At 32.2% G+C, this 57,508-nt stretch overlaps 2 long non-coding RNA genes across 2 annotated transcripts; one reads left to right on the forward strand and one right to left on the reverse strand.

Moving 5' to 3' along the window:
• Window positions 1–20,047: 20,047 nt before the first annotated feature.
• LOC128035545 (uncharacterized) lies at window positions 20,048–21,475 on the forward strand. Its single transcript, XR_008191948.1, has 2 exons — window positions 20,048–20,976; window positions 21,069–21,475. It is a non-coding gene; the product is annotated as an uncharacterized LOC128035545 (long non-coding RNA).
• Window positions 21,476–22,759: 1,284 nt separating this feature from the next.
• On the reverse strand, window positions 22,760–23,551 carry LOC105764253 (uncharacterized). The gene is made up of 2 exons (XR_001124576.2): window positions 23,407–23,551; window positions 22,760–23,071 (listed from the first exon to the last, which is right to left on the reverse strand). It is a non-coding gene; the product is annotated as an uncharacterized LOC105764253 (long non-coding RNA).
• Window positions 23,552–57,508: the final 33,957 nt, after the last annotated feature.

The raw sequence follows: 57,508 nt of genomic DNA on the forward strand, positions 1-57,508 counted from the left end.
ACTTCGGGATACAACCGAGGCTTTCATGTCACCCAATTACCCCTTTCTTTGTATTTGCAGTACTATATTTTTCTTTGGCTGCTTCTTCCATCAAACCTAAAAAAGGGTGTTTTCCTGTCGCTAAAAATGATACACTATATCTATTTCCCACCATCAAGAATCGACAACCACTTTTGCAATTATTTCTTGAATTTCAAGTCACTGTGTATCCCCCACTCAATTTTGTCAAATAAAAGTGTGCCATGATTTTAACTTTCCTCCCTACTTTTATTTTCTTTTTAAATACTTTCTTTCTATTACATGCAAAACTTTCTTATTCTCATTTCTTACAAAAATATGGTACCCACCAAAAAAATTTTGTTAGAAATGTTAGATATGGTTGATTGAATTTGGATTTGATATTCTATCCGTCTGATAAGAGTGATGCATTAAATTAATTTATATTAGTGATCACAGCCAGACATGTGAACATTTGGATTGGAAATATTGTAGCAAATAAATATATAATTAAACAACGATATCCACATGTATACAACTCAAATTGTAATATAGATTTACAACGAAACACTTTGGGAAGCATTTCGAGGATCGTACCCAAGGGAGGTTGAATTAAATCTAAATTAATTCTCTTCACTAATAAGTCTAAATAGTATCGATTTAAGATTATATTACAAAAACCAAATTAAAATGAATTAATTAAACTAACATAAAAGTACCTAAAATTAAATTCAGCCAATTAACAATCGAATAAATCTAATAAAACAAGTAGGAGATCAACTCACTTCAGTGACCCTAATTAACTTCAGAATTCAGGTTTTATCGAGTTAGCTATTAATTAACCAATTATTACCTCTCGATATCTAACTAATTAACTAATTTACCAATACACGCTTACCTCTCAGCCTCACTTTCTTGACCAGGATAAATTACGGTTTACTCGGTAAATTTATCTCTCGATCTCGTTTATCCTAAATTACTTCCTAGGGTTTAATCGCACATAATTTAAACCAACTAACCTGGATTTCAAACCCTAATTCATTCATTAATTATTCACACATCTGTTCGTTAATCTCTATAAGAAAATTAGCTACTCGTGGATCTAAATGCAATAATCCCTAAATTCATATTTAACATGTAAAACAGCAAATTAAATAAAAGTAAGGAGTAGAGAAATAAGTCTATTATTTATATCGATTTGAGCTTGGAAGTAAAATTTCCTTTAACAGTCGCGAAGACCACTTCGATTGCAATTGGAATCAACAACGAAATAATGAAAAACTATTATATTAAAGCATTGGATTAAAATCGAATCCAAGTTAAAATAAGAACAAAAGTATATAAAGGACTAAATCAAAAAGAAAATAAAAATTAAACTAAAAGCCTAAAATAAATAAACAGCTCACTTGGTCAAACCTTCTCAAATTAGACTTAACATGTCTATTTATAGAGTTTATGCTCAGACCTAATTAGGGTTACTAAACAGCCCAAAAATCTGATTAAGGTACATTCTATGGGCTAAAATACCCTTAATTAAATTTTCAGCTTGTAACTCGGTGCCGTGACACTGCATGAACAATGTCATGACGCTACAGTCGTCCTTCGCCTTCTAAGCCCAAAAATAGTGTCTTACATACTAGATAAAGTCGTTAGATCATCTCTAAGCCCACACTGCCCGATTAGGTCATAACTAAAAATTGCTTAAAAACACTTATTTTGTATAAATTAAATATAAGATTAAAAATTGAAAATAAATTAAAAACATATAAAAACACTATAAAACAAGTTTGTTAAATGCCAAAAATACATTAATTTGCCACAACAATTGTGACAGATTAATTAGATTTTGCAATACCCATAATAAAAACATAATACTTTATGGTTAAACATTTTTAGGTTTATACATTATATGTTTAGTTGATTTATTTAAAATTTTCAATAAAAAAAGTAAAAGACGAAAACACTATTATATTAAAAGTCAATGCTTTTAAGTAGTTTTTTAATTGAGTTGATTTGTGACCCCAACTCAATAAAACACAATAAATATAGATAATATGATAGGTCATTATAGATCTTTTAGATTATCTATCCAAAGAGAAGGTTTAGATAAGAATCCCATGTGATGGCTCGATGGTCAACGGTATTCACTGCCCTAGGTGTGACCGGGGTTCAAGTTGTGTTAGTCGTGTTAGTTGTTTGGGTTTTGCCCTATTATTATAATTGATAAAAAAAATACAAGTTTTAGATAAAAATATTAAAATAAAAAAATGGCCTAACTTTAAAATTGTTTAGAAAAGGTTTGTTGTATAAATTGTTACTATTTAAAAAGTGGTCTATTAATTAAAATTGTTCATGAAACAATATTTGGAAGATATAAACAACTTTAAAAATAATATAATATTTAAATAAAAATATTGAAATATATGCAAATAAATTTAATAGCGTATTTCCCTTCAACATTGTCAAAGCCGGACCTAAAAATAAGATTTTAAAAATATTGTAACGATGCTATAAAAGTAGAATTCTAAAATTATGCATGTTTTAACTTAAATCATTTTATAATTCAATTAATAATATAATTATTATTTCAATATCATTTAATAATATTTTTAATCCTATTTATAATTCTATTTTGCATGCAAAAGTTCAGTTTGTAGTTTAATTATCTTATTAAATAGTTTTACAACTATAATTTTTAATGTTTATCATTTTAATTAATTTTAAACATAATTAAGTAAAATAGATTTTATTTTTAAAATTTAATTTTAAACATTTTATAGTAATAAAAGTCGTTAGCACAATGAAATTAATGAAATGTGATATCTTCGTCCAAGAACTTTTAAAAGCAATTGAAATTTCAAAATTAAAAATAAAAAATAGTTTTTTCAATTTATTTTTTAATTCAATTCTTAACAAAATGATAATTATTTGTTGATGAAAATTGATATGTATTGATCAAATTGGATATGGGTTTCATTTAATTAATTTGTTTTATAGCTTAATTATCATAGTTTTTTTAAGAATTAATTATCATAGTTAACACATTTTAAATAAAATTAATATTTTATAATAACTATTATAAACCCAAAAAATTAGTTTAAAAACATTAATTAGGCATATCCAGTCAAACAACACATTTGTTAAATAAATTTATGTAATATTAAATTAAAATATGTTTTATATAGAAAATAATAATTTAAATTTTATATAAGTATATATGGCATATTTTAACCCAATTTTATAAAACAATTTATAATTTTAAATTAATATTTTCTATTAATTGAAAAACAAGTATATATATATATATATATATATATAGTGTTGTCATGTCTCAACATAACGTATGTCATGTGTGAAAATTAAGCCTTTACATCAATGGGAGCTTAATCACATGTAAATGAATCAATTTAATCTCTATACTATTAAAAGAATCAAATAAAGTGAAATTGGAATAGAGTTAACATATATGGTTTAAATGACTATTATAGAAAAATGGGAATACAAGTTATAAAATAATTGGAGTACATTTAATATTCTTAATCACATGTATTTACCTATTTTTAAAAAATTATTTTCACTCACAATGTAAATTAATTTCTTTTATTTTAATTCCATACATATTGCATATATATGGTTATTACTATTAGTTTCAAACCATATATTTCATTATTTATTAGATGATATTTTAAAACCAAATTTATGTTCTAATTACGTGATTTCCACACGCATATGCGTGTGATAGAATTACTAGTATATATATATATATATATATATATATATAAAATTAACCGTTACTTTATATAACCAATAATTGTTCTTTTTTTAAATTATAAAATTACAAAACAAAATTATAAGTTGTATAAAAATATTAAAATATATAATTAAAAAATATTAAAATACTTTTGATCATTAAGAAATACTTTATATAGTTAATAATTTCATTTTAAAAATATATTGAAATCAAAAATAATTTTATCCATTCAATATTTAAACCAACTTTTCAATTTAAAAGTTCTAATATGAGGTAAAGTAAAATTTTATTTGGAAAATTCACATTATATTAAAAAAAGTTAGTACACTGTTAGTGTTTTTTTTAATTCCACAAGTAGACTTAAAAATTATCACATGCTCACTTCTTTTATATATTTGTTTTTTTTACTATTTTATTATATTTCTATAAGACACTTGTAATCACCTGACCTTACTTGTGAAATCTAAAACTCCATGGGTGTATGTACTAAATCTTTTCCTTAAAAACATAAAAATATAAAAAAACCTTTAAATTTATCTATTTCAAATTAAAAAAACAAAATATATATAATTATAATTCGAAAAATACCGCATTTGTTATTTGGAGCTCCATTATATTAATTTAGCATGAATTATAATAAAATCAACTTTTATTTATTAGTCAAAAAATTTATCTAGAAAATTTGTGAAAGATATTTAAAATTAAAGTTATCCCAAAATCTATTAAAACAGAAATTTTATTGTATTTAGCACAATCATACACGGTTAATAAAGCTATCTTCATTAAAAGAAAAATGTAGAATATATATTTTATTCTTTTTAAATTTGTGCGATAATCATGTGCATGTATTCGTATTAAAACTTAAATATTTTAAAATATTTTAATTCTAATCACAATAAAATTTTAAAAACTGTGCGTATTTATTAAATTATGTTATGTTTATTTGTTAATTTTTGTACAATTTTTCAACATTTCATAAATAAAATGATTTTGAAAAGTGAAAAATATTTATTTGATAAATAGACTTATCCATAAACCGAGCCGAAGCCTAAATTTAAAAAATAAAATTTCAGGTTCGAGTTGGGCTCGACTCGTCCTAACCCATCCAAATAACTCATCTCACTATTTTAAAAATGGATAAATCTCAAAATTATACATAAACTTTAGTCTAATAATGTGTAACTTTTATATGAACTTTGATTTACTAATGGAATCATTGAACAAAAACTTGAGACATAAAAACATGTTCCTTTAAAAATATATATTAATTCAAAATGTCTGCTCACAGTAACACGTTTTTTTCTCTTTTTGTCAGCTTACGGTAGCACATCGTCTTTTCTTTGCCTAATTTCTTTTGAATTTCTTTTTTTCTTTTTAGGTCATCATCGTTTTTATTATCTTTGTTTCGAGCAATGGAAAAAAATGTTGCTGATTTGAGTACAGAATATGGTGAAGAGGGGGATTGACAGTTTTCTGATGGAGTTGATTTGCAGAAAAAGGCATATGAGTTCAGCCTTATTGGTTGTTTTCTTACGACAAGTGTGAAACATCTTCCTGTGATGCGAAATACAATAGCAGATCTCTGGCATCCATTAAGGGGGTTCTAATTTCAAATTTGGAGGGAAATGTTTTTTATTCAGGTTTTTTCATGAGCTTGATATAAATCGAGTGATCAATGACACCCCATGGATGTTCAATAATCACCTTTTGGTATTTCATTGATTAAAGGAAGATGATGATCCGGTGCAAGTCCCCTTGGTTTTATCGTCTTTCTAGGTTCAAGTATATGATTTACCTCCTCGATTATTTTCTAAAAATGTTGCAAGAAATTGGAAATTTCATTGGATTTTTGTGGAGTATGACTCAAAAACAGCAAAGTCATGGGTACAAAAACTTTATGAGGATCCAAGTTCAAGTAGATGTTCGACTTCCATTAAAGAGACAAAATAAAATAAAGATTTCTCAATCAAACTTTGCTTGAATCAGGAAAGTTCCAGTGGATTAAATGAGCCATATTTAATCAGTTGACCTCTATAGTTAGGACTGTGTACATTCATCACGAGTTTTGATCCATAACCTATGACACTTACATCTACTTGCCCTGGTATTCTAATCCCTATGTTACTCCCTATTTTTTTCGCTTATTCATCTTATAACCGTATCATAGAACTTCTAAGCAATTGAAACCCAATTGAAATAAAGATAAACATTTATTGAAGACTCTAAATGAAAAGGAAATTTCAAGAAATATATAAATGGAAAATTTACTAGAAAAAATAAATCCATGAGCTAACTTAGAAAAGATCAACAATTTGTTTCTAGAACAACTCAAACTAACTTTGTACTTTGAATTCGATAAGAAAATTTCAATAGATCGTTTAAATCAAATCATTACCAAATTGTTAAAATTCCTAATTAAGATTTTTAAAAAAATTTAGAAACATTTTAAGACGATTTCTAAGTGTTCAGAGGTATCTAGCGCCAAGCACGAGATCCAAAGGATTTATTTGCAACAAAAAAGAGTAGGTACCTTGTCAGAGGCTTAGGTATTGGTACATGTGGTCTTAGGTATTAGTACCTAGCCTAGTTATTGTAGAGATTTGTATTTTGTCTTCTAAGTACAGCTACCTAGAGAAGGGTACTGAACCCCTAATTCATGCAATCAACAATTAACCCTATAACTACTTATTTTGACCTTAGACACTATGATCGTCGGTATGCATATGTCGAAATATGCAAAAATATATGATTGAAGTGCGATGTGTACTACAAGTGTACATGTCAAATTGTCAATATATGTGTTACAATGGAACAATGGAAGTATTCTAAGGATCGAACCCAGAGGAAATTGACCAATATAAAGCAAAGAAAAAAACTAGCGTGCAAGAGAAAGGCTAACGAATTACTAAGGCAAAGAATTATTACGGTAGTTCAAAACAAGTGTGTAATAGCTAGATTTTCAGTGGTGACGGAACAGCGGTTTCGGGACCACAATTTTCCATGTTATTTTTAGAATATTTATAGATTCATTATAATCGTATTAAAAATTGGTTTAGAAATATTAACGTTTAGATAGTTAATTAAAGAAAAAGGACTAAATTGAAAATGTGCAAAAGTTAGTGATTAATTTAATTAAATGACTAAATAGCTTAATAACTACATGAGGAGAGGCCAACATAGTAATTAGTCCCTAATAGTTAGTGTTGGACGGTTAAACCAAAAGAAAATGACAAAATAAAGTGATTTTTAAAGGCAAAATGGTAATTAGGTTAAATAATAATAAAACAAATATGAAATTTTCATCATCTTCTTTAATTTTGTTGGTGATAACCGAATGCCATGGATGTTTAGCTTGGGAGAATCGGCCAAGCACAAATTCTTTGCATGTGAGTGATTCTTAATCCCGTTTCTTGTAATTTTTATGTTTTTGATATCGTTGCAACTAGGTCCAGCTATCCCGTACCTTTATTTTTTATTTTGTTAAAAGTTTTGGAAGTTTCCATTGTTGAATATTGGATTTTATTTTATAAATATCATGTATTTGGAGCTTTGGTTGTGTTGTGTGATGATTTTGTAAAGTGATTTTGTTAAATCTTGATTTTTAGGATTAAATTATGAAAATGTCAAAATATTAAGGTTTGATAGTGAATTTTAGGTTTATTAGGGATTTTGAGGGCATAAAATATTTGGATAGATTATTTATTTGAGAAAATTAGTTAATTTGATGAATTTTGAGTTAAGGGACTAAATTACAAAAATGGTAAAATTTTAGGGTAATTGTATAAATTCAAAAAATAAAAGGGTATTAATTGTAAAATGGATTGGAAATGAAATATATGCTAATAAATGAGTAATTTTATATTTTAGATCAAGATATCGTATGTACTCGTGAAAAAGGAAAATAGCAGAGTAGTCCCTGAACTTCTACAATTACTACAATTCAGTCCAGATAAGTTCATATGGTTAAAATTTAAAATTTGTATAAATTGATGATTGGTATTATGTATATATTCTATTGTTGGAAATGAATTATTGTTTGAATTATAATATTGAATTGGATATTCGGTTTGAATGCGAGATTTGAGTACATTCGTGATTTGGTGTATGACGGGGGGTTTGGAGTGGAGATGGTATTGGGGGGAGATATCGGCATTTTACCCAAGTAAACCGAGGTTCAGCATTTTTTGCAAACTCTCGTGTTTTAATTTATGTTTGGCGTGATTAGGTGGATCAGCTCTTACGAGCTTCTGTTAAGCTTTCGAGCTTCTATTGGTGTATTTAGGAGGACGAGCTCTTATGAGCTTTTGTTGACGATGTACTCTTACCCGTAAGTTGTTCTTCGAATGGAAAATCTCGGTAAGGTGATTTATCTAACGAATTTGAAATATATGTTATTTATTTTTGTATTGATTTGAATACGGATGTATTTATCGATTAAAGTTGTGAATGACAGGGAGTTCTCTTGGATGATTTTTATTGTTTGATTTATTATAATTAGTTCAGTAAGATTTTTGTTTAACTCGTCGAACTTACTAAGCTTCATTAAGCTTACTTGTGTTGTTTATTGTCATTGTAGATTTTCGAAAGGTTGGACAATCGGATCGGTACTCAAGTCACACTATCCAGTTTATCTCGGTAGTTTTTGAAACATTTAAATTCAGATTATATGGCATGTATAGGCTCTTGTGCTTTTTGGTTAATGTTTGGCTTATGTAAATGTTATGAATGATATTTTGTGCAAATAACCAATTTGCAAATGGTATGAGAATGAGGTATAGTTGTTATGCTAGTATGTGTGGTTTATATATATTTGAATTGTTGTGATTGTGGTAACTTTATTAGGTATATTGATTTGGTATTGCTTGAATGAGTTGATGAATTGAATTAATGTGTATTTTGAGGTAAAGTTGTATTTAATTGTGGTACCAATGAGGGTACATTGGTTAGGCACATATTAGGTTGGTTTTGATGTGTTTTTACCCGATTAATGTCATTTTGATTTGGTATTTTGGTTAGTATTTGAGTTTCTTAAGGTCTAAGCAATTTGAAATGATAAACTTGTGTTTTAGGTTCATTTTGAGGCCACACGGCCTGAGGCAAGGGCGTTTGTCTCAGTCGTGTGTCCCTTGTAGGTTCAAGGCAAGTAAGTTAGGCTGTTACATGGTTTAGCACACGGTTTGGCATACAGGTGTGTGAGATCATTTCGAAGGGTACACGGCCTGACACACGAACGTGTGGCTTGGCCATGTGACCCAAGTCAGTGAGTTACACGGGTACGAACATGGACTGGGACACAATCATGTGTCCCTATTTCGAATGTCCACACGACCTGAGACATGGGCATGTGTCTCAGTCATGTGAGTCACACAGCCTAGCCACACGGCCGTGTGACCCCTGCAGTCCAAATCTTTTAAATTTTTCTTAAAATTTCCAAATGTTTTCGATTTAGTCCTGGAATGTTTCAATAGTATTTTTAGGGCCTCGATGGCTCGATTAAGGGACACTATGGATGTATTTGAATGAAATTTGATTATGTTTGTATTAATGTATGATTTGATTGATTTAATATTCCATTTGTCCAGTAATGCTTTGTAACCCTATTCTGGAGACGAATACGGGTTAGGAGTATTACAAAGTGGCTGTCTAAAAATTAATAAAAGTAGTTAAACATAAAAACTTTCAATTAACGACAAACAATATCGATTAATTTTCATATTAGCTATGAATTTACACTTAAGGACTCAATTGACAATTTCCTCACTCAACAAATTTTTCCTCAAGGTCTCAATTTAATCAAATAAAAGAATTTGATCGAATTACCGTCTCGGTCTCACTCAATTAAATTGAACTAAATCAATTTTTATATCTATGTCATTTCTTGGCAAAAAATTTTCATACAAAAATTTTCATTTATATAATTTTCATCAAAATAGAAAGATTGTGATTTAGTCTTTGTGCTCTTCATTTTTATTCAACTTAGTTCAATCTTGACTTCCTTCATACTAATACGTACTTCATATCATCTACTTACCCACCAAATAATCGTCATTGACTCATCTTTTCTCTATTTGGTAAATTTTCACTTTAGCCTCACCCTTTTCCAACTCTTTCAATTTAGTCTCTTTTTTTCTAATATTTCAAACTCACTCATACTCACTAATTTTTTTTCTGTAAATATAGAACCAACTTAGTAAGAATATTCATTTCATAACTCATTTCAAATTTTCCTTAAATTTTCACTATGCATACTCTTGGAATAGTACCATTCACTGTACCAAAAACTTTGGGCATTACAAAACCTCTCAATGGGCTTTCCAATAAGGGTAAATTTGTAACACCCCTATCCCGTGACCGTCGCCGGTTTGGGGTTATGAGGCATTATCGAACCACAAATCTTAAGTCTAAATTTTAGCTAATAAATAATAAAACCACAATCGAATCATGCACTATGTTTATAATTATACATATATGTAAATTATTGAATTTAGCAGAATTAAGTATATATATATACATAAAAAAATCAAACAACCAATTTTGCATACTTAACAATCAAGTTAAATTCATATACTAACCATTCAAATATAATAAAGGTATACATTTTATCAACTTAAATAAATTAAGAATTTCATTATAATTTATTCAAGCATATAATCTTACTATTTCCAAGAAACATTATATATATTAATTATGGTAATATAACACTCAATCAAATTTAACAAAAGCTTCAAAATAAGTTTAATTATTAACGAAAATATTATGGTTTATCAAACTGATTTCAAACTTAAGGAAAATAATCCATTTCCACTTGGCTACCTATATACTCATGATTTGAATCTACTCAAGTTTATTAAACAAACCCATATACATACAATTTAATGTTATTTAATCCATAGTCTAAGTACTTTCAAACATTTACAAATCATATATTTAAAATAAAAATCCGATTTTTCATGCATCATTATTAATTATTTAACACAAACCTTAACCATAACCGAATTTACGTGACTTAAAATAATATCATGTGATCCTACTAATTTTCCCTATTTAAAACCAATTGCACACCCAAGCATAGTAATTATTCTCTACTATAGTATCAAATCAATGTGGTCAAACTATTACCAATCATCTATTACATTATATGCCCAAAACAAACCTATCCTTAACTAATCAAATTATCTATCAAAACCAATATTTAAACAACAAATCATATACCGGTTTAAATGCATATAACCAAATTAACCATTTTCATGCATACTCATAATTGCTCAAACATAATTCATTTCCCAATTCCACATTCCATTTCATTATCACGTTAATCTAAGCTACAAAACAAATATTACCTTTATCACTCTCGATAATCTCATTAAACTACCAAACAAAAATAAACAATCACAAACAATACATAAGCATTAACATTTAAAAATTACAACTCAATGAATTATACAAACCCTTTTAAATTTTATAAACACACCTCAAACCAAATTAATATACAATCGAACTTTTAAATATTCCTTTACTCTATCAACATTACATAAATAATTCCTCTCCAACATTTACAAATACACTTCTATTTATAAATCATATCATATATTCATTTTGATACCAACCAAATAAACCACAGATAATATTCACATGTAAAATACTACCCATAAAATACCAAACTGAAATCAAGTCATGTGTAAATCATAATTCAATCCAAAACCAAACATAACGAGATATTTAAGCCATTTTCGAATGGCTTTAACATTTACATCTTTGAATTAAACAACCTTCAAAGCTACTCTATACATGCCATAGTTTCAAAAGAAATTTCAGTTTAAAATACCGTAGTTATTTGATAGTGTGATGAGCTTTTCTGACGAATCCCTTAGCTCGCAACAACTTCAAAAAAAATCTATAAAACAAAAGCAACCAAAAACAAATACACCGTAAGCTATTTAAAGCTGAGTAAGTTATAAGCTAAAACATATTTATTATTTATAATATATAACATTTATCTAGTACGGCTTATATTATATACTATATCATTTATAGAGACATCATCTATTATAATATCATACCTTGATTACAAGCACAAGCTATATAATCGAAAGTAAACTTATATGTATATATATACAATTATAACATTACCATTGAACAACATTTAATTCAATAAGGGTCGAATTAATAGCTTATATACATATATATTGATTTAATTAATTCGAATGCCATTTTCAAACATACATTTAATAAACACATACCTGAATATGTAATTCAATTTCATATCAGATCTTCATTTGTCATTGCCCGTTGAACCGTTTGAAATTAAATAGGATATTCAAATAGTTAAGAGATTTATACAACGCCAACGTCCCAGACGTGGTCTTACATGTAATCACTGATCGATGTCGTTGTCCCGACAGGGTCTTACAAGAAATCACAAGTCGATGCCAACGTCCCAGATGTGGTCTTACACGAAAACACTTATCAAAAAATCCCATGCATTTCTAGGGTTCGTACGGCTTACAAACATTAAATACTATTTGAATCGAACTCAATTACTTACCTTTTTTTTTTTTAACAAATACATTCGACCAAGACTATAATATCTTCTATAATTTCATTTATCATCTATAGACTATGAACTAATTGAATTTAACAGAATTTAAATGCTTATCGACTTACCTTGAATATCGATGGACACGATCAACTACTCGACTACTTTCGTTTTCCCTCGATCTAATTCCGTTTTCTTCGTTTCTTGATCTTAATTGAGCAAGACAAAGGCCGAATGTAGCTTTTCTTTTCTTTTATTTTCCCTAGCTAATTTCGGCTACTGAAGATGAACATGCATGTGATGTTTTTATTTTTTGTTTTATTATATTATCATAATTAATATAATTACCAAAATAACCTTTATGATTTAATATACACATTTTATATACAATGTACATAACCGTCCATCAATATAACTCATGGTATAATTGCAAGATAAACACCTACCACTAAAAGAACAAATCAATTTAGCACTTTAACGATTACTTAGCAACTTTTACTATTTATGCGATTAAGTCCTTTTTCTTTAATTAGTCACTTAAACGATAAAATTAAGACACGAAAATGTCACACAATCAAATTCACACATAATAAACACACAAAATAATATTAAAATATTTTTTTGACTCAGGTTTGTGGTCCCGAAACCACTATATCTGATTAGGGTCAAAATCGGGCTGTTACAAAATTAACCTGTATAATAATGGTGGAAGAGTGGTTAAGTCTCCTTACTTATTGCTTCTATCATCTACTTACCATGCAAAAGAGCTTACTGAATATATTAGGTGTTGACTCTGATACTAGTTGTAAGTATGTCTCATATTTTTTTGGTAATTGTAGTGGGTACAAAATTGTAATAACACAAAAAAACTTGCACAAGTCAATTAATAACGCAATTTTGTAAACCATCAACATCCATGGGGCCTTTCTTAGATAAGCCCAACCTCGACACTCTCAATTAAGTTGTAATCTCACTTTTGAACATATGAAGTGAATTCTCTAAACTACTTTTTGAACAATAGTAAGTGTAACTTAGTCTCTTAATAATGCTATTAACAATAAAAATATTTCTCACAATGAACAAATGAGTTCATCTTTGTTTCACTCAGTATTTCAAAGTTAACTATGAATTTTTTTAAATAGCCAACCATGGTCTATAGTAGAAAATGGAAGTTTTCAAACATGGTTATGAGCATTTGCAACTTAGACATCTTTACTTTTTATAGTTCCCTCATGAGCAAGTTTAAGAATATTCCATGCTTCTTTAGCTAACACACACATTTAGAGATTCTCTTGAAAATATGCGGCTCCACTCCATTGAAAATTGCATACAAGGCTTTGTTGTTAATTTTTTCTGCCTTGTCCTCCTCTATAGTCCATGTTTCCTCAATTTTCGAAGTTAGCACAGCTTTCCATGCTTTTTCATCAATGGATTTGATGAAAGCTCTCATTCTAGCTTTTCAATAGGAATAATTTGAATCATTTAAGAGAGGTGGTTTAAAGTTTGAACCTCTTTCTTTCATGTTTTCCATTTTACCAGATATAGGATCTCCACCAAATGTGTTAAGTGGTTGTTTTGATACCAATTAAAGGTTAGTCTAGCTAGGTTGCGATATGATATGTGTGTGCAATTAAGGACACAACTACAAGAAAACAACACACTCAAGAAATGCATGCAATTCGAACTTAATCTACGTTTACGAAACCTTTCTTAGTAAACATCTTTATAATATTCATAGTACAAAGTAAAATGATTTAAGCTCAACTCATTTCTCTCAAGTTGCAAGCTCACATTTTTATGATCTAGCCTAAATTGTAACTTCTTACTCTACAATCACTCAGCAAGAGCTTACAATAATAAAAAAAAATGGTTCTATCTCACAAAAACAATAATTCCTTATTTGATCGAATCCCTCAATATAATCACCCTAAAACTCTTTATATTAAAAATATATTATTCCACATATTGTAACTTGTGATAAAGTTATCTTTACCACTAAAAATATGCAACCCTCTTCAATTTTAAACATTGCCTCTTATCTTATCTCATCCTATCTTATCAGCTAAGTCTTCAAATAGTTGAAGACTCTTTTCTTCTTCTTTTAAGAATCATGTATAAAGTCCCTTGAAATCGAACTTAGAAGCAACCTTCAATATGCGTTAATCTTAAACTTTAAAATACATAAAACGTTATTACTGATTTACAAGAATAAAAAAAATACAAACAAAACAAAAAATTGTCAACTAAAATTGAGGTTGTGCCAGAAGTTGTGGCTCGAGATATAGTCACAATGTTTACCACAACTTATACCATAAACCTCTTTCCTAACAAATTTTATATAGAAATATAAAGGGACAAAACATTCTCATAATAATATAAAACTTACTTTGTAAAAACATATTCTTTAAATCAATTCTCAATGAATTGAAATCGATTGATGAGTAAAATCAATTTAAACATTTAAAAATAGTATATAATAATTTATTTTTAATAAACAAATAATACTAATCAAATTTGATACAACTCCAAGTGGTATCACAATTTATGATTTCTATGATGGTGATGAAAGCTTTCTAAGAAAGTTTTCCATCTCATGGTGTTGGTGTAATATCAATTTTAATTGAAAAAGTTCATGACAAATATTGTCACAAAATATTAATAATTTAATCACTTTAACACTACTTAAGTCACTAATTTGATCATAGGGAATAATTCACATTTAATGATTATATTCATGAGAACTCTACCACAAATCTTTTGTGACTGAGCTCTCTATAATTATTTTATAAGCCACTTTGTTCTATGGATTTCATCCAATACTAAATAATAACTATTATATTAACATGAAGGAAAGCCTTGTAGAATTTAGGCGAGTATATAGTATTATTGAATTCATACGAAAATTCTCCATTTTAACTTAATCATTTGTCCATACACTCATGAGTAGAGTTATCTAAGAGGCGGGCTAGGTACATTTCATATTTTGTTTTTAAACTTGATAGGTCCATTTGGTATTTAAAAGTTGTTTTATTTAAAATGTTACTATAATAGATGTAAAATAAAAATAAAATTATTTTCTTTTGAAAATAAACAAATTTCATTAATCAAAACCATGTAAACAAGAGACATAGGTAAAGGACAATCTAACTCAAACCCATAGGTGTATTCCATACACCCATCCTAAATCCTTTATTCCCATGATGCATACTCAGAATCAACATTCCATTCAATGTGGTTTAGATGTAAAAAAGATTATTATCATGTTCATTGCTAGCAAATCTAAGATAATACCTTGTGTTTTTAAAGTATAATAAAATAATGAAAGAAAATACTTGATCCAACTCTAAACTCTATACTCTATTAACGAATCTATGATGATAATAGAACTCTAAACTGGCTTGCAGATACTCTACCTTAAATAACCATGATTTTACTATTTTTAATATTAAAAAAATAATAATCCATCAAACATACCCTACCTTAAACAAGCATGATTTTACTATTGGAATATAACGTTGTGACTTGATCCATAACTTTACTCGTGATTCATGAATGAACCATTTGAAATCAGGTAGCAAAGCTTGACACCGTTTAGCAGAAGTCAACAACCACCAGCTATTTTTGTCCATAACTTAAAACCTTTGAAATTTTAATATCTAATTTCGGCGACATCCAAATTAAAGAGAGAAGCATGCCTTGAACCTGGGCTGACTAATGGTGTATTAAAGATGGAACAAAGTCAACAATCTTACCAACACCCTTTTTTTTTCTTTGCCAGAAAAGAATCCAACCCACCCAATACTAATGATTTTGTTTTAAAGTCGATACACTAGTTTGATCTAAAGTCGGTCCATTCTGAACCCCCAAAAAAAAATGAAACCAAAAAGCAAAAGCTGTTTAATTTAATATTTTTGTTTGCCTAGGATAGGCATCTTTGTAACCCTAAAACATTGAACAGCCGCTGTCAATTCGTGTGGAAAGCTATTCACAGCATTATGTGGAGGAGGGTGTTAAGAAAACTAATTTAGCATGACTTGAACCCATATACAAGAGCCTGGCTGGGCTGAGTGAACCGTTTTAGGGTTTCCTGGCAGTTCATTCCAGCAATGCATCACACAAATTGAGATATATATACTACAAAGTAAGTAATTGTTATTAAATTTTAATTTAATCCCAATGGAAATGCTTAATGGTGCTCTTCCACATACATAATGATGCACAGCAATCCAGGCAATGACTGACCAAGTAGACTCCTTTAACCCTACTCTCAATAATAGGGTAATAAAACTAAAAAGTTAGCCATGAAGAGACTTTTATTTATCTTGAGCGGAGTGAGCCATTTTCATTTATAAATGAAAAACCTAAATGGCAGCCAACAAGCCACGTTCACGTACCCACATAAACAAATCCCATCCCTCCCCACTTTTATTCTCGTCTATGAGAATAATATGAAAACTCCAAGAGCCTTGGAAATCGAGTTAGTGGAGTTATTTGCATTCCCCACAAACATGCCCTTACCCCAGCTCCGACTGAGACTTTCAACATTCACTTTAACCCATATTAAAAATTTTCACTTATGCATTTTTATTTTTATTTTTATTTTTTTTAAATAAAGCAAAAAGCTATGATGTGGCCTTTATATACGACCCATAATGTCCCCTCATGCCTATATCCAATTTTTTCTTTACTAAACTATTTCCCCTCTTTGCTTTTGAGCAGCTACATATATAGCTTCACTTAGTTCACACATTGATTAAAGCAATGATGATTCCCGGAAACCTGCGAGGATGTGTTGATATCGGCCGGGAACACAAAGGAAGTGGTGGTGGTTGGTGGTGCTGGTGGCATGACGACCAACGTTTCTTTTGTAAATACGGGTGAAAGAGATATTTGGCAAAAGAACAAACAAGGCTTTGCAATTGCGCTCTCCTGAGTTGCTAGCCTAGCCCCTACCAAAGAGGCAGAATCGGGAGAGCAGCATCGTTGCATTGCGGGGAATTGAGGGTAGCGGTCCGACTTTACTTAACTCTAGTACTTTAGAATTCTTACTTTCTTTTTCCTTGTTTAAACTTCTGTCCTCTTATGTCTTCTTCTTCTTTTTTGCCAGTACTTTCACTTTATTTGACTTTTTTTTCCCCTTTATTTAGGACTAAGTAGTCTTAATTATGAGATGAATATGGGATGTAAGAGATGCATACGAGGTAGCTAGCTAGCATGTTTAAGGTTGGTTGGTTGGTATTGGAATGTAGGATTTGGGGTTTGGATAGTTTTTAAACATAAATGCTGCCGGGAATGCATCGCTTACACCTATCATGTACTTGCTGCTGTGCGTTGAATAAAGAAAAAGAACATATAACTCTGGTTCTTGTTTTCTCTCTTGCCTTGGTTATATTTCTTTGTGTACTAGTGCTTGATATCTTACATGAAAAACCGGTAGTGGGTGCAAACATCAGATTTCCATTTGTGAAATAGCTAACAGTAATCCACTTTCCAGTTTCCATCTTAATCATTGGCTCATAAAAGGACAAAAGAAAAAGAAAAAAATGTTTTGGCCGTGATTGATTACTAAGAAAAAGAATGCAGGGCACTGAGACGTGTCCTTTTCAGCGACGGAATCACTATGCAAAATGTTTGACTGCTGCTCCTGCTATCATTTTATTTTATTTTTTCTCAAGCCTTTTGCAGAAGGATTCAGTTCCTGCCCCCTGTGGATAGTAGCACAGGTGTGTTCCACTAGTGACTGGGGGATTCTCTGTGGCCCTGCTTTGGAACTTTGGATTTTAATTGGCTAACCCCATTTTATTAGGGCATATAATGAGACCTAAATCCACATTAGCAGTATTATCTCAAACTATGTATCTACCAGTAAGAAGTTAAATCCAAAAAACAGGTGGGTTAGGCCTAGAGACATGGCTTTTAATCAAAACGAAGATACATCAACAAAACTAAATTTGCAACAAAGTGAGGCTTTTGATTAAAACATGTTTGGCCCTGTCTCTCCGGTTTTAAAGTAGTGATCTCCATGTAACCCTTTTCGACGCTTTTGATTAAAACATTAAACATGGTTGGCCCTATCTCTCGGATTTTTAAGTAGTAATCTCCCCATGTAACCCTTTCTGACTCCACGACAACCTAAAACAAGAAATAGAGTTATGCCTCCAGGGCTTCCTTAGGAATTTTAAGTCCACTGCATTACTATCACTTGTGCTAGAGGCAAAGGCTCTAATAATTATTGTTTTATAATTTAGTATAGTATAAATACTAATATTTTTAATTATTTATTTTTTTCATAATTTTAATTATAATTTAGCACAAATAGAACATAATTATAATTTTTTTATTTGCTTAAATACAATTTTTGATAGTTTAGTGTATATATATTTTTTCATTTAATGTGCTTAACTGTCATTTAATGTTTTTACCTCACCATCACAATTGCATTTGAATTCAAGCACATATCCTACTACAAGTTTTAACCTTACTACCACAGTATCCAATCTCATCGTCACCTTTATTTTTAGAGGGTGTTTGGTAAACAGAACTTTGGGCATTTTTTAGCTAATTTGGGCACAAATGGAGGATTGGATTGTCAAACCCTCTAATTGTAGTGTTTGGTGAATGAAGATTTGTAAAGGTTTGTTAAGCTAAAACCTACAAAACAAAAAACGCAATGATGGATAACTTTTTTAACAGCTAATTGGGAATGAAATATATGAAATAACATATCTGACAATACTTGTTCAAAAATTATTCCCTTTACCACATGCTCTCAAACCTAATAGGGATGCCAAGATATCAATAGCCTTCATGCTCTCAAACCTAATATTTATGAATATCCATAAGGTTAATATTTGCAAATAAAGAACTTAAGGATTGGATTTTTTAAATTTTTAAAAATATTCACTAATTAATTTCCATAATGAACATTTTAATTCCTTGCTAATAGTGTTTTATTTCAATAATTTTATCCAATAAAACTAAAGTATTATAAACAAATAAATACTTAACAATAAAATGTGACATGTATTTATTTGTTATTTTACATGTATCAACTTTCAGCTATCAGCTAAGTTTTATCAAACATTTTTAAATAAATAATTAATAAAATCAGTTGATCAAACTAACTACAGCAATCAGCAATCAACTATGAACCAATTGTGAAATAAGACCTTAATTTCATCGGAGCTAACAAACCCATCCAAAGAGAGTGAATCCATGGAGAAGCTGCAGGCTTTACATATTAAGTGTCTCTTTGTTTAAATAGTTAAATGTTGTTGTAATCCTTTCAAAATATTTATAATTCAATTCGAATTTTTTAATACAGAATTTATCCATTTAGTCCTTAAAAAAATTTATTTTATTTTAGCCATAAAAAATTCCGATCAGCAGTCCAAGTGGACTATTTCAAAAACTGGATTCAGGCCATATTTAAAGGGTTCTGGTTTATTGATTTTCTTTTCAAAGGAATGTCTAAGGATTTAGGGTTTCAAGAAAACTTAAAAGGCTTCTACTAAACAAAGAAAATCTTATTGGATTTGTTATTATTAATCAAGAAACAAGGGGAAAAGGTGTCTAATCATAAGGTTTGGTGATTTAATTTGATTAAACTTTTTTCGTCATTTTCTAATTTGGATTCTACTTATAACATTTTATGATTAAGTCCAATTTAAATTTATCAGATCAGATTTTCATATTTGGTCACTAGCAAGTCTTCATCTTTTGGCCACTGTTCCATTAAAACCCAAATAGAAAGCTGACTAAGATGTCAAGTATTGTTGATTGGTCTGCAAATTATGTATGTAATTAAATATTTCAAAAAAAAATTATAAACCACATTATCATCCCAAACCCCAAAATTAAATCCTAAATCCCCATTCCCATCTCTAAACCCAAACTCAACCCCTAAAACACAAAATCATTATACCCTAAACCCCAGTACAATCTCTACCCCCAAAATCATTAAACCCCAAACCTCATTTATCATTGCATTTATTTGATTTTCCTCGACAACCCAATTATTAGTTTGAATATTGATGAAATGTGATGATAAAAGGGGTTAAGGGTTTAATGATTTTGAGGTTTAAGATTTTGATTTTAAGTTTAGGAATGGTAATTAGGTTTAATATTTAATGATTTTAAGGTTTAAGGGTTGATTTCGAGGTTAGGGACGATAATGTAAGTTTATAATTAATTTTTTAAATATTTAAATATATACAGGATGAAGTAATTTTAGAGTAATTATCTAGGTGGTTTAATTTTATTTTTATATTAGATAAATATAAGTATTTGTTTATAAAAATTGAAATCAAATCAATAAAATTGTTGGAAATGTGTGGCTAAAGTTTTTCTCTCATGACACATTTTAGCAGGGCTAACGAGAGGCCGAAGAAAATTTGTCAAAATCTTTTCCTTTTCTTAGTTTGATTTTACAAATTTTCTCATTGAATCTCTTGTTTGTTCTTGGATTTCATGGATTTCTTAGTTGTCTTTCCCTTATTATTTTTTTCTTGATTATGATGGCTGATTCAATATTAAAAATCTCATATTTATGAAATAGAGTTTCCTTCGTTATGTATGCAATGTTCCAATTCTTTAGATTCTGTTATGAAGGCCATATCAAAGGGGGAAAAGGTTGGAGTTGAAACTGTGAAAGGCGAGACCGTGGCTGCATCTTCTTCAGGTTTTCGAACAGGTAACCTTAGAAATTAGAAGTCTCTTTTTATTGTTAATCAACCTCTTCAATTTTTTCCATCTAATTCCAGAAATTAGCAAATATTTTTACAGGGAAGAAAAGGCAATGTTGAGATCAAACTTGTTGGCCCAAGTATCTATTTTATTGCTCCTAATAGAAAAAAAAAAAAACTCTAGATTGGATTCTTGAATCAGAACAATGGCATATACAACATACAGCTATAATCCTTTGTAAATGAAAGCCAGAAATGTACTCTTTACAATTTGATTTGGAAGACGACTGTTATTTAGATTAAACTTGGAAACTTATCTTTTGATCATAGGAGTATGGTGGAAAATAGGCCTTATATTATCGTCGGGGATTTCAAAGCAATGTGCAGTCCCCAAAGATAGTTTAGATTTTAATGACTTTAAAACTTTTACATCAGCCATGAATGATTTCGTTGATTGTATGGAAAATTTGAAGGTTATTGATCACCCTTTTATAGGGACTCTGTTTACTTGCTGTAACATGAGACTGGAATCACCTCTCTTTAGGAAGTTGGATAGAGTATTGGTTAATTTAGCTTGGCACTCATGTTTTCCCGTCTCAGTAGTAGAGTTTCTTCCTCTTGAAGTAACTAACCATTCACTGAGCTTGGTTAAGCTTAAATTTGTTATTTCGTGTCCTTTAAAGCCTTTTAAATATTTCTCTTCTTGGGATGGTCACCCTGATTTTGGCAAGATTGTCTAGCAATCTTGGTGTAAGCCTATTCATAGGGACCCAATGCAACAATTTTTCTGCAAGCTAAAAAGACTCAAAGTTGTAATAAACGAGTTTAATATCACCCATTTTAGTAAAGTATCAAGGAGAGTTGGAAAATTTGCAAATGAAAATGTTAAGTAAAGCAAGTGAACTTGCATTCTTTTAGTAACAAGGGAAAAAATTTTATAGGCAAAAATCAAGAGTGCAATGGGTGAAGGTAGAGGTGCTCATGGGTCGGGCGGCCTGGCCCGGCCCGACGGCTCGCCCGAAATATGGGAGGGTTTGGGTAAAAATATAGGCCCGAAATATGGGCTTGGGCAAAAAAATGAGACCCATTTAGAAAACGGGTCGGGCCTTGGGCACCACTTTTTTGTCCCAGGCCCGGCCCGGCCCGATATAATAAATATATTTATTTTTAAAATTTTTTAAATTTTAAAATATTTTTAAAATACTTTTTTATTATTTTTTTATTTTAAAATATTTTTAAAATACTTTCAAAATTTTTTTAATTTTAAAATATTTTTAAAATACTTTTTTAATTTTTAAAATAATTTTTTTGTATTTATTAAAAAATAGGCCGAACCAGGCCAGGCCTGGGCTTATAATTTTTTTCTCGAGCTGGGCCTGGACAAAATTTCAGGCCCATATTTCGGGCCGGGCCAAAATTTTTTATGAGCCCGACCCAACCCATGAGCACCTCTAGGTGAAAGAGGGGATCAAAATACTTCATTCGTTTCATAAGCAAGTTCAAATTAGGCTACTATTCAAAGTCTCTTTGACTCTACTGGTAAGAAATTGGATTCCGTTTATGCCATTTCTAAGGAGATGATTTGTTTTTTCAAGGATACAATTAGGCACTAAGGATCCAAGAGCTACTGAATTTCAGACGAGTTAATGGTTGTTTATTACAAGTTTAAGTGGTCAAAGAATTGAAGAATGCTCTTATTTCTCTTATCACTATTAAGGAAATTAAAATTAAAATTTTCTCTATGCACCCTAAAAACCTCCTGTAGCAGGCCAATTTGCCCGGGCCCGTCAATAAAATAAAACCAAATTAAAATTAAAAAAGTCCAGTCCAAATTTCAAAAATTCTAGGCCAAACATGGCTCAAACCCAATTACATTCAGCTAGCCCAACTATCTTAAACCCAAGCGGCCCAATTACAGTGGCCCGATACCCCTAGCCCAGAATTGAAACAAGCAGAAACCCTAGGGTTTCTAAGATTTCAGCCGCCGCAAGCCCCCATGTGTGGCTTCCCCACGTGCGCCTCCGAGCCTTTTCCCTCGCGTCGAGCTGAGCCACGTCAACGTACGGCCTCACGCCAGCGACACCTGCAACAAAGACGCCGTACCTGCACACAAGCAACAACGCAGAAAAGGCAGAAGAAAAGAGCAAAAGATGGACAGCAAAAAAAAAAGGGAAAAAGAAAAAGCACATTTTTCTCTTGTAATCTTCATTATTTTCGGCCATAAAAGGCCATCTTTTAGCATTTTGTAAGAAGAAGAGAACACAGGCATATTGTACCAAATAAAAAAAAACAGAGAGAAATCAAAAGATTGGTTTTTTCTTTCGAAGGTGGTTCTTTTTGCCTTTTTTTTTTTTCTTTCGGTATTCTCTTCTTACCTTTTCTTTTGGTCTCATATAGATATAGAGATAATAAAAGGAGGCTTAGGGACGAGAACTTACCTTCGTGGATGCGCCGATGACACCTTCTCCTCCTCTGCGAATCGGAGTCGAATGGGCAGAGGCTCGGGACTTGAAATGGCAGAGAAAGGCAAACGAGAGGCGGCGCTATCCTTTTCTTCTGCCAAACTGAATGAGGGCCTTTATATTTAGGGTTTCCCCTTTTTAGTTTAGTTTAAAAAAGTTTTCATGAAATGGCGCCGTTTGGGTGGCCCTGACCCGCGCGGTGACCCGACCCTAGGGGGAGGATCCGCGTGTTTTCTAAAAGGGAGATATTTGCGCGTGCAGTCCCCCTCTTTTTGCAGCGCATTGCAATTTGGTCATTACAACGCAGCGTTTTGGGGATTTGGTTTATTTACCCTGTTGGTCCCCCTTCTTTCAGCGCGCGTTACAATTTAGTCTCTCTTGTCTTCGTTATTTCGATTTCGTCCCTTTTTTTGGCTTTTACTTCGATTTAGTCCTTTTTTTAGCATTTTTATTATTTTCTTCACTATTTTAATGTGTTATCATCTTTTATTATTATTATTATTATTATTATTATTATTATTATTATTATTATTATTATTATTATTATTACTTATATATATACGCATATATATATATTTAAGCTTTAGATTATTTTACTATTCTATTAGTATTATTATTATTATCGTTATTTCATTTATGTTTTCTTTTTTATTATTTATTTATTTTATTTTTCTTTCTTTTCTAAAAAGTTTGTTATATATATATTATATACACGCACATATTTTTGTAACATCTATATGTATACCTTTAAAGGTTATTAAATTTATCTTTATATTTTTTCTTATATATATATACTTATGTTTTTTATATTATAATTAATTTACATATGCAATTATATATATCTATGTGTATATTTTAATCTTCATAAGTGCGTGTATACATATTTATATGCTTATACGTTTATAATACGTAATTTGTATACATACCCATGTACATACCTTTTAATTTTCATAAATATATACATGCATGCTTATTTACATTGCTTATTATGTCTTATAATATATATATATACATACACGTGTACATCCATACATTTCTTGCGTTTTTATAATTTTATTTGCTTGATTCTTTTATTCATTTACTCATTTACTTATTTATTTATCCATTATATTCATTTTTACTCAGATTCTTGAAAAGGAAAATTTTAAAAATAAAAGTAATACTCGATATTTGGGATCTTTGAGAGAATCGAGCCCTAACGTATTGGCTTTCGATTTTCTTCGTTGAACCTAAATAATCGAGATTACTCCTTTTAAAATAATAAAAGGCTCATTATCGGGAATTCAATATGTTGTGTCCTAACGCATTGGATATGACACGTTGCTTTCCCGAAATGAGGATTTTTCTAAAAAATTAATAAATGCAGTATTTTGTATTTAGATTTGAGAAAGTCGTGCCCTGACTTATTGGGTTTTGATTTTCACAATAAATCTAAACACGTGAATATTTTCAAACTCAAGTTTTAAACGATATCGGGACTTAAAAAAGGATCGTGTCCTAACTTACTGGTCGTGATCCCTTTTTTAATCCAAGATAGTTAAATATATTTTAAATAAGTATTTTTCATTCGCGTATCGGGAATTCAAGACATTGTGTCCTAACTTACTGGATATGATTCTCTTTCTCGAATAACGTGAAGTATCCCCTTTTTCTTGAAAATTTTCAACGTTTTAATACAAGGATCGTATTTTTAAAATTCTTCAAAGTTCTCAATTTTCGACATTAAGACATTAAGTAATCAACTAGGTACCAATTTTGGGCGTATCGAGGGTGCTAATCCTTCCTCGTGCGTAACCGACTCCCAAACCCGTTTTTCTGAATTTCGTGGACCAAACTTGTTGTTTTAATAAAATCAAACCATTCATTAAAAACAACCACTTTTCGAGGTGATCCAATCACACCTCATAAAAAAGGATTGGTGGCGACTCCCGTTTCATTTTTCAAAACTCAAGTCGACCCCGATTTCATCCAAAAAATGGTGTCAACACCTCCTATTCCTGATGGTTACTTAGCTGGATTTTTTCGAAAAACTTGGAGGATTGTGGGTTCAACCTTTGTGGAAGTTGTTAGGTTTTTTTTTTCACTACTGGAAAAATGCTAACTTTCTTTAATTCCACAATCATTATTTTAGTTCCCAATGTTACAAATCCTATTTACATGACAAACTTTAGGCCAATTTCCTACTGCTCCACTTTTTACAAATGTGTAAGAAAGATTCTAGCTAATCAGCTTAAGAAATGTTTTCTTATCATCATCACTTAACCAATGAGCTTTCATGAAGGGGAGATATTTGAATGATAATGTTTTATTAGCACAAGAATTGGTTAACAGTTACAGTAGAAAAACTATTTCACCAAGATGTACACTAAAAGTGGACTTAAAGAAGGCTTTTGATTCCTGAAGTTGGGATTTCCTTTACAAGTACCAAGGGTTCTTGGATTTTCGAAGAAGTTTAGGAAGTGGATTGAAGCTTATATCACTAAACCAAAGTAATCAGTGGCTTTTAATGGTGTATATTTCTAGTAAAAAAAAAGGGTTAAACAAGGTGATCCCCTGCTCCCTTATTTGTTCATTTTGGGCATGAATGTTTTGTCTTGCCTTCTTAATGCAACTGGGAAGCACAAAATTTTGGAGTCTCCTAAGTGCAAAAATTTTTGTCGCTCCCATCTTTGTTTTGCGAATGACCTATTGGTTTTCACCGAAGGGAATTTGGCATCTATACAATCAAGTAAAAATGTTCTTGGCTTATTTTATCAAGTCTCTAGACTACAAATAAACTCATCTAAGAGTGAATTATTTAACACTAGTCTAAATAATTTTGAGGTGTAAGAAATTGTAGAACCTACTGGCCTGAAATTTGGAGCTCTCCTAGTTAGGTACCTTGTTGTACCATTAGTAACTAGGAATTTGAGATATAGTGACTTCCACCCTCTTGTTGAAAAGATTACAAGTAGGATTAAAAGTTGGGATGCTAGAAATTTGACTTTTGCATGAAGGCTTCGGTTGATTCAATCAGTTGTGTTTGGCATACAATTTTTCTTGTGTAGAAACTTGTTGCCTTCAAAGGTTATAAAGAAGATCGCTTAGATCTCTAGTCAATTTAAAAACCCTTGGAGGATTTTTACAACTGCTGGATCTCTATGGTGGCTTGGATTCAGACTTGTGTCTTCAAATTCAATTGCAAGCCAACTGTACTTGAACTATAATGAAATTCCTTAAGCTAAGAAATTTAACTCCATTGCTTAGTGAGGTGCAATGAGGAATTCTAAAATGGAAATGGATTGGGGAGGGATATAAAGCTGTCAAGGCATGGGATCTTATCAGACAGAAAAGAGAGGGTACCATGGCATAGACTGATCGGAGGTCAACTTTCTATTCTTAACATTTTTTATATCATTGTTAGCCATGTTGGATCGACTTCCTATTAGGAGTAGGCTTTGCTCTTAGGGTTTTCAAAATTTTAATGATTGCATTTTGTGTGGAGAAGCTTTGGAAACTAGAGATCATCTTTTCATTACATGCTTTTTTTTTTCTAAGCTGTTATGGGATGATATATTGAATGCATGTGGTTTCAGTGAACAGGGATGATATATAGAATGCATGTGGTTTCATTGATGTTCATTGTACTTGGCATAGTAGAATTCAATGGTTAATGGTAAATGCAAAGGTAAAGTTTTAAAGCCACCATCCTTAGGTGGTTTGGAAAGAGAGAAATGGAAGAATTCATAGTAGAAAGTAAAGGTAATCTCAAGCTCTTCTTTTGCTAGTGAAAGGTTTTGTTAGAGATACAATTAAAAGGTTTTGTTAGGGATACGATAATTGGAAGTAAGATGGCCGAAAGATCTCTTAGCCAACAAACTTTATGCACAAAATGGGGATGGAGTGTAAATAGAACATAGATGTTTTTTTTTCATTCTTTTGGTTACAGTACCCTACTTTTTGTAATGTTGTAATTAGTCTTGAGTTATTATTTATCTAAAAAAAATATGTGCAGCATTGCACATCAACCCAATGTTCTTGTTTAGTTTTGTTATTTATCCTTTAAATTGAAAATAAAATTTACCTTGATAAAAAATCTAAGGCTTTTTTTTTATGTTTTACTATTACAAATACATATATAAGCAATTATAACATGGAATCAAATTAGTATAAGACAGACATGACAAGCAAAGAATAAAAAAGAACTGAAAAAAAAATCATCCAAGGCATACACACATGTTGGGATTGAAAAATCATACATCATAACATGGTGAATTTCGAACCTATATGCTCAAGGGTCCAAAACTTTCGCCTTAACCAAGCCTAAAGGTTTAATTGTGTTTAGGTTAAAATAATTTGGTTGTTTAGTTAACTTAAGTTTACATTAAATTAAAATTAATTTAGATAATTTAGGTTTACGATCCTTAAGCACCTAGGTTAGAATCTCACCGTATGTAATTACCATGTGTGGGTTCTCCTCCAAACATACTTTGGTTTCAATGTAATTATGATTTGTGTCGGCTTCATTCTACTCATAGCTGCTGGAGCTTATGCTATGTAATTATATTATAATTGTACTTATAATTAGATTTTTTTTTTAAATAAAAGGAAAAGAGAAAGTTTTGAGATATTGAATGTGGAAATTTTTAACTTTATTTATTTATTAATTTCTGATGCATCAAAAATTTTCAACTAACTTGTTTACTACTTGTATATCAAAGAATTATGTATTAAATTAATGTTTTGGCTGTCAAAATTAAATTGCCTCTAGATGCCCTTGAGCTGTCAAAAATTAAGTTGACTTTTATTTTGTTGTTTAGCTAAATGGGCTTAGATGGGTTGGGTCTGTCAAAACTAAATTGATTTAGGTTAATTCTAAGGAAAAATATCAAATTTGTTTGTTCCTCTTGGAATAAATTTAAGATTTATTAAAAGGTTGAAGTGATATTAGCAATTTCTTTATACAATTCAAATTATCTGATGCTTTTAGTTTCAGTTTAATTATTCAAGAAAAACTTTTAAAATTACAACTACAAGCAAACTATTCAATTTTCTATAGATTAAAGATAAAATTCTTATATATATTATAATTTTTTATACAATATTAAAAGTAGGGATGGAGTAACACGGTTCGAACTGTGTTCAACTAGTGTTTGGTAAAAATTTTAACAACTACTCCATTCAAGTCAAGACTTATATATTATAAATCTTAGCTTTAAAAATATTAGAATAAAATTAATAACTATTTGTAATAAAAGTTTTTTCATTGAGTTTTGGATTTGAATACTTTCAAACATATTCAAACCATCTGGTTTTTTTTATGTGCATTTTAAATTAAATTAAATTAAATGTAGCAAGTGAAATTCTAAAAAATAGCATAATTGTAAAAGAAATATGCAGCATAATGTCTGAGTAGCAGTAGCAGAGTTAAACTAAAGAAAAGTCATGGTTTATGAAAAAGAAAAGAAGTGGGAAAATGAAATTTATTTGGAGGAGTAAACCCCCAGCTTTGTTCCATGCCTAAAATAGGAGGAGAAAGAAAAGAAAGAGTCATGAACTCCAACCCGTGACCCAAGTTGACTTGCAGCAGCAGCATGTCATGTGATTGCCGTCATTAAAATAATAGGTAAGTGAAGATTTTATGTTGTTGGGAGTTAAAAGCGCTGACGAATTCAGATTTCTTCGTCTTATAAGTATTAACCTTAAATATTTGTTTCCCACCGAATTCAGTCATTTTTTTCAGTGGATCTACTTCAATATTTAATAAATAAAAGCGTCCTCGAAATCCGACATCGATATTGCTGTCGGGGTGTCGTGTAAGGCTATTAGGTAAATGAGTAATGATTTTGAAAGGGGAGGAATCTGGGCACCTTGCTTGCATGTCCATTCCTTCGGAACCAAAAATTTGGGGCTTTCATTAATTTATGCATTTTTGCTTTGCTGGGTATTAGATAGGAAATTAATTTTATAATGAAGCCTCCTCCTCGTTACACTGTATGAGTGCGGGAGTGTCGGGGTATGAAGCCAATCTAGATTGTGAAATACGAATTGATTTGACCCAATTAATTATAAAGTTAAAAGAAAATCCTGGTGCTATGCTATCTCAGAGTCTCAACTTGGAAATGGAACTGACATGAGTTGGTTTGAGGACCCCTTGGTTGTTTCCCTTTTGTGTGGATAGTTTTTGCAAAGCCATGCCCATGCCCATGGACAAATAACATAGGAGCAAAAGCTAAAGTTGATGGATGGAGATCAACATGTCCGGGGAACTCATGCTGCATCTTTCATCTGTCAACTTTGATGGACATAATTGCATGCTTACTGTGTTCTCTTCTGTTCACTTCACCAATCTGGACATGGTTCTTGTTTCCACACATCCCACCCCATAAGGGTCCATCTGCTCACCACTTACCAAACTTCAACTTCAATTTGAATTTGAATCACACCTATATTCCCCTCCCTATTTCATTTTGTCGCCATCCGGCTTGCCTTTGACTTCCACACCCAACTTCACACTCGGGCTAAGTACTTTTGTTCTAAAAACGAATTCCAAAATTATAATTAAACTAAATTATTACAATCATAGCAAACAATAAAACGTTTACATGAAGAATAAGTCTGGAGCAAACTTACAAAGGCTGTGATGCATTCAGAATCCCTCAAGATTAAAAAGTTGTACATTGAATTTAAATTCAATGCCACAAAAATTGAAGTATCAATTTTATAATTTCTCACCATCAAAATGTATTGTAGAGAATTTCGTGCTCATAATTTGTAAATAAAGAGAAGGGTTTAAAGTATAACAAAGTTAAACAAATAAGCGCAAAACAAAATAAAAATAGACTGAACTGATTATAGATTATGGATGCCTCCTCGTTCGATGATCAGCAAATTAAAGTGTTCAAAAAACAGTCTTAATCCACCAATTCTCTCATTGTTTCAATAGTTTGACAATTAATTCTTGTGAAACAAACAACCTCACAATTTAATTATTCGACAGCCTCAATTTAAATTAGATCGCTAGTTCTCATGACGTCATCTAACTACACACCCAATCGAATCATATCAAATTTTTTTTTTATGAAATAAAACAGAGTTTTTTTTACCAAGTATTGTTCGAAGTATTAAACTCACCCTTCTTAACTAAAAGGCAATCTATATGTTTCTTATGATTTAAAAAAAACGAATCTCAAGATAATCTCATAACTCCAACACCAAACGTTTATCACCCTTAAACTAAAACGAAATTGAGTTGCTCCTAATAGAAAAATTAATAAAATTAAAAAATAATAAAAGAGATATTTTATATAAAACTAAAAAGCAAAGCAAAATGATGGTGGAGATAAAAGCAAAGCAAAATGATGGTGGAGATTTAGATTAAATTCTAAATCTAATTTAATCTCATTCTTTGTGTGCCATATTCAAGCTTTTCTAAAGATAAAATCTACTATTTTTATTTATATTTTCAACCATTTAATTTTTTAAATGTATTTAATAAATCACAATAAAATTTAGTAGATCAAATCTTTTGACTTTTGCTATTGAAATTATGGATTAAAAACTTTATTCATTATATTTTGGTAGAAATAAATCTTGGATTATTTTAAATATATAAGCACTTTATTTTTTCAACAAAAGAGGCTAAACTGCCCTTAATAAGTAGGAATTAAGAATTGAGGCTTTTATAGCATGCATCTCTCATACTAATTATTTAATGTAATGATTTAAAGAAGAATGTGAAATCCCTCCAAATTGGAAGATCAACTTTAAAGCTTTACAAGTCAAAGGAATTTAGAGGAAACCATCTTATAATTGATATCATCATTAACATTATGGGTAAATCTAAAATAGAGTTTCTCATATTTTGATCATTTCTTAATTTAGTCCCTCTAAATAAGATAATTGTGTGAATTAGTCGCTGCTGTTAAAATTTTCATTTTCTTTTAACGGATTGCTAATGTGGCACGGAGTGACTGATATGTAGCATTTTTTTTGTTGGCTTTTGACTAAAGTTTAGGGGAAAAGTTTTGGACTAATTATAAGGAAGTCTCTAAGCTTTAATCAAAAGTCCACAAAAAATGTTATGTATTAGTCGCTCAATGTGCTAATATGCCACATCAGTAATCTATTAAAAGTATACGGAAATTTTAATGATAGTGATTAATTCGCACAATTATCTTATCTAAAGTGACTAAATTAAGAAAAAAATTGAAATGATGAAAATAAAATGTATCCTATTTTAAAGTCATGCATGGAAACAACAAAGAAGTAGAAGGATGGTTTGGAATTCGAACAAATTCTTTAGTTAGAGATGAGCTAAGCTTAGTTGTATACACAAAACCAAGCAACAGCACTAGCAAAGCATTAAACTTGTTTTATATAATTAAATTTCATTATTGGTAAATGGAAAAGGATTAATATGATAGCCAAAGATAAAACGTTTGGGTTGTCCCAGTAATTGCCCTAATTATATTAAAGAAAAGAGTGATAGATAGAAAGGCATTAGCATATGCATTATGAATGATTCCTATTGTTAGTAGGCAAAAGGAGATTAGAGATAGTGGGGGGTGGAGCCCTCCTCCATCCATAATTATTGAAGGGTTTTGGCATAAATAAATAAATAATACATATTCATTCCCTTGGCTAGCATAGCACAGCATAGGTAAGTAGGTAGGTGCTAGCTGGATTATTCTATCTACCAACCAACGTCACTTATGTTTTCCTCATTTAATTGCATCAACTTATATACTTCAGGTGCCGAAACTCAACATCACCAGTACTGTTCTATCCCTAGCTTGAGAAAAAGAAAAAAAGAGCTTTTCAATTTGCACCCAACATCTTATCTGCGGGGACACTTGTAAACTTGCTCATTATATCTATGTGCGTGTATTAATTAAGAGGATGAATATTGTCTCTTCGTCTTTGTCTTTCCTTCTCTCTCTCTCTCTCATGTTGCTCCATGCATAATTAGGTTGCCCCACTTTAATAATGTCATATAAAACTTAATTTTTATTTTATCCTCACAAAATAATATATTCTTTAATATTTGATATACATTCAATTGAAGTTTGGCATATGAATTATTCAGTATGCAAATTAGTTTGATTGAATCAAATTTTATTAATCTTTTAATGAAGTATAAAGTTAAATAAAAATAATGTTTTTAATTAAACATTGTATAATCTAATTTAAAACGAATATTTGTCGTATCTGATTTTTTTATATTCAGGCATAATTGTGCAGTTTTTAATTCTAATATATGTAGTTAACATTAACTATTACAAGCTTATGTTGCATTCAAAGTTACTAAAATGCAAAAATCAATATGTCTTATGTGAGTGGCAATTTGATTTGTATATTTTGTAATATCTGATTTTGTAGTTTTGATATAACCACAAATGTACGAAATATTTGTAAATAAAGAACTAGATAAAATATATATAGTTTTTGATGAATTGGTAAAATCACTATTTTTTTATGAAATGGTAAAAATATAATATTTGAGTTTGTAGTTTTGAATTAGTTTGAAAAAAAAATTCCGTACTTGAATTTGGTAATAACTCCTACATTAGGGCTTGAATTTTTTTTATTTCAAGTTAGTCCCTTAATTTAGAAATTGTTTACATTCTGGGGTCTGAACTAGGCAATTGTTCCCACATTAGGGCTTGAGCCTTTTTAATCAAGTTAGTCCCTAAATTTGGCAATAGTTCACTTATTGGAGGCCTAAACTTGATAATTATTCCCACATTGGGGGCCTAAACTTCAGGGTCTTTAAGGAAATATCAAGGACTAACTTGGACCTGAAAAACGTCTTGGCCCCAATGTGGAAATAATTACCAAGTTCAAGGACTAACTTGGATAAGAAAAAGTTTAGGCTCCAAAGAATGATACATCGGACTGAGCCCAAGATGAATTAATTCTGAATCCATTTGTGAATTAATTCACTTGTGACATTCATGGTATGATTTACCTAAGTCATGAGTTAGTCACTGACCATGTGTATGTAGCTCATGTGTTTTGATATAAGTGGAGGCTTATGCTCTAAAGATGACCGAGTCAATAGTTGATATGTTGGGTACATGACTTATGTATGACATGGCTTTACTAGCAACAGTGAAATTCATATCTCAATGAAAGAGTTAACGATATCCTCTCATTGGTATTGTGTAGATTGATAAATATGGAACGTGGCCACGGGTTGCTCCTTCTCAAACAAGCAATTTATAATAGTCATTTGTTGATAGTAATCATATTAATCATTAAAAAGACACAATGATGACAATGAGATAAAATATGATCATATTGAGTGAATGGGTTTAACTCAAAGGAATCAAGGATATCACATGAGGGTAACACACACGTGACGAGGTCATTGGACAAAGCAGTTGGATGAATTATTTTCGTAAAGAGTATACAATAAGGAGTTTTCAATCATGGTACTTCTTGTAGACTAACTTCATGATTAAGTGATTGTGAATTATCGGAACTATGTTTCTAGACATAACTGCATTACTAGAACCTAATTGTATATGTCTGATTGGTCCCTCCGCTAGCTCAACAAAAGCTCGATCGAACTGTATTTGAATCAGAAAAAAAAATTTTACGACTTTGGAAATAATTTAATTGAGTTGATTTATTCAATATAGAATTAAATTGGGCGGTCATAAGAATTGTTCAACTAGAGAATTTGATTAAAGAAGTTTCTTGAAAAATTAATTTGGCAAATTTAAGTGATTTTTGGGAAAATTAATTTTGATAAAGTAAAATCAAATTAATTAAAATTAATATAATACTTTTGTAAATTAATTTTCAAGTCAAACAATTGGCCCAATTGGTAATTGAACTTGAAAATTGAACTTGAGATCGTAAATTGCGCCAGAGAGTCTAAAATCGAGACCAAGACCCAAAAATTGGTCTAATCGGGCCTGGTATGTGAAACTGGACCAATGGTCCAACAGGTGGTTGGACCGTCCCGGTCAGGCTGTCACTGGCTCAGACCGAACTAGCAGAAATTGAACTAGCTCGGGGTGCCGGTGGCTACAACGATGGCATTTTTGTGGCCGAAAAATGGTCAACGACTGTGGGTCTTTAATGATTGAGTGGTGGAAGAATTACACTCCTACTAGTGGTGGAAGAATTACACTCCTACTTAGACTCTACCAGAGAATTTGATTTCAGATTAAATATTCCAAAATAATATTATTTTAATAGATTTAATATTAAATTTAATTTAATACTTATCTTAATGGTATAAATATTATATTAATTTAATATTAAAGTGATTAAGTTTAATCATAGTTGAACTTTCTAAACTCTCCTTATACAAATAGAGCATTGGGTTATTATTTACACACACTTGAATTCAAGAGAAAGTTGTAAAGAGAAAATTTTCTAAAGAAATTATTTTAGAAAATTTCTAGAGATATTTTTTTATTTATAAATTGGCTCAAAAGTTTAGAGAAATTGTGAAATTAACCCACTGGTAATTAACCGTATTTTAGTGTATTAAGTGTTGTTTTTGGATTTAGGCTCATCTAAGACTTAAGTGCGAAAGTGCAGATTTTACAAATTAGTACTGTGGACTTGTGAAAATTAAGGTGTGCGTCTTTCCCTTTTCTAAATTAGTCAAAAAATCTTAAAATATGTTTTAAAATGGTAGTTATGCTTGCTGGTTTTGTCATGGCTGAATTGCCTAAGTGCTAATGAGTGGAATGCCAAGCAAGATACGTATTTAAGTAGAAAGCCCGATTGTAAAAGACCTAGTTGGGACCGGTCGAATTGTGTATGAGCTGTATGTAATGTATGACTTTGTGTTATAATTTGGTTGACTGCATGTTTGGTATGTCATATCTTTGATTGCTAAATTCGTGGTGAAAATTCTGTATTGAATGTATGTATAACATGCTGAATTTTGAAACACTGATTGATATGCATGTAATATGCCATGATTGACATTGAGGTTGCATGTATTTAATTTACATACCATATGTGATATTAACTGTATGGAAAGTATGTACGCATACCACTGTAACCGTTAAATGAAAAGTATGCAAGGCATACATCGATAATATATATTGATATGCATGTTAAGCATGCCATTGTACTGAAACTGTTATTGAAAGCATAATAAGCTTACTGATTGTATGACATATAACATCTGCATGGGGTAGGTATTTATGGTTGATGGAGGAGTTCCATGGAGTACCGACGACATTTAAAGTCCACAATATTGTTGTCAGCGCACTGTACCAGAGTACCAAGGAGATTGGACGGTTTAATCACATTATTTGTAGCTTGTCTGCAACATTGGTGGCTACTAGTCCACATTACTGACAACTTATTTGCATTTTTACTGGTAGTTTATCTACATTACTGTTACTGATGGTTTATCCACATCGAGCTTTGGCTCGCATTGTTGGAGTTCGGTAGACAAGTTTTGAGAACTCGTGGTGTGTAGCGAATGGTTGAGTAGGAACCTTTTGCATTGCATCATACAACATAACATACTCATTCACTGATTGGTAATTGCTACATAATGATGTGATTTGGTAACATTGACTATTATGTTCAATATGAAAGTATGCGTCTTGTATTGTGTTTAGACTCACACTGAGCTTTCATAAGCTCACTCCCCCACAGTGTTAAACTTTTCAAATAATCCTTGAGGCTAGGACCAAACCTGGCATACGGAGCACCACCTCGGTCATTGAACTATTTTCAAATAAAGTACTCTCAAAAAGTTTTCTATTGATTTGGTTATGTAATTTTTTATGTCTTTGGTTCGTGGCTTTATTATTTTTTATTTGGGGATTTTGTGCATGCATTATTCATTCAAGTAGTTTGAAATTAATAATCGGTAATTGCATGTTATATGGCTTAAGTAAAACTGGCATCTTTCATCAATTTCTGCTGCTTTACAAAGGTTCGATTTTTGTAAAACAAAACGTTAAATCAAGTAGTTTTTTTTTTAATTTCACAAATAATGATTAAAGGGTGACAATACAAATGGTTTTCTAAATTATCACTATCGACAATAAATGAATCCTAAGTACAGACGGCTTAAAAAGTAGATGTTTTAATCCAACTCAAAGCAACAACATCAATGATTTTTCCTAAAATTAGTCGAATTAGGGTTTTTAAGATATTAGTTGATTTACTTAGTCATTTCAGTGGCTAATGTAGTCTTCATGATTCGATTATAACGTCTAGGCCGAATTAGGAAGGTTACGTAAATCATTGATTGTACTATGAGAAATATAGTGGATCGTTGCTCTAGGCAAGGCCCCATAGACGTAGGCTATGGTCGAACCGTACAAACAATCTCAGTGTTCATCTTTAAGTTTTTACTTTTTGATTTCATCGTTGAAACTGTGACCACAGCTTCAAGTACTATTTTAACCATAATTTTTGTTTGCAAAGCAAGTATCCCCTCGCTTCTACATATTACAACATGTTTACATTTCATTAGCGGAAAAATGTCACATTATACTTCTTTTAGCTATTGGGTCATGTTTGATTGTTTAAAATTTTAAATACCAAATTAAAATTATTTTTCATTATGTATGATATTACAATATGAGGTATAAAATATAGGTAATTCCCATATTAACCATGTTTTACATGTATCACTATGTTATTTTACATACATGTTGACACCATTTTTTTTGATGAAAATAGAATTGACTTGGGTTTGAAATGAAAGCGAAAATAGAGTCGCCATCAATCCTTTTGATAAGGTGTGATCGGGTCACCTTGAAAAGTAGTTTTTAATAAACGATTTAATTTTATTAAAATAACTACTTTTCAAGGTGACCCAATCACACCTTATCAAAAAGGATTGGTGGCGACTCCCATTTTCGTTTTCATTTTCAAAACCCAAGTCGACCCCATTTTCATCAAAAAAATAGTGTCAACAGCTTGGCGACTCCGCTGGGGACCCAAAATAAGTGAGTCGAGCCACGAGTTGATTACCTTTTGTCTTTTTGTTGAAAGTTGAAAACTTGGTTTAAATATACGATCCTTTCGTTGCATTTCATTCGTTTTTTCGCATTTTTCATCGTTGTAATTGTTGTGTTGGTTTAAACTTCGGTATCTTTCTGCATATTGCATTGCATGACCTTTGGTCACACCCTTTTAAGTGGGAGTGAGAAGCTACTCCTTCGTGAGGTTTTCACCTCCGTGTAGGATAGTGGATCGCTTTCGGGATACATCCATACCTATGTCTTCCTGAGATTTTCATCTCCGTGCAGCCATAGGGAAATGTATTCCCCTGAACCGAACTCGATCTATATGAGCCTATAATGGGTGAGGATCGAGGAATCTGTTGGTTCGGCTACCCTTACTTTAGAGTCAAACCTCATGTAGTGAACCTTAAGAGCCCACCCTAGGTAGAACCACTTCGAACCTCTAGTATTCACCCGAATAGGTGTTCTATTTATTCTTGCTTACTTTTGCTTTGTACTAACCTGTTTTCTTTTTTTTGTTATGATTGCATTGCATTATAAAAAGAGGTGTTGATTCACGTTCGATTGTTAAATAGAGAGCTTGTCATAAGGAAATGAGTTTCTTGATAAAGTGGATAATAATACGGTTGTCCGAGTATGGTCCAAGAAAACATGATAAGAAAAGGATGATAGTTTAATGGAGGACTACACGACCATTGCTCCGTTGCCCGAGAATTCAATATGACAAAGATTATTTGACAGTCGCTGAACTTTCTTAAAGAGAAGCCAACGAGAGTCACGAGGATGATTGATTAATGAGTAGTGGCCTGGATCAAGCAAAAGGGAGATAGAAGAGACGTCCTTTTGAAGAGTTCGTGAGATTTATCTTAACACGCGAATGAAGAGGATCGAATGTCTCCGCCTATGAGGGCAAGGCTGTATATATATATATCTGCTTTATGTAAAGAAATTTATTTTCTAGTAAAGTTGTTCTAATAAGAATTGAACCAAGAATCAACGTCTCTTTTTGCATTCATGCATTTGCGTTACATAACATCATGTGTATTAAGGACCATCAAAAGACTCTAATTGAATAAAATTATTTCAGTTAACCTGGAAAACCAACACCCCTACGGAACTCGAGCGAAATCAAAGAACATGGATCAAAGATTAGAAAAACTTGAACATCTCCAAAAAGATATGCAAGATTAGATACAAGAGCGGCTGGAAAGAATTCAGCAAGATATGACAGGAAAGATGCCAGAGTCCCAGAATGACATGATAAGAAAAGGATGATAGTTTAATGGAGGACTACACGACAATTGCTCCGTTGCCCGAGAATTCAAGATGACAAAGATTATTTGACAGCCGCTGAACTTTCTTAAAGAGAAGCCAACGAGCGTCACGATGATGAGTGATTAACGAGTAGTGGCCCGAATCAAGCAAAAGGGAGATAGAATAGAAGTCCTTTTGAAGAGTTCGTGAGATTTATCTTAACACGCGAATGAAGAGGATCGAATGTCTCCGCCTATGAGGGCAAGGCCGTATATATATATCCGCTTTATGTAAAGAAATTTGTTTTCTAGTAAAGTTGTTTTAATAAGAATTGAACCAAGAATCAACGTCTCTTTTTGCATTCATGCATTTGTATTACATAACATCATGTGCATTAAGGACCATCAAAAGACTCTAATTGAATAAAATTATTTCAGTTAACCTGGAAAACCAACACCCTACAGAACTCGAGCGAAATCAAAGAACATGGATCAAAGATTAGAAAAACTTGAACAGATCCAAAAAGATATGCAAGATTAGATACAAGAGCGGCTGGAAAGAATTCAGCAAGATGTGACAGAAAAGATGCGAGAGTCCCAGAATGACATGATAGCACAGTTAACGCAGCTGTTGGGAGGAGGAAACGACAAGGGAAAGGACCCCGTAGTTAATACTGAAGAGGGAAATAATGATGAACACCTTTACCCTCCAGGTTTTACCCCTCCGCATGTGCATACTCAAGCTGAGATGTACCCACATAAATCTTCCGTTACAATCAAACCCCAGCAGTTTCATATGCCAATGAACTTTCAAATCGGAGTAGGTCCTAACCCCGGAGAGAATCCTACTAATCCCGTAGTTCCTGATCTCGATGACGTAGCAGAAATGGAGAAAGCAAAAGTGGATCTGCCAAAACAATTAGAAGACCGGTGTAAATGGCTAGAGGAGAAGTTTAAAGCTATGGAAAATGCTTATTACCATCAAGGAATGGACGTTAAAGATTTGAGCTTGGTACCCGATTTGGTCCTCCCTCCCAAATTTAAAATGTCGGAGTTTGAAAAGTATAACGGGACAAGTTGTCCTGAAGCCCATATCACTATGTACTGTAGAAGGATGACTGGCTACATTAACAATGATCAGCTCCTAATACACTATTTCCAAGACAGTTTGGTAGGGGCAGCGTCCAAATGGTACAATCAATTGAGCCGTACCAAGATTGGTTCATAGAAGGACCTAGCACAAGCATTCATGAGAGAATACAATCATGTGATAGATATGGTTCTTGATAGAATCACCTTGTAAAACATGGAAAAGAAATCGAATGAAAGCTTCAGACAGTATGCACAGAGGTGGAGAGAAATCGCGGTTCAGGTTCAACTACCACTTCTGGAGAAAGAAATAACGATGCTCTTTATCAACACACTGAAACCCCCTTTCATCACGCATATGTTGGGAAGTGCTTCAAAGAGTTTTTCGGACATAATCATGAATGGAAAAATGATTGAAAATGCCATCAGAAGTGGGAGAATAGATGGTAGAGAGAGTAAAAAAAAGTCAGTCTCAAGAAGAAAAAAAGATGAGGTGAATAACATAGGTTACTCAAGATCAGTTATTGTAAGTCATCCAGGTAAAGGAATTGCTAGTCAACAAGGCTCATTGAGACAAGAACCTGGAGTGAAACCAGGTACTGAGAAGCTCCAGTTCACACCAATTCCGATGTCATATAAAGAGCTGTATCAAAATTTATTCGATGCGCATGTTGTTTCCCCTTCCTACTCAAAACCCCCACAACCTCCGTATCCAAAGTGGTATGATGCGAACGCACAATGTGACTACCATTCAAGAATTACGGGGCACTCAATAGAGAATTGCATCACCTTCAAAAAGCTAGTTGAAAAACTCATCAACATGGGTATTGTCAAGTTGGATAACTCATCTACTGCAGAAAATCCGCTACCCAATCATGATTGACAACAAGGTGAATGCGATGTATGAAGAGATGTTAGGAAATGTTCACATCAATGACATGTATGAAGATACAACTGAAGAAGAGATCTTATTAGATATACGCCCTTATAAACTTGAGAGTGTTCTGAATAATTAAACTGCAGAAGAGACCCCTATAGTATTTAGAACTTACTCAGAGTAATATTCAGAACACACTTGTTACTTTTAGCCTAGAGGTAATAAGAACTCTTTTGTGAAATAGACTCATGTCTGAACATCATTATTTTAATGGAATGCATCTTTGCGATCTTTTTTTGAACCAATATTCTTTCATTTCTTATGAATGATTATTTTTATTCTTTTATTCTTTCTTCCAAATCGTTATGGCATTCATAATTATATTGTACATAACTTCATATATTCTTTGTATATTCTTTTGTACTTACAATAGGTCCCTGAATATCAACGACATGAATGACACAACTACAGACTCAGAATCTCCTTTTGAGCGAGACATGTGTTTAGAGGGATCTCACGACTTTGAAGATAACATAGATTGTAGCCTATCTCCGGAATTATTGAGGATGGTAGAACAAGATGAAAAACAGATCCTACCCTATAAAGAATCATTGGAATCCACAACTTCTCCCTATGTGGGGCATAAATGTCATTGAGCTGATCTTGCCAAAAATTTATGGCGGTCAACAATTCATCTTTGCAGCCGTCGATTACTTCACTAAGTGGGTGGAAACTACTTCATATGCCAGTGTCACGAAGTCGATAGTCAGCAAATCCTTGAAAATCATATGTCAGTATGGAATGTCAAAAATGATCATATTTAACAATGCACTAAATTTGAACAAGAACACGATATCAAAAGTTGATAGTCTGTTTAAGATTAACATCATGTCATCCCAAAGTGAATAGTATATTGGAGGTAAAAAAAATAACACTGCCGGTCAAAGTAATCCATCATGGTCAAATAACACGAGATTCCTTCTCTCTGAGTTCTTGGACCCAATCTCAATCGAGGAGGAATGTTCAAAGTAATCCATCATGGTCAAATGCACCAAAAGTAAATGATGCAAGCTCAAAAAAAGTACACCTAGAGAATTCCATAAGAGGGACTTGGTATCGAAGAAGATCCTTCCCACACAAAAAGAACTTCATGTCAAACTAGAAAGGCCTTATCTGGAAAAGCTTCGATCTTGATTGGAAGGGATAACAAAGACATGCCTAATCCTATAAGTTCAAATTCAAAAAACAAAAAAGAAAAAAGAGAAAAAAGAAAAAAAGAAGAAGAAAAAAGAAAAGAAAAAAAGGCAGGAGAGGCCAAGGTAAAAACCCGCAAAGGGCGCCTTGAGACCAAATGGGACTTGAGTTGAAAACCCGAAAAGGGCGACTCAAATTTTGGATCAAATTTGGGCATGATGGTGATTAGAGCAGCTCAAATTTTGATCAGATCGGGGCATATGATGATCTTGCCATACGTAAATCAACAAGAAAGGGTAGGCGACATCTTTGAGCATTGATAAAGCACTGTAGATCTCCTAAACACATGTCAAACTCAGAATGGTATTCAGAAAGGTTGTACAGAGAAGTTCGAGCTGCGATATCTGGGGCACCCAATTTTTATATTATTTTTCTCGGAATACTTATTTCTTTTCCAAGATACACATTCTCAATCAATTGCTTTATTATCTTTCTATTTTGATAATTTATTCCTTTCGAGCTATGCTTAGAACCAACTTTATTCTTATCTATTGTTATGACCCTTTTTGCAAGCATGTTGCATTGGAATAATGATTAATGGATTAATAAAACTTTCACAAGGGAAGTTTTGCATTTTACTTTAAAAGTTTCTAAATAATACAGGAACCTAAAACAGGACTATTGTTTAGAACGCACCAAGTTTAAAGGATGGAAAACTGAGAACGAAAAGTCTAAATTAAGACTTTCTCTTTGGATTTTGTTGTCAAAAATATTGATTGAGCAAAATGACAAGATGTCGCATTGGTAATAAAGCTTCAATAAACAAGCAAGCAATAACCACCAGGTAATAGGAAGAGGTTTCCTCGGAGAAGAAATTCCTCATTTTGTGCATGAGCATTTGGTATGACACCATTAGAATGGCATAAGGGACCAAAGAGCTTCACATTCTGTATCCTTGAATTATAATAGGAGAAGATCGAGAAAAAGCAATATCTTTCTACCCTTGGGTTACAGGGAGAGAATGATGGTGTAAATTTTACGTCCCAATAGATTGAACTTTGAAGTTCATGGTAGGGGCAATATGATTAAGTGTTTCTTTAGAGATGATTGCCGGGAAAGAAGGCGTTGTAGCACGTTAGTGATAAAGCCTTAATAAACTTTGAATAATGATAACTTCGTTGTCAAAAAAATATGACATTCTGTAGTCATGCAAACATCATTCATACATACCTAGTTAGGAGAATTTGACTCATTTTGATCATGACATACTAATCACTAGGCATAATTAGGTTCATAAAATAAATTATATAGGTCATGTTCCCCAGAGAACAAACCGGGGAAGACAATAATTCTATCTCCCTGGGTAGCAGTGGAATAGATTGAAGATTTCAGATCTTATCTCCCTAAGTGGAGAAGATTGAAGATGGCAGATTTTACTTCCCTGTGATTACAGTGGAGTATATTGAAGCCAATAATTCTATCTCATTGGTTGGCAGTGGAATAGATTGAAGACTACAGATCTTATCTCCCTAAGCAGTAGTGGAGCAGATCGAAGATGGCGGGTTTTACCTCTCTGTGATTACAGTGGAGTATATTGAAGCCAATAATTCTATCTCCCTGGTTGGCAGTGGAATAGATTGAAGATTTCAGATTTTATCTCCCTAAGCAGTAGTGGAGCAGATCGAAGATGGCAGATTTTACCTCCCTGTGGTTACAATGGAGTACATTGAAGCCAATAATTCTATCTCCCTGGTTGGCAGTGGAATAGATTGAAGATTTCAGATTTTATCTCCCTAAGCAATAATGGAGCAGATCGAAGATGGCAGATTTTACCTCCCTGTGGTTACAGTGGAGTACATTGAAGCCAATAATTCTATCTCCCTGTGCAGCAGTGGAATAGATTGAAGATTACATATTTTATCTCCCTAAGCAGTAGTGGAGTAGATCGAAGATGGCAGATTTTACCTCCCTGTGGTTACAGTGGAGTATATTGAAGCCAATAATTCTATCTCCCTGGGCAGCAGTGGAATAGATTGAAGATTACAGATATTATCTCCCTAAGCAGTAGTGGAACAGATCGAAGATGGTAGATTTTATCTCCCTGTGGTTATAGTGGAGTACATTGAAACCAGTAATTCTATTTCTCTGGTTGGCAGTAGAATAGATTGAAGATTTCAGATCTTATCTCCTTAAGCAGTAGTGGAGTAGATCGAAGATGGCGAATTTTACCTCCCTGTGACTATAGTGGAGTACATTGAAGCCAGTAATTCTATCTCCCCGACATTGCGGAGTAGGCCGAAGTGCCAATGCCTATACCTCTGAAGTTGCAGTAGTTGCAGCAGAGTGGATTAAAGTTACAAGTCGTATCTCTCTGAAGTGCAGTGGAATGGATCGAAGCAACAAGATATGGTGGACTGGAATGAAGCTACTTGAAGAAGAGAAGCACCAGAACAAGTCAAGAATCGGTGAGGCCGGGCAAAATGGGCCTTTCTTAGTCTTTTCTTTGTTATCGTTACACGACAACGAGCAAAGAGGGGTAGCTGTACAGGCCCATTTTGACCTAACCCATTTCAGCCCAACCTACCTAAGCCCAATTACAAGGCGGACCCAATAGCCCCAGACCTACTACCCAACTCACCACAAACCCAATGGCCCAGGCCCAAAATAACCCTAGCCCAAACCCAAAACAGAAAGAAAACAAAAAATTTTCAAACCCTAGGCGCCGTACCTAGGGCCTTCTACCGCCGCACCTAGCCCACTTGCCCTGCCACCGCCGCCTCTAACCAGCACCGCTATGGTCACGTCGCCGGATCACCACTTGCGCCTGCAAAATCAGAAAAGAAGCGACATAAAGCAAGAAAAAATGAATAAAAAAATATGTAAAAAATGGCTATATAAAAGCCATTCGAAAATGTAGAGGGGGATCTTTTTTTTGTAATCTCTGGACAAGATTGAAAGAGAAAGAAATAAAAACACAAAAAGGTTGTTGCTTTTTATTTTTTTCGTTCTTTTTATTTTATTTTCTTTTCCTATTTTCGAAACAAAAAGGAAGAAATGAGGCATTTTTACCCTTTTTTGCCGCCACCGAAGTGTTCAGGAAGCTGAGGAGAGGCATCGGCAGAAAAAAAAGGGGACTTTTGGTCTCCCCGTCTTCGTGCACGGCGGCACCGACGCTGGCGACCGGCGGCGGGTGCGGTGGCTCTCGGTCGGGCCCTTGGCAGGTTTCTGGGGAGACGAGAGAATTTTTGAGAGCTTTTTCGGAGTTTTTCTTTAAAGAGAAAGAAGAAAAATGAATTTTTGAAAAAAAAAACTTGGCTTAAATATGCTTCCAAAACGACGTCGTTTTGGGCAGCCTTCTCAGGCACCAAAACGGCACCGTTTTGGCTCAACCTGCTCGTCGACCCGACCCGCCTGAAGGATTCGCGTGTTTTCAACGAAAGGGCTAATTGTTTCTTTAACCCTTCCGCTTTTTAATGGTTTCATAATCAAGTATTTTATTGCTTTTAATTTTACCCCAGATTGTTTTTGCGTATTCAATTTAGTCCCTACTAAAACTCTGCGTGTTGCAAGAATGGGATTATTTCCCATTTGCCCCCTCCTAGTTTTCCACGCGTTCAAGCTGATCCTTTCTTCTTTATTTGTTTTCGATTTCGCCCCCAAATGTTGCTTTTTTTTATTTTAGTCCTTTTCTATTTTTATTTTATTATTAAACCAATTAAGTTAGTACTATTATTATTATTATTGTTATTATTGTTATTATTATTATTATTATTATTATTATTATTATTATTATTGTTGTTGTTGTTGTTGTTGTTGTTGTTGTTGTTGTTGTTGTTGTTGTTGTTGTTGTTGTTATTATCATCATATTTCCATTTATACTTATTTATGTAAATTTTAAATATATTTATCTTATTATAGTATTATTATTATTTTAATTACTTATATATATATACACATACATGTGATTTTACAATATACATATATAATATGCATATTTTTATAATCTATCTATATATACATATACGTACCTATATATATATTTTATATTTCACAATTTTTATACATATCTATATACATGTCTATATATGTATTTTATTTTCATAAATATATATATGTACTTACATATTCTTCATATTTTAAATATGTATTTTATATATGTTCTTTATATTTTATGAATCATATATATACCTATAAATACATATTTTTATATTTTATGATAGTTACATACGTATATAGGTATATGCTTACTCATATATATATATATATATATATATATATATATATATATATATATATATATTATATTTAATAATTTTAAAATACATATATACATATATTTTTCATATTTTTATAAATTTATGTACATACACACTTTTTATAACGTATATACTTATATTTTATATATTTTTGCATTTTATAATCTATATACATATACATGATACTTATATTTTATATCTTATAATTAGTATATTTTTTTCATATTTTCATAATTTTATGTATATACATACATATATAGTTCCCTTATATGTACATACACATGTCCATTTTATGTTTTAGTTTATTTATTTATTTATGTATTTGTTATGGTATATATATGATTGATTTGTTTTTATTATTACTCCTTTTTGTTCATATTATTTTTGTTCACATTATCATATTTATTATTTCATTATGCATATTAACACCATACTTCAAAAAAAAAAATTCAAAGTAAGGCAATATTTTGTGTTTAGAAATTCGAGAAAACGTGCCCTAATGTGCTGGGTTTCAATTTTTCTCGTTCAACCAAATAGCTAAATATCCTTTTAAAAATTTCAAAATAAGGCAATGTTTTGCGTTTGGAAATTCGAGAAAACGTGCCCTAATGTGTTGGGTTTCGATTTTTCTCGTTCAACCAAATAGCTAAATATCCTTTTAAAAATTTCAAAGTAAGGCAATGTTTTGTGTTTGGAAATTCGAGGAACGTGCCCTAATGTGCTGAGTTTCGATTTCTCGTTTAACCAAATAGCCAAATATCCTCTTGAATTTTAATCCATGCCATTCGAGTTTTTAAGGATCGTATTTTAAATTTCTTTAAAGTTTTCAATTTTCGACATTAAGACATTAACTAATCAACTAGGTACCAATTTTGGGCGTATCGAGGGTGCTAACCCTTCCTCGTGCGTAACTGACTCCCGAACCTATTTTTCTGAATTTCGTGGACCAAAACCGTTGTTTTAATAAAATTAAATCGTTTATTAAAAACAACTACTTTTCAAGGTGACCCGATCACACCTTATCAAAAAGGATTGGTGGCGACTCCCATTTTCGTTTTCATTTTCAAAACCCAAATCGACCCCATTTTCATCAAAAAATGGTGTTAACAATAACAAATAAAACATGGAAGGAATTTACACATAGTAAATGATAATTATAAGTTAGAAAAAAAATTAAGCACTATAATGGGATGTAACTTTTTTATCATTATGTAAATCTTAACCTTCCCTCGTCAAAGTTTCAATATCAAATCTTGATCCAATGATTTTGAAAATTTTTATATTTAAGAGTAATCATGACAGTAACCTTTTATTTGTATGTATAAATTAGTAGTCAATGGTTTTTGTTGGTTATCACCCCGTTCCACACTTTTCTACTACATCCATCTTGATTAGAAATGCATGTCAATCTACTTTTTATCATCCAAATCTTGAAAATCATTAAAGGTTCATTATTCTATGAAAACAACATTTATAAATCTCAAAAGTTTAGCACTATATATTATCTCACATGCTTCTATCAATACAAACAGGTTTTGGCTCTCTTGTTACAAATTTTATCCAACCATTTCAATTATTTGCTTCGATTCTTAGGGTTAGAAAATTATTTTCTTTTATAATTATAAGAAAATTTACTTATCATCACTCCTTGGTGTTAAAATTCACTTTTAATGGTTAGGTGATATGATAAGAGTCTCTCTTATCTTAATCAGTAGTTGAATAGTTTTAAAACTTGCGGTTAGCATTCATCTCCTTAATGGACCTACAGAATACAGATAATTAGTTACTGAACTCGCTCCGATAGATATCTTGACAAATAAAAAACTTACTTTTTAATTATTAAAACAAGTCAAAACGTATATCGAAATATCTCACTTTTTGTTTAAGGTGGAAAGCGCCATTCATATATAGATGATGGTTTTAGGCAAGGCTTTTCAACAAAAAACATTGCTGACTGTGAGAGACATTTTACCTTTTACTTTTGTGGAGTTTAATAGTCACTTGTGGGGTTTTTATTAGGTTCACTTGTATGTAATTTTACGTATCTAACTTTTAGTTAATTTTTTAAATGTATTTTTAATTAATGTAATTAGTGTAAGTAATTTATTTAAATTATTAAAATATATTAAATTATTTAAATATTTAAATATTGCAATAATAAAAAAATTCTAATCATTATTAAAGCATTTATGCAAACTATAAAAAAATTGATATATTGTAAACTGTTGAAGACTGATTCAACATCAGTTAGTTGTGTACTGTTAGTTTGTTGCTAAGAAGCCTCCTGTTATTTCTCATTTTCAGTTGAGTCAAGGCACGTTGAGTTAGTGCCATATTTTTCTGTATTTTCTGGTTATCATGTGGCTATAAATGAGCCACTGTTTTTCCTTGTTTTTCAATCAATTCAATAAGAGTGCTTCTTCTTCACATCTACTGTTGGTTTCTTTTATCTTTCTGTTTTTAGTCTACTTGATACAGAGTTATAGTAATCAAGTTTTTTTGTTTTTGCACCCAACATTGTGGTATCAGAGCCTGTACGGTTCTTGTCTGGGTTAGTGTGAGTTAAAATAGAGAGTACGAGAGAAACACGTGAGGGAGTGAAACACAGTAGGAAATTGAGTTATGGCTATGAATGGTGTTTCAGCTTCTTTGCAGCCACTCATACCCATATTTAATGGAGAGAAGTATGAGTTCTGGAGCATCAAAATGAAGACACTCTTTAAATCTCAAGATTTATGGGATTTAGTTGAAAAGGGTTTTGCAGATACTGATACTGATGAAGCAAGACTGAAGGAGAACAAGAAAAAAGATAATAAGGCCTTGTACAGCATTCAACAAGCTATTAGTGATGCAATATTCGGTCGAATTACAGCAGCTACCACTGCCAAAGAAGCATGGGAGACTCTCCAGAAAGAATATCAGGGCACAAGCAAAGCAGTCACGGTTAAGCTTCAATCATTACGCCGTGGATTTGAGAATTTGATGATGAAAGACGATGAGACGATACAAGTTTTTATGTCCAGAGTGTCCACAATTGTGAATCAATTGAGGTCATATGCTGAAAAAATTACTGATCAAGTTGTGGTAGAAAGAGTTCTAAGGAGTTTAACTCCTAGATTTGATCACATTGCTGTTGCTATAGAAGAATCAAAAGATTTGACCACTCTATCTTTTGATGATCTGAAAGGTTCTTTGCAATCTCATGAAGCAAGGATGAACAGTAGATCAGTTGATAAAGCTGATGAAAAAGCACTTCAGGTCAAAGCATCTTCATCATTTGGTAGAGGAAAGGAGACCAATAGAAGAGGTCGCGATGGTAGAGCCAACGGCAGAGGAAGAGGAAAGGGAAGATCCTATGCGCAAGCTGATTCTAGACAGACAGATGATTACAAAGGTAATATTCAGTGCTACTACTGTAAAGGTTATGGCCATGTGAAAGCAGATTGTTGGAAGCTCAAAAAAAAGGAGAAAGCAAACTACGCAGAAGCTGAGGTTGAAGAGAAGCTATTCATGGCTAAAGAGCATGAGGTGAATGTGGCGACAGAGGTTTGGTACATCGACAGCGGCAGCTCACACCACATGTCTAGAGAAAAATCTGCATTCAAGGAACTTGATGAAAGTTTCAAAACAGAAGTAAAGCTTGGGAATGATACTGAAATCAAAGTGGAAGGAAGAGGTACTATTGCCATTCGAAACCAAAATGGTAATGTAAAATTTCTTGATGATGTTTAATTTGCTCCAAAATTGGCGAATAATTTGTTGTGTGTTGGTCAATTAATGGCTGGAGGGTATTCAGTCTTATTTGATAATGATTGTTGTGAGATTACAGAAAAGAAATCAGGTCACATCATGATTACAGTTCCCATGGCACGAAATAAATTGTTCCCACTTGATGTTTTTAGCGTCGAAACGTGTGGATTAGCTGCTGGCAGTGAACCAAATGACTCCACCTTATGGCATCTAAGGTATGGACATCTCAATGAAAAAGGATTAAAATTGTTGAGTAGGAAGGAAATGGTTTATGGGCTGCCAAGAATTGAGTCAATGGGGTTATGTGAAGGCTGTATTTTTGGGAAGCAGAGCAAAAAGTCATTTCAATTGGGAAGTCTTGGAGGCATCGAATGTCTTGAACTCGTATATCTTGATCTATGTGGACCGATGCGAGACAAAATCCATTGGTGGAAGTCAATATTTTTGTTATTTACTGATGATTTTAGTCGTTTCAGATGGGTATATTTTCAGGTTACCAAGGCTGAAACATTTCAAAATTTCCAGAAGTTCAAGGCAATGGTTGAGAAACAAAGTGGCCATCTCCTCAAAACTCTTCGCATGCATCGGGAGGAGAATTTACATCTGTGAATTTAATGTTTTTTGTGAAAAAAATGGCATTCACAGGGAGTTGACAACTCCATATACACCAGAGCAAAATGGCATAGCAGAGCGGAAAAATCGCACCACTGTGGAAATGGCTAGAAGTTTGTTGCAAGCAAAAAATCTTCCACATAACCTATGGGGAGAAGCAGTAGCAACTTCAGTTTATCTGTTGAATATCTCTCTTACAAGAGCTGTTTGGAACAATACTCCTTTTGAAGTTTGGTCTGGTAAGAAGCCTTCTGTACGCCACTTGAAAATTTTTGGTTGTATTGCTTATACCTTAATTAACCAACAAAATCGTCAAAAGCTTGATTGTAATCTAAAAAATGCATTTTTATTGGTTATTCATCTCAATCTAAAGGCTATAAGCTATACAACCCATCTAGTGGCAAAATAACTGTTAGTAGGAATGTTGTATTTGATGAACTTGTAAGTTGGGACTGGAATGAAAATCAAGCAACATCAATTGCTGGAATTCAAGTTGGAGATGACGATTCCGTTCAGTCAACAGAAACAGAAGGGCCCATTGATTCTCACGCAACAACGAATGTTCAAAGTTCCTTACAATTAGAGGCCAGGCCAAGACGTCAAACTCGACCATCATCTCGTTTGAGAGATTTTGAGGTGATACAAGATGATGTCGTTGATGATGAAGGAGACATGATTCAGTTTGCAATGTTTGCAAATGTTGACCCATCATCGTATGAAGAAGCAGCAGAAGAAGAAGTGTGGTGTAATGCAATGAAAGAAGAAATGTTGGCCATTGAAAGAAATGGTACATGGGACTTGGTCGACTTACCTGCTGGAAAAGAAGCAATCGGTTTGAAGTGGGTTTTCAAAACAAAGTACCAAGCAGATGGAAAAATACAAAAATATAAGGCACGGCTTGTAGCGAAAGGGTACTGCCAACAACAAGGAATTGATTATGAAGAAACGTTTTCTCCTGTGGTACGTTTTGAAACAGTCAGAATTGCTCTAGCATTGGCCGCTCAATTGAAATGGCCTGTTTTTCAATTTGATGTGAAGTCAGCGTTTTTAAACGGTGAGTTGAAGGAAGAGGTTTTAGTGTCACAGCCAGATGGGTTTGTAATCAAAGGCAAGGAGAGTAAGGTATACAAGCTGAAAAAGGCTCTTTACAGCTTGAAGCAAGCGCCGCGAGCCTGGTACAGTAAGATTGATGCTTATTTTCAAAATTCAGGTTTTGTTAGAAGTGAAAATGAACCTACTCTTTATCTTAAAAAACAAGCGAATGATTTGTTACTAGTTTGTCTCTATGTAGATAATATGATTTACATGGGGTCATCTTCTTCACTTGTTTTTGTTTTTAAAGAAAATATGATGAAGTCTTTTGAGATGACAGATTTGGGAAAGCTTCATTTTTTTCTTGGTGTGGAGATTATTCAAACAGGAGATGGGATTTTTATATCCCAAAAGAAGTATGCAGCTGATCTTCTTCGAAGGTTTAACATGCTAAATTGCAACTCCACAGCAACTCCCATGAATGTTAGTGAAAAATTACAAGCCAATGATGGTTCAGAACCTGCAGAAGGGAAGTTTTATAGAAGGATGGTCGGTGGTTTGATTTATTTATGTCACACAAGGCCAGATATAGCCTTCTCTGTTGGTGTTATTTCAAGATTTATGCATAGTCCTTCAAAGATACATCTTAGAGCAGCAAAGAGAATTCTGAGATATGTTGCAGGAACTCAGAATTTTGGATTATGGTATACTGCAAGTTTAGATTTCAAGTTAAAAGGTTTTACAGACAGCGATTGGGCCAATTCTCTTGAAGATAGAAGAAGTATTTCAGGACAGATATTTTTTCTTGGCTCATGTGCAGTGTCTTGGAGCTCGAAGAAACAACCAACAATGACTTTGTCATCATCGAGCGAGTACATGGCTGCAACCGCTTCAGCTTGTCAAGCTATTTGGCTTCGTAGGTTATTGAAAGATCTTGATCAAGAACAAAAGAGTGCTTCTTCTTCACATCTACTGCTGGTTTCTTTTATCTTTCTGTTTTTAGTCTACTTTATATAGAGCTATAGTAATCAAGTTTTTTGTTTTTGCACCCAACATTGTGGTATCAGAGGTGAGTTTGTCATCAAACTTAGTGGAAAAGGTTGCGATGAAAACAGTGAAGCTGGGACCAATGAGGCTCAAGTTGAGTAAAGCGTCAGAGTTGGCCGAGTCATCGACAAGGCTTCCACCTATGGGAGAGGTGGGTGTTGCATCAGACTTCAAAGGAAAAGAAGTGATGCATGAGGGACAGTTGACCAGAGTAAATACGAAGGTACATTCCGAACACTATGATAGTGTTTTGGCATTCTAACTTGTTGACTTGGCAAGAACATGGGGGCCCTTTCGAAGTTCTTGAGCAAAGAGGCCGAGAGACTGTGGGCAAAGCGAAGCCAAGTGTGGTGAATCAAGAAGATTCTGTTCGAGCAAAGTTAGAATGTGGGCAAGAGAGCGACATAGCTTCTTGTCATCGAGATGTACAAACGAGTAGGACGGTTCGAGTGAAGAAGCGACGTAAGCCGAGGCAAAAGTCCCGAAGAAAGGGGAATGCTAAGGCGTTGAGACGAGATCGAGGTGAATCACGTCAGTACCATTCGGAAGTCGCAACGAGGACGTTGCGAGAATGGGTGGGGGAGAATGTCACGGGCCGCAGTTCAAAGCCCGTGACCAGCACACCAAATGCATCCAATGGAGGTCTGTTGCTCAGATGGGGATCATTTGGCCCACAAGAACTGGCCCGACTCAAAGAGATATTGGACAAGCCTGTCATGTTGAAGCCTGGTTGGCCCGATAATGAAGAGATGGCAACTTAGGCTAATATGGTAACTAATCTTAGAAGATAGAGGGAATCATATCTTGTAAAAATTAGATTAGATTTGATAAGGCTTATCTTGTAAATCCCTAAAATTAAGGGATATGGTTAAATCTCATCCGTCGATGTAATTGTATCTTGATGTCGGTTTTGGGGAGCTCAACTATAAATAGAGAGCCTCCCCTCATTTGTACTCACTCCTGAATTGTTTCATTATTCTTTGTGAATAAGAATTGAGAGCATTTACTCAAACACTTTGCGAGCGCTCTTTCTGTTGTTCTGGTTATCATGTGGCTATAAATGAGCCACTGTTTTTCCTTGTTTTTCAATCAATTCAATAAGAGTGCTTCTTCTTCACATCTACTGTTGGTTTCTTTTATCTTTCTGTTTTTAGTCTAAACTAAACTCTTTTTAATTTCTTAGTAGTAAATAGTTTGATTATAATATCTCATAGATAATATATAATAAAATAAATATGGTATATTATTTATAAAAGTTTATATATGAAATATAAAATTGTTTATATAAATAATTAAAACTTGTTATTTAGAAGTAAAGTAATACAAAATTTTCTTTTGTTTCCTTATTGGTTAAAGGAAACATAATACTTTAAATAGAAGTCTTTTAATAGAATTAAAATTCTTATTTATAAATATAATAAATTTGTATTAACTAAATATTTTAATAAAATTAAACTTTTATATATAAATGTGATAAATCTTATGAGTAAAAAAAAAAGAAACCTAAAATACCTTTAATGATTACAAAATAAATCGAAAGCTATATGGAAATGTATCACTTTTGTACCATAAAAAGACTATGGTTGAGAGCAGGAGACATTTTACCGTCACTTAGAATGACATTATTTTGAAACCTGATAAACCAATATTTTTGTCTCTTAAGCTTACCAATATTTAAATCTTTACCTTTTAAACTAAATTCTCCATTTTTATAATTTATTTCGAAGACCAATTATGTAATTTTAGAGTTTTCCAACTATAATTTTAATGTATTATTCACTATTCAACGCGTTTCTATGCATTATTATTTATAATTTTTATACAATTAACACATACTATTAAATTATTTTTATATAAAAATTAATTTTGGTATAGTTGATTTAAAAGCATAAAATATAATCAATGATATCTTAGGTTAATGGCGAAATTGAGGCACTGAAATTTTTGAGATATCAGAGTTTCAACTTACAAAATTTATGAATTCTTATCTAGATTTATTTTGATTAATTAATTGTGTTTGAAATGATTTACAAACATTATCTTTATTTTTTTTTGTTATAGAATATAAAATAAGATTTAATGTGTTATTCATAGGAAAAATTCTTAAAAATATAATATTTTTTAATATTAAAAAGATATTATAAAATATTAAAATAATTACTAGAAATTATAAAAGTATTATAAAAATTTTAGAAAATTATAAAAAATTAGAAACTTATAAAAATTATTTTTTTTAAAAATGACCACGATCTTATTTGTTTTCCCTCACAAACTACCCTCAATCCATCTTTATCAATTTCTCTCTCATCATCTCTCCTCAACCCAAACTATGATGTACCCATCACTTACCTTAAACTACTAAGCACTAAATTCAACATCATTAAAACCATTCACTTGGCCCCACACAAGTTTGATCACCATCGCATTTCAAGTTAGGGATGGCAAAATCCAAATCGCCAGATGAATTCTGAACCGGTTCATTTTAAATAGAGCAAATTTTTCTTTTGAAAAATGGATGCGGGGTGAAAATTTTCTTTTTGATAGTGGGTATGGAGTAGTTATGGTAATTACTTGCCCCAACCCGATCGGTCCACTATACGAAATTACTATTTTATCCTTGTACATGTAAACTATGTTACATCCCAAAAACCAAGTTAAAAGAAATTGGGTTAGTGAGACCAAGAGTGGTCACGTCCTGATTTTGAGTTAAGATTGTGAAAATGTTGTCAAGTAAATTGATTTATTTTAGTGGATAAGTGCTCTAGATGTATGTTTAAGGTCTTGTGTTCAAATCTATTTCTTTGAAATTTTCGCTATTTTTGTCCCTATCTTTATCTCTGCATATTTGGCTTAAATTTACTTTTTGCACAAGTATAGATAAGAATGAGCTTGTTGGTTTAATGGCAAGGTGTCTTACCCTTTGGTTTTTGAAAATTTCCCTGAAAGTATTCCTAGAATTTCTCCACTTTTCAACCATCCCACTCTCTCCATTTTCTTCTTTTTGTTCTTTGTTGGCTGCTAGAAAAACTCCTCTCTGTTATTTGTTTCTTTTATTTTCTTTTTTCCAGATATTTTCATTCTTGAACTTTCAAACCGACGTTAGCATGTTACCGTTACTGTTTTCTTGTGCTTTTGTGTTGTTCTCTTGTGATCGTTCTTCCTTGAGTTTCGTAAGGACTGTGTGTAATAGGATTATAGAGTTGAAGTGTTCCGATTATCGGTAAGTATGATATGTATGTACCTTTTCTCCATAGTAGTTTTGTGTATCTCTTCGTGTGCAAAGAAGGTGATCTTAGTGGTTCAATGGTTTACGTTTTAACTGGTTCTGTGAAACTGTTGGGAGAAGTGTGAAGTATTATTGGATTGAATTGAGTTATTTTGGATTAATTGATTGTGCATTATGATCCCGTTTAGGTGAAGATTTGGTATCAATTAATCCGGTGGTGAATTAAGGAATCGCTTGGTTGTTGTTCTTGGTAAGGAATTGAATTTCTTAAGTTGATTTTCATTTTGTTGAGGATTATCGTTAGTGGTTGTGGCCGAATTGGTGATTAATCTTGGCGTTTTGTTGCTAAAATTGTCGGTTTAAATTGTCATTTTAGGTTTTAAAATCCTCGTTGTTGTGTGGTCAATCAGAAATAGCATCATGTGTGTGATTCTAACCCAAAAAGTCATTTAGAACTCGAAAAATAAGATTATTTTCGAGATTGTTGTTCGTCACACAGCCGTGTAGTTGGCCGTGTGAAGCACACGAGTGTGTGCAATTACATGGGCAAACCATGTAGGTCGTGTGGGCTCATTTTTCAAAAATTTTCACCTAGGCTCGTTTGACTCTGAAATTCGTACCTTTCATGGGGTCCATTTGGCTTAAATAAGACTTGAAACGTGACATTTGTGACATTTGTTGATATGTGTTTGTATGTGATACAGGTAAGCTGTGTGAAAAATATATGTACGATTTTGTGTTTTGATAACTCTGAAAGCATGATTACGTATGAAAAGTACGCATGACATTTGTTTATAGAATATATGTATTAGTTTATTTATGCATGTGTATTGGGATGAGTTTGATTTGTGATGGAGGAAGTGTATTTTGGTAGTATTACTGCAATTTTGGAGGTTAAATCGCAATATCTGTCTAGCAGCTCAACTGCACCTTTATGAATGACATACCACCACGACCCGATGTGATTGGATGGATGGACTATTGTAGTCCTAATTGGTGTGGTTGGTTGGACAGAGTTGGTGTGTAGTGGATGGAGGTAGGATCTATGACCGCATCTATATCTGAATCTATGTCTGCATTTGTATCTGAATCTGAATATGCATCTGTATTTGAACCTGAAAAATACATCTGATTCTATATATGATAATATGTTTGAATCTAGATTTGAAAACGTATCTGATTTGTTGCTTGGGTTGTGTTACACACTGAGCTTGTAAAGCTCACTCTTTGTTTGTTATCTTCTCAGGTAACCATAAAGTTTAGAATCGGACGGCATGCGGGAGCTCGGATTAGTTTTTCTTATAAGATGGTTCGAATTATTTTAATTAAGATTTCTGGACTTTTGAATTTTTGTACCAAGTTTTTGGATTTGGTTTTATTTCTGGGTTTTTGATCTGTTTGTCGGTTTTTAGGTGATCTTAAATGTAAAACTACAAAATCATATGAATTTGACAAATTGGAATTTGGTTTTCAAACTAAAAAAACTTTGAAAATATTCGATGCAAAATTAAATATCAAACTAAATGCTTTTTTGTAAAATAAGTAAGTTCTGCGCATGAGTTTTTCTAAATAGAAATGTACGGATTTTGCCAAAAATTAATAATTTCAAATCACGTGATTACTAAAGTTAGAATGCAATTTCTAAAAATTTCCGTTGTTTTTATAAGTAAATGTTTATGAGATCATGCTGTGAAATAGGTGTTTTCAAGCTTGAGAATTTCCTGAAACTCGTATGAGCTTGGCTAAATTAACTTCTCCAGATCCGGCCATAATGGCTAGGCCGGGTTTGGGGTGTTATA

The sequence above is a fragment of the Gossypium raimondii genome, chromosome 12, assembly GCF_025698545.1.
Source record: "Gossypium raimondii isolate GPD5lz chromosome 12, ASM2569854v1, whole genome shotgun sequence".
Taxonomy (NCBI): Eukaryota; Viridiplantae; Streptophyta; class Magnoliopsida; order Malvales; family Malvaceae; genus Gossypium; species Gossypium raimondii.